This window comes from Lolium rigidum, chromosome 2, assembly GCF_022539505.1.
Source record: "Lolium rigidum isolate FL_2022 chromosome 2, APGP_CSIRO_Lrig_0.1, whole genome shotgun sequence".
Classification (NCBI taxonomy): Eukaryota; Viridiplantae; Streptophyta; class Magnoliopsida; order Poales; family Poaceae; genus Lolium; species Lolium rigidum.
In genome coordinates this window covers 135830855-135894414 of record NC_061509.1, presented here as the reverse complement: position 1 = coordinate 135894414, position 63560 = coordinate 135830855, and the positions used below count along the sequence as shown (strand labels likewise).

The 63560-nt window shown below is 45.5% G+C and overlaps 5 protein-coding genes, 1 long non-coding RNA gene and 1 pseudogene across 10 annotated transcripts; 5 read left to right on the top strand and 2 right to left on the bottom strand.

Annotated features, from left to right (window-relative positions):
* The first annotated feature begins 13386 nt into the window (after window positions 1–13386).
* On the top strand, window positions 13387–17097 carry LOC124687303 (DNA primase small subunit-like). Its single transcript, XM_047221092.1, has 16 exons — window positions 13387–13474; window positions 13675–13725; window positions 13801–13976; window positions 14064–14141; window positions 14213–14324; window positions 14463–14547; window positions 14641–14692; window positions 14774–14835; window positions 14913–15028; window positions 15148–15269; window positions 15465–15533; window positions 15618–15675; window positions 15945–16018; window positions 16127–16175; window positions 16306–16385; window positions 17035–17097. Exons 1-16 carry the CDS (start codon window positions 13387–13389, stop codon window positions 17095–17097), a joined length of 1335 nt encoding a protein of 444 aa, XP_047077048.1.
* A 3024-nt stretch (window positions 17098–20121) lies between these two features.
* LOC124690143 (protein At-4/1-like) lies at window positions 20122–22760 on the top strand. Its single transcript, XM_047223571.1, has 8 exons — window positions 20122–20237; window positions 20966–21071; window positions 21214–21269; window positions 21810–21887; window positions 21956–22029; window positions 22157–22290; window positions 22395–22490; window positions 22624–22760. Exons 1-8 carry the CDS (start codon window positions 20172–20174, stop codon window positions 22758–22760), a joined length of 747 nt encoding a protein of 248 aa, XP_047079527.1. The 5' UTR covers window positions 20122–20171.
* A 2562-nt stretch (window positions 22761–25322) lies between these two features.
* On the top strand, window positions 25323–28944 carry LOC124687302 (annotated as a pseudogene).
* A 2787-nt stretch (window positions 28945–31731) lies between these two features.
* LOC124692392 lies at window positions 31732–35172 on the top strand. 5 transcript variants are annotated; one of them, XR_006999493.1, is made up of 8 exons: window positions 31733–31865; window positions 31952–32195; window positions 32293–32376; window positions 32618–32681; window positions 33205–33482; window positions 33927–34050; window positions 34710–34843; window positions 34931–35172. It is a non-coding gene; the product is annotated as an uncharacterized LOC124692392 (long non-coding RNA). The 5 variants fall into 5 exon arrangements; XR_006999495.1 differs by having other exon boundaries at window positions 31736–32195; window positions 33205–33293; window positions 33385–33482; XR_006999496.1 differs by having other exon boundaries at window positions 31732–32195; window positions 34760–34843.
* Window positions 35173–37783: 2611 nt separating this feature from the next.
* LOC124690142 lies at window positions 37784–39616 on the bottom strand. The gene is made up of 2 exons (XM_047223570.1): window positions 39212–39616; window positions 37784–39011 (listed from the first exon to the last, which is right to left on the bottom strand). Exons 1-2 carry the CDS (start codon window positions 39238–39240, stop codon window positions 37784–37786), a joined length of 1257 nt encoding a protein of 418 aa, XP_047079526.1. The 5' UTR covers window positions 39241–39616.
* Window positions 39617–42291: 2675 nt separating this feature from the next.
* Window positions 42292–45500, top strand: LOC124692391 (eukaryotic translation initiation factor 5-like). The gene is made up of 2 exons (XM_047225749.1): window positions 42292–42364; window positions 43582–45500. Exon 2 carries the CDS (start codon window positions 43888–43890, stop codon window positions 45232–45234), a length of 1347 nt encoding a protein of 448 aa, XP_047081705.1. The 5' UTR covers window positions 42292–42364; window positions 43582–43887; the 3' UTR covers window positions 45235–45500.
* Window positions 45501–53215: 7715 nt separating this feature from the next.
* On the bottom strand, window positions 53216–55665 carry LOC124690141 (exocyst complex component EXO70A1-like). The gene has a single exon (XM_047223569.1). It carries the CDS (start codon window positions 55663–55665, stop codon window positions 53665–53667), a length of 2001 nt encoding a protein of 666 aa, XP_047079525.1. The 3' UTR covers window positions 53216–53664.
* Between the last annotated feature and the right edge of the window lie 7895 nt (window positions 55666–63560).

Below are 63560 nucleotides of genomic sequence, written 5' to 3'. Positions count from 1 at the left end.
GCCACCCTAAGACCACAAGCTGGCCGCCCCAGCAGTGGCCGGCCACCCTCTAAACCCTAGCCGCCCCTCTTCTCTCCATATAGTCCGCGCAGCCAGCGAAGCTCCGCCGGACTTATCGCCACCGACACCACGCCGTCGTGCTGTCGGGATTCAAGAGGGAGCTACTATCGCTGCCCTCACCGAACGGGAGGCGGGACGCCGCCTTCATCAACAAATCAACGACCGAAAGCACGAGGGTGCTCCGCTTCGCGGCTCGTGAATCCCATCGCGATCAAGATCTTCTACGCGCTTGCAAGCTAGTGAACGCCTACCGCAGCAACAAGAGCCTCATCTGTAGGCTTTGGAATTTCTTCAAGGGTGAGACCGCCGTCGTGCTTGTCGGATTCAAGAGGAGCTACTACTTCCGCTGCCCGCCGGAACGGGGAGGTGGACGTCGTCTTCATCAACAACCGAACGTGTGACCGAGTACGGAGGTGCTGCCCGTTCGTGGCGCCGGAACCGATCGTGATCAAGATCTTCTACGCGCTTTTGCAAGCGGCAAGTGAACGTCTACCGCAGCAACAAGAGCCTCATCTTGTAGGCTTTGGAATCTCTTCAAGGGTGAGACTCGATACCCCCTCGTTGCTACCGTCTTCTAGATTGCATCTTGGCTTGGATTGCGTGTTCGCGGTAGGAAAATTTTTGTTTTCTATGCAACGTTATCCTACAATGAACCCACTATCGAGCATAAATACTCCCTCTTGGAGTCACAAGTATCAACTTGGCCAGAGCCTCTACTAGCAACGGAGAGCATGCAAGAACATAAACAACATATATGATAGATTGATAATCGACTTGACATAGTATTCAATATTCATCGGATCCCAACAAACACAACATGTAGGATTACAAATAAATGATCTTGATCATGATAGGCAGCTCACAAGATCTAACATGATAGCACAATGAGGAGAAGACAACCATCTAGCTACTGCTATGGACCCATAGTCCAGGGGTGGACTACTCACACATCGATCCGGAGGCGATCATGGCGATGAAGAGACCTCCGGGAGATGATTCCCCTCTCCGGTAGGGTGCCGGAGGCGATCTCCTCGAATCCCCCGAGATGGGATTGGCGGCGGCGGCGTCTCTAGAAGGTTTTCCGTATCGTGGCTCTCGTGCATCGGGGTATTCGCGACGAAGGCTTTAAGTAGGCGGAAGGGCAGGTCGGGAGGCGTCACGGGGGCCCCACACGCTAGGGCCGCGCGGGCCCCCTCTAGGCCGTGCCGCCCTAGTGTGGCGGCGCCCGTGGCCCCACTTCGTATCTCCTCCGGTCTTCGTAAGCTTCGTGGAAAAATAAGCCACTGGGCGTTGATTTCGTCCAATTCCGAGAATATTTCCTTACTAGGATTTACGAAACCAAAAACAAGCAGAAAACAGAAGCGGCTCTTCGGCATCTCGTCAATAGGTTAGTGCCGGAAAATGCATAAATATGACATATAATGTGTATAAAACATGTGAGTATCATCATAAAAGTAGCATGGAACATAAGAAATTATAGATACGTTTGGGACGTATCACGCCCACGGTCTTATTTTTCCACGAAGCTTCCAGAAGACCGAAAGGATTACGAAGTGGGGCGACGAGGCGCCGACACCACAGGGCCGCGCGGCCAAGGGTGGGGCCGCGCCGCCCTATGATGTGGGGCCCTCGTACCTCCACCAACCCTACCCTTCCGCCTACTTAAAGCCTTCGTCGCGAAAACCCCAGTACCGAGAGCCACGATACGGAAAACCTTCCAACGACGCCGGCGCCGCCAATCCCATCTCGGGGGATTCACGAGATCGCCTCCGGCACCCTGCCGGAGAGGGGAATCATCTCCCGGAGGACTCTTCATCACCATGATCGCCTCCGGATTGATGTGTGAGTAGTTCACCCCTGGACTATGGGTCCATAGCGGTAGCTAGATGGTTGTCTTCTCCTCATTGTGCTATCATGTTAGATCTTATGAGCTGCCTATCATGATCAAGATCATCTATTTGTAATGCTACATGTTGTGTTTGTTGGGATCCGATGAATATGGAATACTATGTCAAGTTGATTATCAATCTATCATATATGTTGTTTATGTTCTTGCATGCTCTCCGTTGCTAGTACGAGCTCGGCCAAGTTGATACTTGTAACTCCAAGAGGGAGTATTTATGCTCGATAGTGGGTTCATGCCTCCATTGAATCCGGGACGAGTGACGGAAAGTTCTAAGGTTGTGGATGTGCTCTGTTGCCACTAGGGATAAAACATCAATGCTTTGTCTAAGGATATTTGTGTTGATTACATTACGCACCATACTTAATGCAATTGTCTCGTTGTTTGCAACTTAATACCGGAAGGGGTTCGGATGATAACCTGAAGGTGGACTTTTTAGGCATAGATGCATGCTGGATAGCGGTCTATGTACTTTGTCGTAATGCCCTGATTAAATCTCATAGTACTCACCGTGATATATGTATGTGCATTGTTATGCCTTCTTTATTTGTCAATTGCCCAACTGTAATATGTTCACCCAACATGTTATTTATCTTATGGGAGAGACACCACTAGTGAACTGTGGACCCCGGTCCATTCTTTACATCTGAAATACAATCTACTGCAAACTCTGTTCTTTATTGTTCTTCGCAAGCAAACATCATCTTCTACACTATACTTCTAATCCTTTGTGTACAGCAAGCCGGTGAGATTGACAACCTCACTGTTACGTTGGGGCAAAGTACTTTGATTGTGTTGTGCAGGTTCCACGTTGGCACCGGAATCCCTGGTGTTGCGCCGCACTACACTCCGCCACCAACAACCTTCACGTGTTCCTTGACTCCTACTGGTTCGATAACCTTGGTTTCTTATTAAGGGAAAACTTGTCGCTGTACGCATCACACCTTCCTCTTGGGGTTCCTAACGGACGTGTGTCTTACACGCCATCAGTCGCCCCGCTGGAGCAGAGCCCATACGCATTTTCGGTCACAGCGGATGCAAACGGGGTCACGGCGGATGCAAACGGTCACTCAGCGTCCGTTTGCGTCGCGCCGCTGGAGATGCCCTAAATCCAAACAATAAGTTGCTGGATTTACCCGTTTCCCACCATTCTAAATGTTTTATACCCTAGTTTTGAATTTGACTTGAACTTAAAAATTTGGGGGATAAGTCCTTTGTGCCAAATGGTACTTACTTTTCTATTGCTATCTTATTGTCTTGTTGAACTCCTATGTTCTTAGATTCCTTTAAATCATATGAAAAGTCTATTCTGTCGAAATTTTGGAGGAAAACAGAATGAGCTTTTCCTCTCTCGTTGCCTCTTTATGTGTTGGCATCTAAACAACACTTTTGAAGATTTCCTGTGATTTTGGTTTCTAAACCAGAATTCCTGATAATCCAATTCCTGTGTTTTCTTTGTACTTACAAGTTTCAAATGGGGTCCAGATGTATTTACCATGTGGTTTTTGTTAGTTTTTTCATACCAAAAATATTCTTCCCTAGGCTTTTCACCTCAACACAGATTTTGTATCGAGCAGCTCCGCACTTCCGCCACCTTGCTCAGATGCCCCCCTCCTTAGAAATTTTAAAAATACTTAGTGCCTCTTTGACTCACATGATTTTAGAATAGAAAATTGCAGATTACATATGCTCATTCCAAAGTTATGCAAGGATTTTAGAAAGAGGTTTTGGTGGACGTTAGATTTCATATGAAATATAATGCAAATGATTCCTATGGAATCTAATCCCACAATTCAAACAACCATCGTATGGATTTTTTGAGGATTTAAATCTTGTAATATATTTAAAAAAATCAAAGATGCCGTTAATTTTTTTTACCATGAAAGTTGTCCTTAATCGCTCACATGAAAGAAAATAAAAAGAGGAACATCAAGGAAACATCAGAGCGCACATCCTCCATGTCGAGGCAGAGTTTAGGTCCTTGAATGGCAACATTCCAAGCTACCCCTCGGTTTTTGTTTGTCTCGTAGTATCACCCTCGTTGGTTCCTCTTGTACCCTACTCTTTTTACCTTCCCCGCGGAAGGGCGCGGAACTGTTCTCATTTTCTGCCATCCTTCCCTGCCTGCGCCGCTCCCACCTCTCCCTGGTCTCGGCGGCCGGCAGGTGATTTCCATGTTTTTGTTGTAATGCTAACTAGCTAGGGTTCTCTTCTCCTTTTTTGCAGCAACAAGAGTAGGGAGGTGTTTTGTTCTTAATATAAATTATATGTAGAAATACTAAATTTGAAAATAAATTTGATTGATAAACCTTCATATTGTCCTATATATTAGTCATATAACAGAAAATAGCCACTAGATTAACATTTCAACATGAAGAATTGATGCCTATTTATGTATGTGTCTTCACGGTTGGAGGATACAACGAGTGATTTTTTTTTTGAAATGCATGACAACGTGATCTAGGGATTAATTCTCTAGTACCACAGGTGATCTACGGTTTTTTTATATTTTTGTGCCTTCTTTCTTTTACATTTTCATCATTGTTACATCTTAGTTACGTAGTGCAATTCCTTTAAGTTATAAATAAACTCATTTAGCTATATGTTTGAGGTGGTTTTTTAGGAGTAATATAAATTGCCAGTTATCAAAAATATAAAAATATGAACATTTCAAGTGGTGAAGAAATTCTCGAGTATGTTAGTTCGACAAATTTCATGTATTACAACTGTTGTTTGGATGGGTACTGGTGTTTTCAGGAAGAAGGGTTTTGATCGAATTATCAAAATATATGCAACTAAAAATACCATGGAGATCTACGCGTCAATGCATGGGTGATAAAAATCTTGAAGGTACTTATGTATTGTGTCAGTCTGCTAAACAAGCTAAGTAGTATATATATTCCTAATGATGGAAAGAGAGGGGGTACATAACATAATAATTACAGAAAGAAGGTTGCCCGCAAAGTGGACTTTCGTGCAGACGATGAAAGTCTAAGCTCCATGTCGCTGGACTTGATATAACCATAAACCCTAACCAGCTATATATTTGGAGGGAATATCCACATGGGAGGATGGGCACCACCCCTCACATAGTACCCTACCGACATGATCCCCTCCACGCCGTTATCAATGCTTTCGTCTTCCTTGTAGTACACCCGGTGACAACTATTGCTATTCGAGCTCCTCAAGAACTCCTTGGCGCTGTGAGGCATTTCATTTTTGCGTGTGAAGCATCGGTGGTGGGAGTAGTAGATGTGGTTTCTCCTCGCGCAGACAAACCCATCCGTCAGCACATGTATGGCCTTGGAGCATGTCGGTCCCAAGAACAGGGCATGGTCGCCCAGGCTCGTCATCTCTGCCCACTTGTACGAGGGAACCGTGGTCGCTTCCTCGCCGCTGGTATCAGATAGCTCAAACACCGTAAAGAAAGGTCCACGTATATTGCGTGAGCATGGCCGCTGACCCCGTACCATTCGCACCGCCATCACAATCTTTCCGCATAGCTCAACAATGTACGTGCCACAATTCTCATGAAAGATCACATCGTGGGGGAATTGTATAGGTAGTCGATGGACAGCCTTGAAGAATGGTGTGCCGTCTTCATGTACTGCGATCTCGAACCTATTGAGCTCCTTGCGGTAATGCATGAGGCCATAGAGCTCGCCGTTGCAGAAGGCTATATCCATGACGCTATCTCTATTTCCCCTTCTGAATATCCATCGGCCCTTTGGGCAGCCAACCATGCAGACCGCCACATCATACTTGTCAGTGATGGCAGCGAGAATACATCCGTGTGACGTGGGCACCTTGGAGAAAATTATCTTTCGGAAAACTAATGGCTTTTGGTACTGCTTGCACAAAGCCCACTTTTGCTCCGGGGAGAGCGCAATCTCATCCCCAGTGAAGAGGTTCACGATCCCGAACGGCGGCACTGACCAAGCGACCCATCCACCATCGTAACAACCAACGAAGCGCGCACCATCACCGTCGCTGCCGAGCAAGGGGCGGGGCAGGGCCGCGCCGTCTTGAGGACAGTACAACATGCGGTTCGTCTTTTTGCCGGTGCGTGTGTCGAGCATCAGCCATGGGAGAGCGCGTGGTGGCGGGTGCATCGATGCGGCGGCACGCCATGACTTGCAGGAGGCGCTGAATCTGGCGCGCTCGAGCGGGGCGGCGAGCCTGAGGTAGACCTCGCCGAGGAGATCATTGGGGAGGCTTGACCAATAGAGCTGCTCAGGCAACGCCGAGGAGGTGCGCTGGTTGCTACAGCGGTCGCCGGCGGTCGTGTGCGTCGACGGCATATTCGTGTGATTCGGTTTCGGGGCTCAAGTAGATACAAATCTAGAGCGTGCGTACGATTCGACGGACAGGGAAGTCTAATGTGAGAAACTTACATGTACACGGTAAGCTAGGATGATATGAGGCCGGCCAAACAGCCGCGTATCCGAACATACCTCAGATAGGGGCTGTGCTATCTTACGGTCCACCGTGGCTCCGGTTGATTCTCCGACAGTCCCAACCTTTCCTTTTTCTAGTGACGCGCTTCTTGTTCTCTTTGGGATTTTATGCAGGTGAGCCGACAGTTCCCTTTAGAGCAAGTACAATAAAGTTCAATCAGTTGTCTATATGGATTAAAATAATATATTTATGTTTAGTTGGATGAGAGAGAAAATGAGAGAGAATGTGAGTGAGCTATGCTCATAGTGGAGAGTAACATAAGGTGGTGTCATGCATAAGTTACTAGTCTATGTTACTACATTCATAGTGGAAAGTAACTTAAAGATGGTATCATGCAAAGTCTTATTTATTTGTTAGTAGACTCATTTTATCTTGGGGTGTGTGATGTTATGGTAAGAGCAAGTTCAATATTAGAGCTAACTGTTGGCTATAAGCCAAGTACCATGTCATTTATAGTCATCTTAGAGCCAACATGTACAATAATAAGCTATAAAATTGTACTACTTTATTAGTGCATGGCCCACCATTCACTCTCACATAGTGCCTAGGAGCACGTGCTAGAGCTGGCTCTTGCATAAGACTGCTCATAGTGGGAGTAACTTAGCTAGTAACATCACACAACCCAAGGCATTTTAGTGACATGGCATGACAATGAATGAAGAAAGAGAGTGAGGTGGTAAGACTACTCATAGTGGGAGTAACATAGGTAGTAACATCACACACTCCAATGCATTTTGGTGACATGGCATGATAATAAATGAAGAAAGAGAGTGATGTGGTAACTAGCTATGTTACCATAACATCACACTTCTCAAGACAAGATGAGTCTACAATCTAATAAATATAACATGCATGATACCACATATATGTAACTACCCACTATGAAGGTAGTAACATAGAGTAGTAACATGCACCATGCTACTACTCTATGTTACTCCCCACTATGACTAGTCTAACTAGCTATGTTACCATAACATCACGCACCCCAAGACAAGATGAGTCTACACCATAGTAAATGACACAATGCATGACACCACATATAAGTTACTACCCACTATGGAGGTAGTAACTTAGACTAGTAACATATGACATGTTACTAGTCTAAGTTACTCCCCACTATGAGTAGCCTAAGAGCCCACTCCTCTTCTCTCTCCTCCTCTCTCTCTCCTCCAACTAGGCAACAATATATTATTTTAATCCTTATAGTCAGCTGACTAGGTCTTATTGTACTTGCTCTAACATAGCTAGTTACCACCTCCCTCTCTTTCTTCATTTATTGCTTTGCCATGTCACCAAAATACCTTGAAATGTGTGATGTTACTACCTAAGTTACTCCCACTATGAGCAGTCTATGCAAGAGTTAGCTCTAGCACGTGCTCATAGGCAAGGTGTGTAAATGAAAAGTGAGTCATCCATTGAAAAAGTAGTACATTCTTATAGCCAACTGTTATACTTGTGGGCTACATGTTAACTATAGATGACATGACATCTTGCTTATAGCCAACAACCGACTATACTATTGGAGTTCCTCTTAGAGATAGCGCTATCCGAATCAACCATGCCTCCCGTCAGCCGGAAAAGAGCTGATTCGCAATTCTAGAAGCTTAGTTTAGTTTACTAGTGGGCCGAAAACTGCTGATCTGCGAATGACTAAAATTGCTCATCTAATTAACCTTTTATATTTTATTGCACACAAAAGAAAGGAAAATATACGTCCATAGCATTCAAGGTAACAAATTATCTTATTTATTTTTAAGATATTGCAAATCATTTGATATAATTATATAATTTCAAACTAATGAGCTAAAATCGAGGGACTTAGTGGTTGCTCAAGATCAGCTTGCTTCTACGTAAGACACTCATACTTAGCTCATTTCAATTTCACGTCGATCTCAAATCAAGCTAAAAGACGAGTCGATCTCGAGCCACTCTCGAGTTTTTCTTGCAACCCTAGATGTGCAGTATCACGCTCAAACACCTAGTCGCTCCACCCATAAATCTCCATGGAATAGCAACTACACGTTCCTTATGTTTGGCAACCATCAATACACGATCACAGTCAGAGGAAAATTAAAAAAAAATGAAAAGTACCTAAAATTGGGTTCCCTCAACATCAGACTAAAACATGTTTGGTGTTTTTTTTTTTGCTAATCTTCTAAATCCAAACAATAAGTTGCTGGATTTACCTTTTTCCCACCCTTCTAATTTCTTTATACCCTAGTTTTGAATTTGAATTGGACTTAAACATTTGGGGGATAAGTCCTTTGTTGCAAATGGTACTTACTTTTCTATTGGTATCTTATTGTCTTGTTGAACTCCTATGTTCTTAGATTCCTTTAAATCATATGAAATGGATTATTCCGTCAAAATTTTGGAGGAAAACAGAATGAGCTTTTCCTCTCTCGTTGCCTCTTTTTGTGTTGGCATCTAAACAATACTTTTGAAGATTTCCTGTGATTTTGGTTTCTAAAGCCAGAATTCATGACAATCCTTCTTTGTGCTTATAAGTTTCATATAGGGTCTAGATGTATTTACCATGTGGTTTTTGCTAGTTTGTTCATACCAAAAATATTCTTCCCTAGGTTTTTCACCTCAACAGAGATTTTGGATTGGGCAGTTCGGCACTTCCGCCAACTTGCTCACATGCTCCCCCTCCTTAGAAGTTTAAAAAAATACTTAGCGCCTCTTTGGCTCACATAATTTTAGAATAGACAAATACAGATTGCAATGTCATGCTCATTCCAAAGCAACGCAAGGATTTTACAAAATGGTTTTGGTGGATGTTAGATTTCATATGAAATATACTGCAAATTATTCCTATGGAATCTAATCCCACAAGTCAAACAACCGTCGCATGGAAATTTTTGAGGATTTAAATCTTTAATATATTTTAAAAAATTAAATCAAAGATGCTTTCAATTTTTTGACCAAGAAAGATGCCCTTAATTGCGTCCATAAAAGAAAAATAAATAAGAGGAACGTCAAGGAAAAATCACAGGGCACATCCTCCACGTTGAGGCGAGTTTAGAGCATCTCCACCGGCGGTCCCCAAATAGTCGCTAGCAGGGGCGCCCGCACTGCTGTATGGAGGCGCCGGCAGTGCATCCTCCACTTGGGGACCCTGTTCCCACACCGGCGCCTCCCAAACGGCGGCTCCCCCAATTTTTTTTACAATATTTTGAAACAACATATCAATCACATAAATAGAATTAAATTATTCATACAATCAATCAAACAAATAGTACTTAAATTATTCATACAACCAATGAAACAAATAGTACTTATTCATACAACCCAACAAACAAATAATACTTAAATTATTCATACAAGTAAACAAATAGAAATAAAATAATGCATTGTTGGCGGCTCCTCTCCTCGCCCACAAATGCGCAGCTAGATCCGCCTTTAGTTGTGCATGGACATCTGCATCTCGAATTTCATTGTGCATATGAACAAAAGCAGCAAATTCTTGGGGTACATGCTCAACCTTAGCGAGTGGCCCTTGATAATCAAATGGTTGATCATCGTGCACAGGTGCCTCGCGCTCGCTCTCAATGATCATGTTGTGCATGATCACACAGGCGTTCATCACCTCCCACATCTGAGCCTCGGACCAAGTGAGAGCAGGGTACCTGACAATGGCGAAACGCTTCTGAAACACTCCAAAAGCACGCTCAACATCCTTGCGTGCTGCTTCCTGGCATGTTGCAAAATAGGCTTCCATCTCGTTTGATGGAGAGGCAATTGTCTTTACAAATGTAGCATACTTCGGGTAGATACCATCAGCTAGACAGTACCCCTTATTGTATGTGTGGCCGTTTACCTCAAAGTTCACAGCAGGAGCTTATCCCTCAGCTAACTTGGCAAACGCCGGAGAGCGCTGCAGCACGTTGATATCATTGTTTGTTCCTGCCATGCCAAAAAAATGCATGCCAAATCCAAAGCTCATGGTCTGCCACCGCCTCAAGGATAACACTGCACTCACCAGTATGCCCCTTGTAGATCCCCTGCCAAGCAAAAGTGCAATTCTTTCAGCCCCAATGCATAAAATTAATGCTTCCGAGCATCCCAGGAAATCCTCGTGCTGCATTCTTTTGCAGGATCCGAGCTGTATCATCTTCTCTTGGTGCTCTCAAATAGTCTCTACCAAACACCGCTATGGCGGCTCGGCAAAACCTGTAGAGAGTCTCCATACATGTCGACTCTGCCATCCGTAGGTAGTTATTGGCTGTATTTGGAGGAGCTCCGTATGCAAGACAGCGCATTGCAGCAGTGCACTTCTGAATTGAGGTGAAGCCCCACAAACCTGTGCAATCTTGCTTGGCCATGAAGTACTTGTCGTACTCCCTGACACCGTAGACAATCTTCAAGAACAACTCCTTGTTCATCCTAAACCGGCACCGAAATTCCTTAGGTGAATGAGTCGCGTCGTCGTTGAAGTAGTCGGCGTCAAGCAGCATTGCGCCGGCTTGACGATGTCGGTTGATGTTCCTCCTCTTGCCTGGCTTTGAGCCGCCGCGCCGAGGCACGATGAAGAAAGGTTGGCGAACGCGCAACATGTTCGCAGAATCAGCTGCTGCTGTTGCCGCCGAACAGTTTGAGCGTTCTGCTCCTCCGTGAACAGCTGCACCATCATATCATCGTCGATGTCCATTACGGAAATCGAACGAACACCTTGCGAGCGGGGCGGTTGTGCCACGGTGGCGGCAAGCTCTGTTCCGGGCGAAACAGCGACCGCCGTTCGAGGGGGTGGCGGCCGTGTCGATGGATGACGGTTCCTAGACAGGCGACGGTGTCTATTGTAAGCAGGGGGCGCGACGGCGACGGTGACGGTGGCGATCTAGAGGGGTGGGAGTCTACTCGGGCGTGGGTATGAGGTGGGAAATCTGAAAGTTCAGAGATGGTAAACCTAGAGGGGGGGTGAATAGGTTTCTACAGATTTTAATTCTTTCTTTGCAATATTAGGCTTTGCAGAATATAAAGGTGAGCCTAATGCAAACTAGGTGAAACAACCTATATGAGGATACAACTAACTCGAGCACGAAAGCTCTCATAGGCAGTTAAATCACAAGTAAAGAGTTCGGTTAAAGATAACCGATAGCACGCGGAGACGAGGATGTATTCCCGTGTTCCCTTCCTTTGCAAGAAGGTACATCACGTTTGGAGGGGTGGAGGTCCCACGAAGGATTCCCCACGCCACGAAGGCTCACCCTATTCTCCGGAGCCTATCCCACGAAGGAATAGCTCTCTCACTTGTGGTAGACTTTGAGGTAGCCTCCAAAACCTTCACAATCTTGTCAGGAGCAAATCCACAGCCCGGATGCTTCCGGACCACTCATGCCCACCTAGGGTTTCCAAGGAACCCTAGAGAGCAAGCTTCTTGATGAATACAAGGGGAATGAGATTTGTCTTGGTAGAACAGTAGATCGGGTCCTCCTCTATCGTTTCCCCGGAGGGATTTGAGTTTGGGTGGAGGAGGAGGGAGATCTGAGGCTTTTGGTGTTTCTAGCAATGGAGTATGAGAGAGTGAGCTCAAGAACAGCTTGTAGTGTAGTGCCTGCTCTTTCAGAGGTAGGAGAAGGGCTATTTATAGTGTCACTTGAAATATGACCGTTGCTCACTTGACACATCAGCTTTCTCCCGAGAATCCCGGTCAACCGGACCACAGACCGGAGCGTCCGGCGCAGGGGCCGGTCGGACCGGACCAGGGACCGGACCCGCCGGTCCAAACCGGGCGGCAGATCGGACCCCAACCGGAGCCTCGAAATGTCGCGCAGTACTCTCTCTCCGGTTGCAGTCAGCGTAGAGCCTGGTTGGCGCCGGGGCGCCCGGTCAGACCGGGCCAGGGACCGGACCCGCCGGTCCAAACCGGGCGGCAGACCGGACCCCGACCGGGGGCAACTTCGTGTCTTCCAGTAGGTCGCCCGGAAGGCATCAGCGCAGGAGCCGGTTGGCGTCGGAGCGCCCGGCCGTGCGCCCGGTCGACCGGGCGGCAGGCCGGAGCCTGCCGGCGCACGGTCCGGACCAACTGGGTCTCTGACCGGATTCCTGCTGTAGATCCCTTTTTGATTGTTGTCGAAGTGGGGGTCTCCTTTAGCCTTCTTGTTCCTTTGATACACCATTTATGCCTCCTTGGCTAATACCTGAGATTATCCTTACAAACATGTATTAGGCCAAATACTCTTAGCACGGTGTCATTGTTATCAAAATAATGGATAAGGGTAAAATACACTTACAAAATCGGTGCGTCTGGCTGCCAGGCGGAGCCCACGCTCGTTTTCAGACGTGCCGCGAGGTGCCGACGCGCTCGATTCGCGCCCTTGGCGAACGGGACCACGGGGTTGCCGACGATTCTATTGGACTCGAAAATTGGCCGACGCCGTTTGGGGCGCGCCAGTGCGAGTCCATTTACGCTTCGGCCCCTAAATCGCTATCGGGGCCGCTATGGGGGGCGTCGGTGGAGATGCTCTTAGATCCTTGAATGGCAACATTCCAAGCTGCCCCTCGGTTTTTCTTTGTCTCGCAGTATCGCCCTCGCTGGTTCCTCCTATGCCCTACTCTTTTGACCTTCCCCGCCGCAGGGCGCGAAACTGCTCCCATTTCCCGCCATCCTTCCCAGGCCCTTGCCGCTCCCACCTGTCCCTGGTCTCGGCGGCGGGCGAATCCCTCGGCGACGGCGGCGGCGACGACGGCGCAGGTGATTTCCGTCTCTCCCTGGTCTTTCCCCTCCTCTCCCCCTGTGCTAGCAGCGCCTCTCCCCCCTCTCCCGTGGCTATCCCTTTCGTACTCTCCCCTGTGCCGCTACTCTTCTCCTGGTGCAGTCAGATGCCGATTTACCTGCTCGCTTGCCGTGTGGCACCTTCTAATCTAACATATGCATCCACTCTTTCATTAGGTTCTTCTTGTTCAGTACGCACGGTCGATCTAGCCCTCCTCAGACCATGGAGGATAAGAGGGTTGATAACATGGAGATTGATGAGCACCAGCAGCAGCACGGAGTCGGCGCTGCCTTGCCTGACGGATTCAACACCGACTACCTCCGAATCTACTACGGTAAGTGCCGTGCTGGAGCCAATTTTCCATCCTAAATCATAGTAGCGGAACCGATAGGGTAAAGGAAGCTGAAATGATGCGGCAGATCTGTATCCCTTGTACCACCCCTTTTACAAAATACAAAAGTATGGTGCAAGTTTCAGCACAATCTGCTTAAGTTCGAACTTACCGCTGCACTGATGATTATATCACAATTGCAGCAAAGCTCTTCCCGTATGGCGATTTCTTCAAGTGGCTCTCCTATGGAAATGGTCTGTGGTCACACTTTACTACCTTCGTTTAGGTACTAATTGGCTTGCTACGTGTTAATTGAATTTTTTCTCTAGATGCAAAGCATCCAGGATGTGATCAGTCATACATTGGGCGCCGGGAGCTTTCGTTTACGCTGGAGAACGACATCTATCTGCGGTTCCAGTCCTTTGACAGTCCAGCTGAATTTGAGAGTTCTATCAAAGAGAAGTGCCCTTTCAAGATTGACATTGGACCCGTCTACAGTGTAGATGTATGATATAGCATCATTAAACTTGATTTAGTTATCTATATTATGCTCTGTGTGCTGCTATTGCTCAATGAAATTGATTTTTTGTAGCCTGCAAAACGACACGCTTATGCCCAGTCTGGCAGTAATGTCTTCGTACCAGTGGAGAGAGAACTCATTTTCGATATTGTAAGAAACATGTCATGTTTTTTTTCCATCATTCTACTGTTGCTAACTGTGATTGTTTTCAATATTCCCAGGATATATCTGATTATGATGATGTTCGGTACTGCTGCTCTGGAGCTGACACCTGTCTGGATTGCTGGCCATTAATGACCATTGTTATCAAAATTCTGGACGCTTCACTTAGAGGCATGTTGTTTTGCTACTTTAAGCACAAATGAAATTCACATTTTGCTATGGAATTTATTATGGATAACTGGCTTTGATTGCAGTCTATTGCTTTCTTGGCCTGCTTTACTTTAAATAATTGAAAGTATGTATTTACAGGTGATTTTGGTTTCAATCATATACTGTGGGTATATAGTGGTCGCCGTGGTGTCCATTGCTGGGTTTGTGATAGTAGAGCAAGAAAGTATGTTTAAGAGAACCTTGTTTTAGCTGAAGAAAACATTTGCTTGTTTCCTTTGTTTGTTGACCGTGAAATTTATGTCTGTTCCCCTGTTAGGCTCACCAATGAACAAAGATCTGCAATTGCCGACTACTTCCGTGTCTATAAGGTGGTACTTCTTGATTTATAACTCTTGGCCCCTCTCCACGCCTTTTTCTCAAATGTATACATCTGCATTACGTTTTTTCAGGGTAATGAGAATGCATTGAAGAAGGTGTCGCTGATTGGGCCTGTCCTCCACCCTTTCCTTGCGTATGTCCTAAACATAACCATCTGTTGTGCTGTGTCTCTCACAATGTAGTTTATGCTGAAACTTTATGTTCCTGCAGACGGTCATACACTGATGTTCTAAAATGCTTCTTCGAAGACAAACTATTACATAGCCAGCAACTATTGGCATCAGAAGAGAGATGCCAGAAGATACTTGAACTTATTCCTGATGAAAGTAAGAAACAACCTTAAGAAGCTGAGACAATGTTCTTTAAATATCACTGCCATCGACATATTCTTGTTCACCAAGTATGAAATGTGTTCAACCTTATCCTGAAAGTGTGTCATTTCTAGATGTTGCTAGTGAGCTCCATGACCGATGGCAAGGAAATAGACGGTCCTCTATTTCGAAAGAAGATGTAAATACAGCAAGATGGGAGCAGTTAAAGACGACCTTGCAGTCAGGAAAACATAAGGTTGGTGTTTAATCTCCCGCAATCCTATCCACTTCTATTGCATGTGTGCTAATTATCAATTTCTTGAGGGTTCAACATGATGTTATGTGCAGTGTTCATGCTTCTGACTTACAAATTACAGTTGCATCTTGTTATTCAACTTATCATGTTGAAATATAGGATGAATAACTCCTTAAATTATCTCTTATGTCTCAGACGCAGGGGCTTCGCAGATGTGTAGAAGAAATTGTCTTCTCTTACACGTATCCTAGACTTGACATGGAGGTAAAAGAAAATTCATCACCAATTCATGTTCATAGCAAGTGTTTTTGTTTCTGTCTAGTAATGAGACTTGATGTTGTATATCAGGTGTCAAAACACATGAATCATTTACTGAAAGCCCCCTTCTGCATACATCCAAAGACAGGTGAAAAACTGAATAGACTCCTGATTCACTTTACTAATTTAATTAGGCGGCACAGTTGCATACACCGTGTACTCAGCATGGGGCTTGTTATCCATTATAAGTTTCTAGTATTACTGCTCTGAATGATGCACATTTTTAACAAAGTATGGATTCACTGAACGCTTACACTTCTTCTTTTCAGAGTTGACTGTGCTCTCTTTTCTTTGGACAACTATATGGATGATTGCATTAGTTCTAAGTTCTAACAACCGTTTTAAATGTTTCTGCAGGACGTGTCTGTGTTCCAATTGATCCCAACAATTGTGACGATTTTGATCCTTCGGCTGTTCCAACTCTATCACAGGTATTGTCCATAGAAGCAAACATAAAACTATGTGCTAATTTTTTTATTTGTGCCTTTCGATGCTTGATGATCCAATACTGACTTGCTGAATCTACCATACATGCCCAGTTGTTAGGAGAGCTCAATGCTGCTGGTATGCAGATGGATTCTGAGAGCGGTAGGTTACTTACAAACTTGCACCTTCTGGGATTGTGCGTTAAAGTGCACCATATTAGAACCTGAAGATGACGTTTTTGTACCATACAACCTTATCTTGGATACTCCTCATAATCCTATTTGAATTGCAGATTGGGAGAGAACATCGCTTGAGAAATCCATCAGATTTTTCAGAACATCCTTTCTGCAACCAATGCTGAAAGCTTGCAAGGTATGTTCTTTGCTGCTGTGCTTCTAGGGTCATATCACCATCAAAAGGCATTCATATTCAACAGTTTGAGCCATGTGAAATTCCTCCTTGATCAGCATGATACCCATAGGCATACGCAATACAGTAGAAGCTGGGCCAATCATGGGAGGATCTTCTTCGTACTGGGTTGGATTACAAGCATCACTCTAGTAATTTTATGTCTTCTGAAAATTGGAAAAACTCGTTTAGTTTCACTCAAGCTCTCTTCTACGGTTTAAACTGAAAGGATTAGTTTCACTGTCATTTCTTAGTGTTATGCTCAGGCTGGCTGTTCAGTACTGCTGTGGCATATCTGCTCGAGAAAATTTAATAATAGCAACTCTCTGCAAGTATGCGGTTTGTCTGGATAAGCCCCTGAAGTTTGTTTGTTGGCTTACCCAGACCACTGAACTTTTAAAACCAGATTAATTTATCCCCTCTAGTGGTTTTCGAGCTTCCCTGTCATCCGCATCACACGGTTTGGCACTGATGACCACGTCACCCTTTCGTTAAGAGCAAAGGGGGAGTAAACCTGAACCATCTACTTGCTTACACGAAACCAGCACCTGGCCGTATTGTGGTCCTGTCATTTTCTATGTGCTGAAAGTCAGTTATGATTGTATTCTTGCAGGAGGAATTGGAAAGTGCTTATAGCGCGAAGCTCCAGCAGTCCAAGAATACCTTGAACTGGTAATATTTTCCATACACAAGGGGCAGCAATGCCGCCTCAAGCATCGACAGCGTTCCATACAGAAAGGCGTCTGAGTTTAACAAGTGTACCAAGTGACATCCTTGGTGATCCTAGTATCATTCCATGGGAAGTGTGGAATTGCCCAGTTACCGCTGCAAAATGTAAACCCGTCGTCTGTTTTCTCAAGTTAGTTTTGACGAACCGCTGAACAGATGGTGCTGCACTATTCTATACATGTGTTTTCTCAAGTCTATTTTCTCGCAGCAACTCAGTAAGCATGTTAGAGCGTGGTGCTGGCTTACCTTTGTGTCGAACTGCTACATGTGTCTGTTGTTGATGCTCCTCTCTGATGGACTTTAGTGTCTTCTTTTCACCGGGAGAAAAATATGGTCTTTGACGTGAACACAATCAGTAATTCAGGATTGTATGGCGTACACTCACATCACCAAAGTATAATACTCCACTCGTCCTATGAAATATGTTGGAAATTTATCAAAATTCGAATGTATGTATATACTCCCAGGGCCATCTCCAGGAATTTGGGGCCCCAGTGCAAAATGCAAACTAGGGCCCTAATTTTTTAAAAATTATTGAATACCTAATTTAAGTAAAGCATGTTTTCACTTTATTATTAATATTAATGCTAAAATCGTAAGCAAAAGAAATGAACTAACCTTATATTCTACATGAAATCTTTTACGAGCACCGAATAAGCCGACAAGTACTTTGAATCAGTTGAGTATTCTAGTTTTACAAAAATAGATAATAGGATCAAACCTTGCTCGCCTGATCTGTCGTCACAGGGTAGATTGATTTGGAGGTTAGAAGAACGGACTGAAACGGCATTAGCAAAACCAAATCGGGGCAGTCTCCTGTCGATCCATCAAATGGAGCACCCGGGTAGGCCGCAGGCAGGGGCGCAGGGCGACCGGCTCTTGGCTGATGGCATCTGGATAAAAAAAAATTCGATCGTGTTCTACCGTTCTGGAAGACGTGGGCTAGAGCGATTCATTTTCTTGTTTGGTTTTCAGAATCGATCGATCGCGAAACCTACAGCACGGTGAGACTCGTGATTTGAGAGGACTGTTTGCCGTTTCAGAACTGGACTTTTAGGTGGGCTGCTGTTGGACCATCAGGGAAATTATGGTCCGGAAAATTTCGCTGGGACACTGATAGAGTGCAGGCCTAGGCTGGGATCTGGGGCCCCAAAATTTCGGGGGCACAGTTCGGTCGCACAGCCCGCACTGCCCCATGGACGGACCTGTATACTCCCTCTGTCTCAAAATGTAAGGTGTCTAAGCTTTAGTTAAAAGTCAATATCTTATAAGTTTGACCAAGTTTATACGAAAAAATATAGATATCTACAATATTAAATGGACATTTTGAGAAACTATACTTTCTGGTGAATCTATTGATATTGATTTAGCATTACGAATGTTTATATTTTTACGTATATATTTGGTCAAATTTAAAATATGTTGACTTTTGAATAAATCTTAGTCGCCTTACATTTAGGAACTGAGGGAGTACTAAATAGTGTTTAGATACATTCAAATTTTAAAAAATATCAAACATTTTTTCGTGGGATGGAGAAAGTACTATATTCATTCCAAAATAAGTGACTTAGTTTTGTCTATATCCAGAAAAAGCTTGAGTCATTTTAGAACAAAGAAAATGTGTATGAACAAAAAGCGTCACACTTGGGATATCTATTGGGGTGGAGGTACAACCATCTTCTTAACAATCCAACCAATTGTTAGTTCTTTATCCTCTCAACCTTTTGATAGCAATACTAAAAGACACGTGAAAATAGGGGAAACGTTGGAGTGCAACGTCATGGTCATTCGAATCCCTATTAGATTAAATATTTACATTGTTTGATTTCACATTTTCACCAAGAAAAAGTTATGACATGAAAATGAGTACAATCTATCCATTGGAGAAAGTTTGGTGCAAGCAGTCGGCGGACATTCTTGCTCAAATAGGTTATGTTTAAATTGTTGCAATTAAAAAGTTAATAGTTAGACTTTGGACTGAGCTGGCGGTCTCCCACGATGAGCACCGATCAACTTGACCCTTCAACCATCCATGTGCTCATAGGTTTAATTAGATGGATCGTGTAAGCCAGTACTATTACTTTCAAGAAATTAGAGGGCTCAAAATCAAAGTGTCTCTAGATAAATGGGATTTCTATTTAAAATCACATTCGAACATAGAAGAAACGTCAATGATTTCTGATCACATGAGCCAACCAAGCCAATACTCCTTCCATGATAAAATTAGTCTCTTAACTTTTTTTAGGGGAAAAGCTCCGATTTGGTCCGTGAAGTTGCTCCGGATGTGCGTTTTGGTCATGTACTTTCAAATCGTGAATTTTGGGTCACGAAAGTTGTCCCGTGTGAGTGTTTTAGTCACTCCTTCACAACGACCATTAGTTTGCTGACGTGGGCAATTTTTGCAAATTGGCCCCTAAAATTTTGTTTTTCTGATTTCCTAGTCCTTAGCTTGACTTTTTAGGGGGCAATTTGCAAACAAATAATAATTGGCCACATCAGCAAACTAACAGTGGCCGTGGTAGAATGACCAAAATGGTCGCGTGGGGCAACTTCTTGACCCACAATTTACGATTTGCAACTCGCAACCAAATCGCAAATCCGAAACAACTTCAAAGGCCAAATTGGAGATTTTCTCTTTGTTCAAAAATAAGTTGCTTAAATTTGTCTAGATACGGTTTAGACATTTTTTTAGTGTGTAATTATAACTGTATCTAGAAAAATTTAAGCAGCTTTTTATTTATACGAAGAATATATATACTCCCTCCATTTACAAAAGGATGTTAAAAATCGAAGGAACAGAGTCTTCCATATTTTTATTTGAACAAAGGAATCTAAAGAAGACCGTGAGATGTAAATTTACAAATGTACCCTCGCTGCCTCGTCCTTGTACTCCGTACTCTTTCCGGAATTCCGGCCACTCACGCCGTCACGCGCGTCCGTCGCTCGCCGCCGCGCCCCACCAGACCAGCACCACCACGACCAGAGCAAGGGCAACGCGGGGAGGCCAGGAGAAGCGCAGCAATGTCGGCGGCGGCGGGGGACGAGGAGCTGGAGTCGCTGCTCCGGAACTTCCACCGCTTCTCCCAGGTCAGTCGCCAGCACCGCCCCGCGCTGCGCCGTCCCGCTCCGGCTGGTTCGCCCTTTGCTCGCTTACCGTCCGCCGCGGCTCTTAGGTATTCGGGGCGAGCCGCCGCAGAACTCGAGCCGTCGTAGCAGTCCACTCCTGAACCTTCCGGGGCAACGCCGACGCAGGGCGCTCAGGTGTTGGATGAAATGTCCACAAAATGGGGGGCGTCGAATAGATTAAAAATCTCCGACTAAATTGGAGGAATCGAGAGAATTTCGCGTTTAGGGAGTAGGTTTCCGTATTTGCATATGTTTGGGTAGCAGCTTCCAGTTGAATTACATGCTTGGCCAATCCTACTGACTGTGGTATTCGATTGGAATGCTGAAGAACGTTTCGTGATACTGATAATGGAGATATGTTATTGTGCTGGGAAAGTTTCAGTATAGTTCAATCTCAGTGCTCGATTCACTCTGTCGAACTTGAACACACTGCATTAGTACAATTGATTCCTTGAAATGAGATGCCCCTTAAATTTCCAATGCCCAAGTGCTCAGCAAACCAAAATATATGTAGGATAGTCTGCGGGGCAGGGAGAGTGCTATTTCTGATTTCTACTCCTTTCAGAGCTCAAGTGTTGCCACACATGTCCTAAGGAAGTGCCTAAGGAAGATGACCTACCTATATCCAAGTATTTATTTCCTATGATGTGTTGATGTTATGTTATTCACTGGTTCCCTGTTTTGAACAGGGGTATAAAGATGCAATAATGGAGGCCCAGGCTTTAAGAGTGAATTACAGTTCTGAATCCAAGAAGCGTGAAGCCCTTGAGTCGCATATTGCAGATCTCAAGAGAGGTTTAACTGGACTTTCAACATTTTCCCATAGTTCGGCCTCCGTTTGTTGCTTTCCTATAAAAATCGTGCAGTATGTGATGATTTTCATTGCTTTCTGTGGTAGGAAGAAGAATTGAGTTGGATTTTTTTTTGTGTTGTGCAGATAATGAGCGATTAAGAAAGCTGTACACTGAAACTTTATTCAAGTTCACCAACCAGGTAGGTTGCTACTTACTGTAATACTATGTGCAGTTACAATGTTACGTGTAGGCCGGTGTATGTATAATACTAAGATGATTACATGACTGAATTAGTTTTCATCATCCGACGTTAAATACTTGATGCATATGAAGTTGATGATCTCAACTTGGTTGGCGAACTTGAATTTTTACACTACAACTTTTGACCTCTCATGATATGAGGTATTTCCATCACGAGCGACTCTTTTTGCTGTCATTTTTACCTGTGAAATTGAGTTGATGGGAGTACTATAGCTTCTTGTGTTTTGACACTTTGGGCACCAGGGTACTCTCTCTTTTTCATGGAAATAGTTTGAGCAAGTGCTTTGGAGCTGTTGATTGTGCTTGACTTTCATTCTGTAATAAATTCTAAATTGTACGACTTGGTCTCATTTTTTCTGCTTGGAGCTTGAAAGGTGATAATAGATCAACTTTAACGTTCAGAAAAGTGCTAGATTTTATATGCAGCGTAATCATGTCCTTCAAACTCTCGACTATTTCTGATGCACTTTCTGCTCAGGTGAAATATCACACAGAATGTCAAAATCTGAAGGAAGAATTAGGAAAAGCAAATGGCAGATTGCTATCCATGGAAGAGGTAGTCAACTGCTTTGCAAGCTTCCAGTTAACCCATGAAATCAATCTAACAAGTGTTTATTTCAACAGGAGTATAAGAGGGAAATCGAACAACTTAAGCATGACAGTGAAACGAACTGCAATGCCCTGGAGAGCAAGCTCAGGTAAAAAAAAAAGGAGTCCTTTCATGGGAGGTGACAGATTACTGTGGGGAGAAGCGGGAGATCCAGTCCAAATTATCCTGTTGACAGTTTTGCGAAAACCGAAAGCACTAACTTTCACTACAACCAGCTGCGCCCTTGCTCAGCGAGCCACCGACGAAGCCACGATAGGACAGCTCAAGTCGGACCTGGGAGCTCATAAGGCTCACATCGACATGTTAGGTGGCAGGTTGGAGCAGGTCACTGCTGAAGTGCACATGCAGTGTAATGTTCTGAACTTCTGCCCCATGCTGAAGAAGTATTCACGCTCTGGATTATCGCCTCTTGTTCCCTCATGACGGAAAACACCTCCTTTGCTCCTGGTGCAGATAAAAACGATATCCAGGACTTGAACGACGTGATCATGGTCGAGCAGGAGGAGAAAAACGACGTGCAGAGGAAGCTTAAGAGCGCGGAGAATGAGCGTAAGTTCAATCTGGACCGGTGAACCGAAGAAACAAGTCTCGGACTGGAAAGCGTTTTCGATTGTTAGTTGATGTGTGATTGTATCGGTTGACTATAACGTGTTGACTGTGTTTTCGTGTTTTGATGATCTAGTGAGGATTATGAAGATGAAGCAGGCGGAGCAGCAGAGGGACTCGGTGTCGGTCCAGCACGTGGAGGCTCTGAAGCAGAAGGTGATGAAGCTCCGCAAGGAGAACGAGTCCCTGAAGCGGAGGCTCGACTGCTCGTGAGCCATGACTCACGTCACGAGAGCCGGCGCATACGGCACGCTGCCAGGTTACCATAGTAGCAGTTTCCCTCCCCAAATCCCCATGTACATGGACACATACACGTCACCTCACACCGTCACAGTTTTTTCTCTTGTTGTTTGAAAAACGTTATATTGTGACAGTGTCACACCATCAGAGGTTAGACAGCCCTGACCGCTGAATGAAATGTGTATAGATGGTCTGGAAGGAGCTGGGCATTGTGATATGTTCAGTTCATACATTGTAACCATGCAATTCAAATCACTGAGTAGTCTTCTTGCCCTACTTATTCTTTAGCACTGGTGCTGTGCTGTGCTGGAGTACAGTTCAAATCCCTCCATTGAATCCACTCGATTTCCTCACGTTCTTTGAACGCATCATCGTTATGGCATCTGATCTCGCGGATCATTTTTTGTCAGCCTGTGGTAGCTTTGTATTGCATTCACTGGACTGGCCTGTATTGAATCATGTGGTTGGTTGTTTTTTTATGGCTGCCGCTACCCTCTGGAAGGATCGAATAAATAGGCCCATTGGGCTTTCTGGCCCAGCCCAGCCCAGCCCAAGCCCGCTAGCCCGACCTCCGCACGAGTTCCCAGAAGCAAGCAACACAGCCGCACGGCGCGCGGCTTGCGTGCTACTCTTCCGGCTCTGATCGCCTCTGCAGTGGGTTGCAGCTTTCTCCCTCTCTCTCACCTGCTCCGCTTCCATTTACTTCTTCTCCTCCTTCCCCACGCATTCTTCTCCTCCATCTCCGCTTGCTCTCCGTACGAACCAACCCTGGTCACGTTGCAATGCCGGACCGCGCGCCGCCCCCGCCTCCTCCCGACCACCGTCACGCGGGCCGCGGACGACGACGCGGGGAGGCGCTCCCCCCGCCCCCGCCGCCCGGCTCGCGCGTCGTCTTCCTCGACCGCTGGGACGGCGGCGCGGACCGCGGGGAGGCGCTCCCTCCCCCACCCCCGCTCCCGCTCGGCTCCTCCCGCCCCGACCGCCTCTTCGTCGGCCCGCCGCGCGGCTCCAGCCCCGGAGGCGACGGCCAGGGCGGCGCGCTGCGCAACCCGCCACGCGAACGCGCGCCGGAGAACCCGCGCGTGAACGTGCCGCTCCCGCCCGCTCCACCGCTCGCCCCGCTCCGCCCCGAGCGCGTCGTCTACCGCCTGGAGTCCGACTCGCCGCGCTCCGGCTCCGGGAGGAGCAGCAGGACCTCCAGCCCCAGCGCCATCCTGGTGTCGCCACCGCCCTCGCCGTCCAACAAGCGGCGCCGCTCCCCGCCGCCACGCTCGCCGTCTCCCGGCCCGCCGAAGCGGCTACGCAGGTACGTCGCAGCCCGCCCGCCGCGCACTCGTTTCCCGGCTTCGGTGTCGTTTCCCGGCTTGCCGAGCTAACGTGTGTCTGTGTTTTTGGGTCGTGTCCGCGCGCGCGTTGCTCGCTGCAGGTACTGGCACGCTGGAGGCCGCGTCGAGCCCACCGGGCACAGCCCCTCAGGTGAGCCGCCTCTGACGAGGTTTCACGGTTTGGGTCACATGCATGTCCAAACCCCGGTTCCTTCTCTGCGTCTTAGAACAAGTTCGCGCAACATAATTGACGCCAGCTAGCGAAACAGAGTTCTCAGGGTTCTCGGTCTGTGGCGTCTATGCCTTTGTGGTACTATGTTTTGAGATGGTGAAGCCGTAAATTGGAAACTAAACCTGAGTGTGTTTTGAGAATTGAGATCAATACACAAATCCTTTGCATCTGTCACTCTTGTGCTAAAAGACTTGCATCTACCATGTTCAATTCGGTTTTCATTTACCTGCTCTTGCGGTTGCAGCACACTCATCTACCCATTCCCAGCACGTGACCCACAAGGGGTTTGGGGGTTTAAGCTTGTCTTGTGAGGGTTTAAGCTTTGTATGTGGCTATCTGATGTGATTGCAGAGTTTTCCAGATCTGCCCTTGGTCTCGTGCTCTACATTGCACACTTGCTACTTTATAACTGAAGCACTAGTTGTGGCTTCCTAGGTTGAACAACTGCTCCTTGAATCAAAGAGTATGATAATTTATTCCCAAGCGTTTCATAAGTTTGAGTCGACATCACTACTTGATAGAGGAAGATGGGCGATCAACACTACAGCCTGTTTTTTTCTTAGTTTACCTCCAGCATCAAACATCTACAGTTCTTAGTATCAAACATGCATTAATCTGTTCTACTACTAGCCTGCTTAGCAGAAGGAAAGGACAGCTAGTGTTAGCTGCTTCATGCGTTTCCAGACCATGCATTACAAAAGGTTACATTTCAGAAGTTTTGATATTTGCCTGCTATTATTTCAGATGGGCCTGCTTCCAGTAATGGTCAAGATATAACCCAAAGGTATACAAATGGTGCCTCATAATGGATATATTTGATCTACTTAGTATGTTAATTTGCTGTTAGTTCCTAAATCCTCAAGCCATGTGTATTTTATTACTCTCTCTCGGGTTTGGTATGTTTCCTTTTGAAACCCTGATAGATGATACTTGCACTGCATGTGATCGTATATGATTCTGAATATTTTCAGTAAAGGGTTAATGACGTACAAACACTTTATCCAAGCTCTTGAAGATGATGTTTCACCACATGAAGCTGGCAGAAGGTAATCAAGCTCAATTTGAGCTACTGGTACTAGACCCCGGCCTATTTCAGTTAAGAACCACCTAGTTGGTTAACTATACCTCATTTTCCATGGTTAATTAGGTACCAAGAATACAAGACAGCATACATTACTACACAGAAACGTGCCTATTTTGATCTCCATAAGGATGAAACTTGGTATGTTGAAATGTTTTCATCTAGAGGTGTCACCGTGTTAGCTTACGCTCTCAAGAAATTATTGGTTTTTTTTTTCATTTTATTTTGTTTGATTGTAATTGCAGGTTGAAAGAGAAGTATCACCCGACAAACTTGTTATCTGTTATTGAAAGGTGAAATGTTTGCGACCTCTCATTCTATAAATACTTTGATTACCGTCACGAATTTTGGTATTCAGGCTTGTGTCGAGTAGCATCAACAATGATGGTAAAACATCATAACTAGATGGAACAGCTATATGTTTTATTTTTTGTTTCTTATTTCTGCTTTGCACTTACTTAAGTTTAGCTTTTCTGTTGTTAGTTGAACTTTGCTGATCATTGTCATGTGTTATTTTGTTAACACAGGAGGAATGAGTTTTGTAAGGCTGCAGCGAAGAATTTTATTATTGATTTGCGAAGTGGAACTTTGGACATGTGAGATGCATCTCTAATCCTATCATATATTGTGTTATGAATCTTCTAGTAGTATGTTGGTTTTGCTGATATCCTTATTTTCATGGTGTAGTGGTCCTGGAATGACTGCTGGTGGAGCAAGCAAATCAGGAAATGACAACGATGGAAGCTATGGGAATGCTGAAGATTATGGTAACAAGAGAAGAAAGAAGGGAAGAGGTCACCCAAAAGTATCTGGGCCGCTTTCAACTGCTCCAAAAGCACATCCGGTCAGTTCAAAGTATCGGCGAATTCAAACTGACATCGATCAAACTCTAGCTTTAGTGCAAAAGCTTGACGCAGAGAAGGGTATTGTTGGAAACATTCTGTCAAGTGGTGGAGATCATGGCAAGGCAGATGTTGACAGATCAAATGTTGGATCCACAGGGCCTATAGTAGTTATTGTCCATGGCTTAACTACTGTCAAGGGCCTTGATGGTGTTGAGCTCCTTGACACTCTCCTCACTTACTTATGGCGGATCCATGGCGTTGATTACTATGGCATGTCTGAAATGGAAGATGCAAACGGTTTTCGTCATGTGAGGGCAGACAAAAAAACTGCCAGTGCATTTGACAATAGTGCTGCTGATTGGGAGAAACAACTTGATTCCTTCTGGCATGAAAGACTGGTGAATGGCGATGATCCTCTAGTTGTATTGACTGCCAATGACAAAATTTATGCAGCAACTCTTGAAACTCTGGAACTTTATGTGAAGAAAATCATGGATGAGAATCGTGGCTGTAAGTATGGGTGTGGAGCCAAGGGGTGTGGAAAAGTTTTCCATGCTCCTGAGTTTGTTCAAAAGCATCTAAAACTCAAGCACCCTGACTTGGTCTCTGTGTTAACTTCAGGAGTTCAAGATGATATCTACTGCCAAAATTACATGAAGTATGTATCAGTGTAACCAGATAGAATAAAAATTATACTCCCTCCGTCCCGAAGAGGATGTTGCAACTTTGTCTAAATTCGCATGTATCTACACGCTGTCACGTGTAACATGCGTATGTAGACAAAGTTGAGACATCCTTTTCAGGAATGAGTACTATTTTAAAATCTGTCAAAGTGTGATTTTCTCCTCTTGTTTCTTCTTGATGCAGTGATCCAAATGCCCCAGGTGGAGTACCAGTTATGCAGCAACCTGAACAAGTGAGAATGCCATTTAGTTTGTTCTCCTTTGACTGATATGCTTCTCAATATTTTCTTATTTATATGGCGGCCGGTGGAGTGAGAAAACTTTGATGCTTGCCTGCATAAACTTTAATAATAAGCTGTGTGATTACATTGTAGCAAACTATTCATTCCTTCTACAATGTGCTTCCTCAAAGAATTTTTTTTCTTGCTTCTTTTGTTGTATATCCTCATTATCTGCAGTACGATATTTATCAATGAGTTGGTGAAATGCTATAATTATCCGCGCATGATGGCCCTCGCTAATTATTGGCCAAGTCTTTGTTGTAGATCTTTGAACTTTTTGTTTCCACATTTTAGACTACAAACTAGGCAGATTACTCTTGTCTCTTTTTGTGTTATTAATACTTAATACATATTTTTGTATATATATATATACATGATATCTTTTGCGGGAGCCTATATGCACATGCTATTGATTTATTTCCTTAGTAAGGTGGCTATTAAATCTGACTTTCTATGAATACAACAATAAGACGATTTATGTTGGTAGATAAGAACTGGAGAAGCTACTACCATTCCCCCATTTTAAATTTCAAAATAAGAAAAAAAATACAATAAAAACGTATGATCCCCCCCACTTCCAGTTACCTGAAGTTTAACGGTACCAGCTTTTACTAGAAATGTTAACAATTAGTTAATCTGATGCCATACAAAATTTACATAGTACTTCCTGCAAGGCTTTCGATGCATTGTATCTTGTGATAATATTCAGGTTCCGTAACAATCCTAATAACCTTTTCGTTTGTTTTTTGCATTGCCATTTTCGCCTTTGTTGCCTCAGGGAATTTACATCTAAAGGGGCAGTGATTTTTATTAAAGTGGTAAACCTGAAGTTTCAACATCTTTATTAATGCCACCAGTTATATGTGCAGGAGAGCGACAGAATGAGACGAATGCCTGATGAGCAGATAGTAGGCGATATTGATGTACAGGGTTCAGATGCCCCATTTGTCCCTGAATTCTCCTCTCCACCACTACTAATCCCTGTGTGTGGTGCTGGGTAGGTTATGTTATGCTAGTTAGCTAGTAATTTAGTAACAAAGTCCAGCCAGAAGCCCAGAATACTAATGCTGGCTGCTCTTGTTTTAGCCCATTTGGTCCATTTGTTCCTGTACGACGAGATGTGGCCATTCAAATGATGCGAGAGCAAAGACCTCCAAGACCAAATAGTGCTCGGGGTAGGAAGGAATGTTTGATGCCGGTACCAATGATGCCGATGTATCCGTATTTCCCGCGCAATCCTCGTGTTTTTCGAAGGTAAGTAATACTCATCTGTTCTACTAAGTTTTGTAAGCTGGAAACATTTTTCGATTTCTGTACTTTCTCAAGGATTAGATAAGTAAGAACCCAAAATCTGCATTCAAGGTCTTTGTGTTACATGTAATTACTCTTTGATGTTATGCTGAATTTTCTCTTTACCTTCAAATTTTTTTTTCTCTTCAACCCTTGTATGTTCAGCATTCAGCAGACTTTATACTCTGTGCTTGTTTAGCATCATGCATTTTAATTGTAGGGCTGAGGAATTTTGTAATCACTTTGTTGTTCACTCTTACTGAAGCAATTTCTTCTGTCAAAAAATATTGAATATGGTTCCACACTGCACTTTAAAACTCCATGAGTTTCTGGTAACCTGTTTCCGATCCTGCTCGCAGTTACGAAGATCTTGATGCTCCTGGGGAAGAAGTCACTCCCATTGACTACAGAAGCATGTAGGGCATCTCCTGCTATCCACTCTAATCTACTGAGGACCCATACAGCTAATGTGCCCCAGGAAGCATGAAAAACTGACACGAAAGCAAGTTACTTGCTGTTGCTGTGGCAACGGCGACGGCAGACGGGGAATAGATTTCTTTGTGGTTCTGACTGACATATGATGCCTCGTCATTCTGTTGGTCTTAATTATGTCCTTTCCACTGCAACTATATTATATCTACCATAGCCGTCCATCTGCAGTAGACAGAATGAGGCCCCAAAGAAACATTTCAGTTCTTCTGTTGTATTAGACCTACATATTGCTAACTGCAACCCATTCTTCAATGGTGACCTGAAAACACTTTAAGAAATGCCACAAGTAACAAGCAGGCAAGCCGACCACATTACTGTGGCGCAAGTAGAGCAGACGATGTACTGACTCAACACACACGGAGTCTTCTTCCAACCACACAGAATGAACATCTGATCGCAGAGAGTAATGGCAGCATAGGATATACTGCCTCACTTCTAAAATAAGTGTGATAACTTTGTCTAGGTATGGATGTATCTAGGTGTATTTTAAATAAAGTTGCGACACTTATTTTAGTACACGACAGGAGTATACGGGATCCTCCAGTTACATAGCATCCTAATTTCTAATTAATTCATCTACTAAAAGTTATAACGAGGGCAGTTCTAGACACTTCTTTTATTACGGAGGGAGTATACGATATCCTCGAGTTACATAGCATCCTAATTTCTAATTAATTCATGTACTAAAAGTTATAACGAGGGCAGTTATAACCGGTAACTTAGGCCTCTGTCTAAAAATAGGTGTCTCAACTTTATCTAGATACGGATGTATCTCTAACAAAAAATGCATTCAAATACATCCATATATAGACAAAAGTGAGACACCTATTTTTAGACAGAGGGAGTACTATTCTTGATGCCCTGGTCACTGATGGCATAGATATCATCCAAGAGCTTCCTCAAATCCTTCTATTTTTTTTAAGATAATGCAAAACATCTTGCGTCTCGTTGTATTAAAAAGGAAGAAATGGTAGTTTAGCCCAGAGGGCAGAGTAGTACAACATGCACACACACTCACAAGAAGAAGACGGTAAATGTATGTCCCAAACTGATGGGAATACAGCACGCATACTCAACACACCCACACGAGCATAATTACCTGCCTCAGCGCTGATTAAACCCAAAAACCTGGGCAGGTTCGGCCGAGCACAATCAAATGTATAATCATTCCAGTGCTTCCACAGCATCCACAAGGTAGGCAGCAAAGGTACTGGCTAGCCTTGCTTCAGCGTCTTTGGAGTTTCATGTCTGACCCTGAGCCACCAATCAAGCAGGGTGTCGCCAGTGTCAGGGGAGCTGCAAATCCTTGTTCTTCACATTGCATTCCTGTTTCAAGGAAGAGGGAAAGGATCGGGATAGAGATAATTCAGCATCAGAATATCAAATGGATAAGTTAAGAATACAAGTCGCTAATGCTACACTAGTTAAATACTATGTGCGCTCAGAAGTCAAAGTAAGGTATCTGTTCATGCAAAGTTTTCTTAATAGCTCCAAGGATACAGTTTAAATGCCTTCATATTTCAGACAGGCACAGTTCCATTATAAAGTTCGCACTCCAATAAAACAAATCTCCCATGATAGAACATACAAATGGCATGCAAAGATAAATTAACCACTTTAGCTTGGATTATTCACTTGTGTCATATAAAAGGAATGTTTTCATTGTACATATAAATCATGCATATTTACCATATTGTACATGTATATATGCTGGTCTATGTCTCATGAGAACACAAGTTACTATTCTTATACAAGTCGAAATGGGTGTTCGCTATTATGACTGCAAGCAAACACCTTCTATTATCGCCAGTACGGTACACATGTGTTTTCAAATCATGTTATGGCAATCATTCTCAAATGTTGTTTAGGAATCAAATATACACCTAACACCACCACAAAGCTAATAACCAACAACGCGATGGAGCATCACCATGAAGCAGTGGCAACTTTTTCAAAATTAATCGATTGCTTCGAATGTCAACACAAAATAAGGTAGTATAAGATCTGAAGGTATAATAGCTGCCCCCCCATGGGGGACTCACAGCGATCTGACATTCTGGACCATCAGATCTTTATGTTTGTGCAATCTTGTCCGTTGATTCTGAGCCTGTGTCTGCTAGCACCGCACTAGGGAAAGACATGCACTGGCTGTTGTCTACCCGCATGTGGCTGCATTTGGGTCCTACGTTTCGCGGGTCCACACGTCAGTCTCTACGGCTCGTTTCGGGGTGGCGAGCTAGCGTGCAAAAGATCTTCACCGCGCCAGTCGAACCTCACCCAATCGCCTCCCATGCTCCTCCCCAATCCACTCTCATTTCCACGCCCTATCCCCAACCGAGAAGAACAGGGCAGCGGCGGCGGCGCCGACCACGCGCCCGGGGACGGAGCCGAGCGCGTGCCTGAAGACGGCGAAGGGCGCGCCTGGCGACGGCGGCAAGCGCGAGCACGCGCCTGGGAGACGGCGGCCGCGAGCGCGCGCCTGGAGACAACAGCCCAATCCCCACACGCTTCGCCTCCTCTCCCAATCCCACCACGTCTCTCCTGCTCCTCCCTCCTCTCCCTTGGCAAGAAGACGAAGGGTGATCGGCAGATCGAGCGGCCGACCATGCCGGGATGCGGAGAAGGGGGCGTTGGGGCGGCGCTTGCTGAGCAGGAGTCCGTCCACGGCGGATCTATGCGAGGAGGAGCGCCCACCTTCGATTTGTGGTCATAGGAGGTGTCCTCCATGGCGGTGCGGCTTAGGCCGGAGCTTGGTCGGCGGCAGAAGGAGTCCCACCGGCAACCTTGGAGGAGCCATCAGGATGGAGGTGCCGATTCGTCCGGGCAGCGGCGACTGCTAGCTCGTTTTGGTGAGTTCCCTCCATCTATCTCTCAGATGATTTGAGGTTTGTGGTGCTCAGCTGCCGGCCCACCCCGATGTGTTGCTGCTCATCAGATCCGGAAGGAAGGGGAGGAGCCAGGGATGAAGAAGTAGTGGGGAAGAAGAGAGGTTTCAGGGAGGAGAAATAGGAGTGCTGCTCGTGACTTCTAGTGCTTCATTTAACCTGTCAGGCAAATCTTTTTCTCAAGTTTCACATGAAACACCAAATTCTGCACCTGAAGCTTCGCTGCATGGCTCTCCAACGTTTGGCTTGAGGCAAGATTTTGCAGTTGAGAGAAAATGGGCTCTTGGTCTTCAGGTAATTTTCGTTCGAAGTTCAGCTTGCTATAAATGAAACTGGAATGCTTAAAGTAACCTAATTCATGCATATTGGTTTCATGTATTTACTGTTGCAGCTAGAGGATGAATTACCTTGACCTGTAAGAGGCACTCCATCTCATACAAATTACATACAATTTCTGATTTGGAGCCTGAAGAAGGTATGTGTTGTTGCTCCACATTATTTGTTTGATGATAACCATTGTTATTTTGATTGTTTAACTGAACTCTCGTGATAAAGTATTTAAATCATAATCAGCTTGCTTCCTAAAGAAATGATTTCAAATGCACCTGCTTAATGCAATGAAAAGGTTTTTGAAACATTTCCATTCTTGAAATTTAATCTGAACTTATCTACTTTGAATTAATTGGTTTAATTTTGACTTAACTTCTGTTCCCTAGCCCCAGCGAGGCGAGGTCGTCACTTTCGCCTATTTAAACACACCTAGGCACCTACCATATGTTGGTAAGTCCAGTCATTCCCATGCTCTCTCTCTTGATCGACCTATGCATCATATTGGAATACCTGGTTGGTTGTGAGCATCAATAGACTCTCTCTAACTATTAATTACCTTAAAGCAAGGAGCTATGTACTCCAAGGTCATGAAGGTTGAACTATATCTAAATTATTGTTCTTCCATGTTTCAGGCTTCTGCACATTTCTACTAAATAGTTTATGTAGTTATATTAAGTTTTATGAGAGTTGTTTTCTTACTGACATGTTTAAGATACTTTGGATTAGTTTTCAAGTGAAAGGATAAGCACTTCATTGTGTGTGTACGACACTTGGTGGTGATCTCTGTTTTGTTTACCAAATAATGTTCACTTTGCGGACCGGTAGTTCTGTACGATGTTTGGAAACTGCCTATCCTTATGTCCTGGCCGATGCATATGTGATTCGTCTCAGTTGTAGTTAGCACCATTCATAAGGAATTCATTTAAGTGCACTTCCTGTCTAACATTATGCCAATGAAAATGTCATATGGTAGGTGCTGGAGGAGAGCTTCAGGATGTAGTATGTAGTCATGGGACCATTTTGGTGATGTCTCCACCGGCATCTTCGGCTCTGCATACTGAAGTATTTGCCCTTTAGCTTTACTGTTATTGTTACTTCACTGCTGCATGTTTAAGACCCAAAGCTTCTCCACTGATTGCATAGTACTAACTAGCTAAGGACATACTCTCTGCCCCGAGACATCAACAAATTAGTCCTCAGCTTACGGCAATCTTTGCTTCAGATTTGTTCCGGCCGACAAGCTTCTTCCAGGTCCTAAAACATCACTAAGCTGAATTACTAACTAGCCTTTGATATTCAGATGCACCTGTAACTCTCATTATTCTGTGACTTGTCCACTTTCATTAGCGATTAAGCAATCATAGGGTGTTTTCTTTCATGTACTTTCTGTAAAATTCTACTGATCATGGTAAATATATATTATATCTGAAGTTTACAGAAGTCCGTAATAAAAATGCCTGGGCATGTCTTCTGCAATTCACTTTTATTAAATCATTTCATCTTTATCTGCTGTCTTTTGGAACAATTATTCTATCTGGTTGCCCGTTGGTTGCCCGATATTAGATCTTTTGAGAGCTGCTTAGAATAACTAAGTCGGTTTTTGTTTCCTTATATATATCGAAGTTTCAACTTTTCAAACTACTAAATTACAAGCCTTGGTATTATTACAGCTCATTCACCCGTGTTCCTATATAGGTATAAAGGCCAGTGACGTTTATGATATCACATTTTCTCACATTTGATTTGCGACTACAGATATAAAGGCCGGAGTGATTTGGGAGATACGAAGCAAATTGTTGTGTCCTTCATCAACTGAAAGGTATTTCGCCTATAGCTCATGCTTTAAATAGCAATGTATATTTAGAATTTTATGTGGGGATTGATGTTGTGATGCAATTCATGTGCATGATCTCCTGCACTTTACTTCCAAAGCAATGTGAATTCAAGTCCATGTTCCGAGATTCGGTCATAGTAATTAAATCAGAAGCTTTGTGTGTTAACCCACTTCAGTAACAGCTGAACAAGTTATGTCAACGGATAATAATGATTGCCTTTGCAAAGCAACTACTTTATCCAAGCAAACCCAATATACTCGCCCAAACAACTGTCCCGATAGTGAAATACAATAGGCAATGAGCTCAGCCTAATAATATTGTATACAAAATATTTCATACGGTTTGATAAGTTGGCTTAATGAGTTGGCTGATACATTACTTGACTCCTCACATTTTCCCACTGCTTCTGGTACTACTATTAACAGCTGGGTTTATCTTGATTTTGTTCTGACACCTTATTATATTTAAACCAAGACAAATAACCACCCTTCCGAACACCATGTGTGCCAGTCCTTTGCCGAACCAAGTGATAGAGCTTCTACCTATTCATTCGGAATCTAAACAGCCAGCTATGGATTAACATCCGTACGTCGCATATTGTTTGATATTGGTGCTCGGTAGTGCTGATTGGTCTTCTTGACAGATTAAGGCTTCACCTGCATTGAATCTAAACATCTAGCTATGGATCAGCAGGCGTACATCACATATTGCTTGATGTTGGTGCTCGACAGTGTTGATTGGTTTTCTTGACGGATAAGGGCCTCAACTGCATTAGATGTAAGGCACCCTAAATAATTGGATTTCTTCACCACTGTATTAACTAATTATAACCTCATATACAGCTTATGCCAATTTTGTTTTTAGATCAAATCAGGTTCCTGCGACGTACTTCTGGAATAGCTAAGCTTGGGCGTTATCTCTACTGGAACAAAATGGGAAGGGCCTACATGTCAAGGCCTTGGATCCAACGAGGATCTGTTGTGCTTCTAGAATTAGAAATTTCTTCTAAGATATTATTGGTCAGCTTATTTGGACGCATTCTTGGCAACGACAATGAGACAGTGCTTAAGAATGGCACTAGAGTTAATGATAAGAGTTTATTTTTTTATCTTGCATGCTTTTTCTTTTTTCCTGTGTGAAAAAGGTGTTTGATCCTTTGTCTATATGCATTTTTGTTACACTTAATGTCTTAGGGATTTTCTTTTGCAGAATGAGTCTACGGTAAAAACTTCAGAAGTGTTAATTGGTCTCCATAAATATGAATGGTGTTGCAGACCTAACATTTCCATTATGGCATTTGTTGCATGGACAATATGGTGGCTTAAGTTACAAGCCTCAGAGTTCAAACGTCAAATTACTTTTCAGGTTCAAACTATTATATAAAAATATACTTGGATGTATGTTTTAATGCTAAGAATAGTTCGCGCGGCAACAAGGTCCACATGTAGCTTATGTAGATGTAGCTCTTGTTGTTTCTTCCTTACTTTTGCTACTCTCCACAGAACAATTGAGTGTTAGTTGTATAATATTTTGCAGAAGTGATCCAATGCTAGATTTAATCGATTCTCTAATATTTGTTTTCTGTAAACCTGAACCAAATTCTTGGTTTGGCTCATATTTCTCATATTTGGTTCTTTTTTTACTCACAATCATGTAACCTTCTAGGTCATGTACAATTTCTGCACACAGTTTTTAAATGTAGTTGTTGTGACTTACATCGCTTTGATGTAGCCAAAATAGTCCAGGGATGAATGAAATATTAATTGGTATTATATCCTTTCTCTCTGATCTCTGATGTCAATGAAGAAAAGGAACTTTTAGTCCAAGTATCATTTTTCATCAGGTGCTCATACCTGCATGGACGACTTCCCATGCTCTTCTTAGATTATGGACATATGAACACGCATGGTTTCAGTTATACTGTCATCACACAATGGCAGTCGGTAGTGTCGTGTTGATGTGAGACTTTGAGAGAGAGAGAGAGAGGTGGGGAAGTAAATAAATGCATAGACTTTCAGAGGTGATGAATAAATTGTGCTTAGTGTACATCTATTTATAGACTATGTTGATCATGACGGCTAGGGAAAAAAAGGAACCTGCTTATTTCTCATATTTGGTTCTTTTTTTTTACTCACAATCATGTAACCTTCTAGATCATGTACGATTTCTGCACACAGTTTTCAAATGTAGTTGTTGTGACTTACACCGCTTTGATGTAGCCAAAATAGTCCAGGGATGAATGAAATATTAATTGGTATTATATCCTTTTCTTGATATTGGGAACAAATACTTATGTGATTGTTTTTCTTTTTCTGCTTAAATCTGAAGTATACTTAAACTTTTCTTTGCATTTTTTGCAACATTTATTCGTACATACATGGTGGAGCGCGGGACGACAAGGCAGTTCTACAGTCTTCATCACTGAAGATGCCGGCCAACAACATATCGGCCAGCCCTCCTGCCTCTAATTTTCAGGTTCAATATATATATATATGTGTATCTATCTATGTGTGTGTGTTAAACATTTTCTACTACACTCTGCAGCCGAGGTCACACAGCAGTCTTCCTTACCTTAGCTTCCCACCCCCTTCCTTAAATATGTCTTCATAACTTTACCAATGATTTGCAACATTTTTCTCCACTACTGCAGGCTACATGTGCACATACGATGTTTGTGCAAATGCCTATGGATTAAAAGATGGTTTCTCAATATTCACTAAAGAATGTGACAATGTATCATAACTGATAACTACGCATGTGCAAGCAGACTGAACTGTGGCACTTGCCATAGTACAAGTATAATTTTAGTCTCCTGGTAATATATGCTTAGTTGTTTATGCTAGAATCGTTTCTGATTTGTACGTTATGTTCATGAAAAAACTTGCTCCCTATGTTGCACATTGTTATATGATTCATCCCTTTCTCAGTGACCAAATCTAGAAGATGCCTCACAAATTTGGTGTACCACTGGAATTTGTTCTGTCATCACCAAATATAGAAATGCTCCTTCAAATGTGTTCCCAAGTTATTATTTTCTCCACCCATTAAGAATTGCAGGACTGGCTGTCTTACATTTTCTGTATTAATATATGTAGATTGTCGTTAGAGTTGCTCCAGGATCAGCAATCAGGTAAGTAAGGAGACAAATAGGAGACAAATATCAAACTGATGATATCATGTGATATTGTTTACATACAATTTGAAGTTGTGGACCAGTGATGAGTAATTATGAGAAGATGTGTACACTCTTTAGATTAGAACCTGTTTTTTGCTTCGGAAAGCAGTTCTAATATACCTATTTTTACTAAGAACATGTACTCTCTTTGGATGTTTGATGGCTCGCTTTCTTTTTTGCTGCACCTATTACATTGGTTGAAACATGGCTTCCTTATGTAGAAAAATGCCATGTGATATTTTGCTCGACTGCAGGACGTGGTTAATGTAAGATGGATAATTCTGGAAATATGATGGATTAGTCGCTACATAGTAGGGCTAAAACTTTTATCTTTATGACAATTGTACATATATTCACCTCTTCAAGAGAAGATAGTTGCTCCGAAATTATGATCGATAGAGATGATGGTGGTTCTGAACTCTTAATTGGTACGAATTTCACGGGACCGTGCGCCAAGGCGCACATCTAAATCTAGTTAACATAATGCGCACATGGCATGAGTTCGTAGCGTCGACAACAACAACAATGTACAGATATAACATTCAAAGGCCAAAGACAAACCTTGCAGGATCATCGTCCTTAAGTGCAGGAAACACGGGAGGCCAGATCATCCTAAAAGGGTGGATATAACACAGACGTTGATTCTCTTCCGTCGCCTCATACACTTTACGCAGCACCCTGCGCTTGATGTCCAAGTAGAGCGCACACTGACCAATCTTCAAGAACACAAACTCATCACTGTCCCCCAACTGGCTTACCCTGATAATAGCATTACTATGCCCATCCTCATCCGTGGCATCCAACATGCTCGGGACATCGCACAACTGACGCAAACATATGGTATCCACCAGCAACCAGCTGTCTCCATCGCGGAGCCAGATGCGAAGCTGAAGCTTCATCAAATGCATGAGATAAACCTTGGAATCATCATCGGCCCGAGACAGCATGGTGTTTTCATTGAGATACTCCACTCCTTCCGGAAGCGGAACCGTGGAGAAACTCGAGCCCTTCAAATCCAGCACGAGGATGTCGCCCTCGTCGGCCCTCCTCATGTACACCTTGCCGTCGACGAGCAGGGGCTCTATGTCCAGCCTCGCGTAGCTGAGCTGCGTCGCGGCCGAGGTGCGCATCTGCCAGGAACCGTCCTGCAGCGTGTACATGTTCATGGTGCAGAACCTGCGCTTCCGCCTGTTGGCCTCCACCGAGGAGTAGACGTGCGACAGGCCGTGGACTTGTCCGTTGGAGTGCAGGCAGATGAAGAACGAGGACAGGAAGGAGCCGTCGAACTGGTCCTGGTCGGTTGGGGCCGGGGGTAGGAGGAGGCTCGCCATGCCTCTCTCTGTGGATATGTGATTCCAGAAGCCGCTGATGAAGGCGTCGGCGCTCCGCTGGGTGTCCCTTTCTTGTTTCTCGTAGGCTTCCAGGTGGCGCGCAACGGCGGCGAGCTCCGGCGGTAGTGGAAGCATGGGGATGAAGCGTGTGCGGATCGCCTGGTATGGCACGCCGAGTGTGAAGGTGTCGACGCAGAACCCGAGGAGGGCTGGAGGGTTCAGCTTGCGGAAGCCGCGGAGGAAGGCCGGGTCGGCGGCGACGCCGAGCCAGCGCTTGCAGACGAGGGCGGCGCGGAGGAGGCTTGTGGGGAAGCCGACGCGGACGATTATCAGGGGCAGGAGGTTGTCGTCGTCGATCACCTTGGATACAGACAGCGGCAGCGGCGGATGCGGCTGCGCCTCGCCGCCATCCGCACATGGTTCCTCCCGGCGATCGGCACTGCGAAATCGATCAAGCGACAGAGGAATTCAGATCGGGGTCAAAGCTATGGACTGATTTCTCCAATGTGGTATGCAAAACAAGGTAATCGGAGGCGCATTTTGGAACACTCATCCGTCCATCTTGGAATGGATGACATAAATCACATAATGGATCTCGCCGTCTTGGGGAGAGAATCGAAATGGGATGGCGGATCTCACCGTTGGACAAGAATCTCAGCAAGATCCATCAGGTGAGGAATCTCGGCGGGATCCGTCAGTTGGAGAATCGGAAGACGGAATAATGGATCTCGCCGCTGACGGTGACAACTGCCCAACAAAAGTAAATGCAGATAAGGTTCAGAAGAAATGAAACAAAAATACTCGATTGGGAGAGATGAGGAAGGAGAGAGCTCACATCAAAACTCCATCAAACTGAACGGGGGGAGAAGGAGCGTCGGTCAGTGCCGGAGACGAGCGACTGCGATCGCCGGCGAAATCTCGGCGCTCCTCATTTCTTCTTCCGATCGGGCGTTGCTATTGCGTAGTGTGAGTGGGGCAGAGTTTCTTGCCTGTGACTCGAGCAGCACTTGCGCAGGGCGGAGTTTCCTGCGCAGTGTGACTGGAGCAGCACTGCCTAGTGGAGTTTCTTTCCTAGTGTGGACCAGAAATATGTGTTTTTCCGCTTGGCAGTGTCAGCTAAGCCACATCTACTAGTTCAGCCCGGTAGAGCAATCAAGGTCCAACTAGGAGGGCCCATATTATGTTTCTTGCTAGTATTCAACCTGAAAATCATCAGACCTACAAAAGGATTCTCAAAAAAAAATCAGACCTACAAAAATCCTACAATGATCTAGCTATATTCTATAGAAAAAAAGAGAAATACATGGATATCCCTATTCATGTTTTTTTATAGAATTTTCCATTCATATACCACACATGTGTACTACTCCACTAGCGGAGCTTGCAAGGATCTCTAGTGGCAAAACACAAAACATCATTGTCCGGGGAAAAAGGCTTAAAATATTCTATTTTAAACCTTAGGGTTAGTTTCCTTCGGTAATCTCATAAAAGTTGGGGGCCGTGAGCCCCACGGCATGTGCATAACTTTGGTATTGCACTACTCATCATGTATTTAAAAGTAAGACGTATTTTTGTTTCACTATGACAAGGCTTTGACCAACAATTGGCTCAATCTCTCAAAGCAATGACACCGTCACCTTCACCGAGACTCATATCAGCGAGGTTGTTCGACTTTATCGCCAACATACACCGTGGCGTGCCACGAGAGTTCTTCCCTTCGTCAAGCCTCGAATCCACAACGTCGTTTGGAACCATTACCTCCATGACGCACATAGTGTGGCTCACCTTCGCAAACCTCTATGTGTGACGTCGTTCCAATCCATCAATGCCACGCCGCTCCTATTGAGTCCTGGAGTCGAACACCACCATTCAACTTCATCATCATAGTACAATGCAAAGTCCCAACATCGCACTCAAGCCTCACCACGTCGCTCACCCTCGTGAAGCCTCATATCCGTAACACCGGTCGACTCCTTGGTTGGCATGCCACAAGGAGACTCGACGTTCCTCGCCTTGTGAAAGGACACAAATACCACCTAGAGGGGGAGGGGTGAATATGAGGTTTAAAACTTTTATGATATTGGGTTGAACAAATGCATAATAAAACTAGCGTTCAGTTTGTCAAGCCCAAAAGCAATATAACTATGGTTCACATATGTGCACCAACAACTTATGCTGAGAAAGACAAGCAACTATGTGACAACACGATAAGTACCTTGAAGCACGAAGGCTATCACAGAGTGAAGTACATAAGTAAAGAGCTCGGGTATAGGAATAATCGAGACACGCGGAGACATCAATGTATCCCGAAGTTTACACTCTTGCGAGTGCTACTCTTTGTTGGAGTGGTGTGGAGGCACAAGGCTCCCCAAACGCCACGAAGGTCTCACCGATTTGCCTCGAGCCTTCCCACCAAAATGGAAGTCCTTGATCCGACAAGGGACCCTTGAGGGCGGTCACAAAGCTTGGGCAATCTCTACAACTTTATTGGAGGCTCCCAAGAAATCGTCACAAATGCCTCACACTTGAGTAATCTCCACAACTTTCCCATCCAATATCATGTGGCAACCAAGTGGGAAGTCGACAAACAAGACAAGTCGAATAAAATCCAAACAACAACTCATGGTCAACAAGTCAAAAAAATGAGGAAGGTAAAAGGAAGGAAAAGAAGCCCACTAAGTGGAGGAAATTATGGGCCAGTCTAACATACACTATACATCACACCTTCTCCATAGCCTATAAATAAGCCACAATGGCCATGTAGTCCACCATCCCCCACTTGGATGTGAGGACACAGGAGCTCCGAGACACGTTCGGGGAACCTAGAGTCGAATTCTAGAAGTCTTGCGTGGCACATATTGGCGTTGAGTAAAAGTCTCTTGAAGTCGGCCTTGAGAAGGCGTGCACGACCCACGCCTTCTATGAAGGTTCCTTGATGCCATCGTTGCGTAGAACTAAGTTGTTATCCAACGAAACGACGAAGCATATCCAAGAAAAACATCGTTGTGCTAACTTGTTAGTGTATGCCAATCTTTACTATAAAAGCTGTCGGCGTCTGCTTCACTACTCCGTAGGAAAGGACACCCATACTCCATTGTTATTTGTTATTTCTATAACAACAATAAAAATTAGGCGTGATAGTAGAAGACTTCTACCTAGTTTGGCAACAAGGTTTAGTACCACACAACCATATTATTTACTGTATGGAGTTGTTTCTCCAATACTCCAAACATAGCATGTTTTGAGAGATATGGAACCATTATAATACCTTGATTTCTAGTCATAACGAAACACATTAAAATATTTCAAACCGTGATGTTTTACACAGCCTTGATCCCCAAACGAGCGAATCAGTATGGATGTGAAATTTGCTAAGGTCCAGACTGAAATGGGATTGAACCAAGTCGGACCTGAAACAAGATATGTCCACGCAGCACTGCGTCCACAGAAATTTCGACGATTTTCGCTTGATCGTTTCGTGCCGAGTACTTTTCTTCATCATCAGTTATCCTAATATTTTTTGTGTACGCGGAAAGCCGTTGAGGAACCAGACGAAAAGGCCAGAGCATGACACGATGCACAAACCCAAAAAAAATCGAAAAAAAAAGCGGTGGGAGAGGGCGAGCCCGGGACGGCAGCCCTAGGAGCCTCCTTTACTCCTCTGCCCCCGGCCTATAAAACGCGCCCGCCTCACCTTCCTCCCCCCAACCACTCCGTCGCCTCGCCGCCGCCGCCGCCGCCGCCGCCCGCAGACTCTCCGATCGGATTCAGCGTAATCCCCCCCAACCGGAGGTGAGAACTCGCGCCCGTCCCCCGCCCCCTTGGGTTTCGTCGTCGTCGTCGGTCTCGATTCGATTTGTGCGGAACCGATCGATGCGGTAGGTGGGAGGATCCGATCTGGATGCGCTCGCGGGTTAGAAGGTGTTTGGGTAGGGTGCGGCTGGTTTTGGTGGATGCGGCGTCAACTAGGGTTTGGGTGAATCTGTGCTCGACATTTAGGGTTCGGTTCTCGATTGGGATTGCGTGGTGGTGTTGACTTGTTGTTCCAGTTCGGTCGAAATCGTGGTACTGTATCGGTTGAATTGGAGTACATCTGCTTATAGTTACGGAATGTTCGATTTGATCTCGTTGGATGGTAGTTTTGAGCATGATTCAGTCCTGTCCGTTTTGAGTAATAGCGTGGGGCCAGATTAGATGAACGGCCCTTTCAATGAATATAGTGTCGTTGTTTCGTTATCTTGTTGCCAGCTGCGTCTGCACTCTCAGATACCGCCCTCGTCACATGCTACTTATTTTGTTGGTGAGCTTAGCTGTAGAGCCAACTAGATTCTTCCGAGCATGATGCAACATGTACTGATTTCACTCGCTCAATATAAATTGAATGAAATGTAATGATGGGATGCTTTTGGTTGAGCCATTTGTGTACGAGCAGGAAGGTGGGGGGTGCGTGCATAGCTGTCTATAACTGCATACTGGATAAGTTTTATATTCGATTTTGATTTTGTTATGTTGGTTCACTCATGTGCTGTCTAGAATGTTTGCTTAGCTGCCGATTACATTGTTCAAGTCGCTGGCTCCCTTTATTCAGTGATGCTTAATTAGTTGCTATGTTTATTTGGCTTCTGATATGTTTGTTTAATTCGGGTGCCTCTATTCTGCCATGATGTTTAGTTCAACCAGTGACTGGTGGTAAATGAATCGACACTCATGTGATGTCTAGAATGTTTACTTACCTGCTGATTACATTGTTCAATTTGCTAGTTCCCTTTATTCAATGATGTTCAATTAGTCGCTATGTTTATTTGGAAGCTGATATGTTTGTTTAATATGGTTGCCTCTATTCTCCCATGACGTTTAGTTCAACCTGTTTCTGGTGATCAATGAATTGGTACTTCAATAATGTTGTCCCTTTCTGCATTTATTATATTACCTATCATTCACTTTGTTTCTGGTATTATCACCTTTACATGATAATATAGATCACTGATGTTTGATTTGTTTCAATCCAGATAGCAGCATCAGTTCTGCTGCAATCTGACAAAGTGGAGTTCTTGGAAGGTGAAGCTTCTTTTATGTCTGAACAAGCATCGGTATATTTGGGATCAGTTGGATTGCTGGGAGAGTATTCTCGTACAACGAGAAAAAGGCACAAGTTTGTGCTCCCCTGTATGCATCAAGAGACTACTGGGTTCTCTGGTTCTGAGAGTTCACTTGCTGCAGAAAGCCAGCTCAGTTTTCTTCAGGGACCAGCAGCTACTCTCGCTCCTGAACTTCGCTACATCTGATAGCATCTGCTGCAGAAAGCTTGAGTCAAGATGGCGCTGCAAAACATTGGTGCATCCAACAAGGATGATGCCTTCTACAGGTACAAGATGCCCAGAATGTTGACCAAGATAGAAGGCCGTGGTAATGGCATCAAGACAAATATCGTCAACATGGTTGATATTGCAAAAGCACTTGCCAGGCCTGCTTCATACACAACCAAGTACTTTGGATGTGAGCTTGGGGCACAGTCAAAATTTGATGAGAAGACGGGAATCTCCTTGGTTAATGGTGCTCATGACACTTCAAAGCTGGCTGGGCTTCTTGAGAACTTCATCAAGAAGTATGTCCAGTGTTATGGTTGTGGCAATCCTGAGACTGAGGTCCTCATTTCCAAGAAAGAGATGATAACTCTGAAATGTGCTGCCTGTGGCTTCCTCTCGGATGTGGACATGAGGGACAAGCTCACAACATTCATCCTGAAGAACCCGCCAGAAGCGAAGAAGGGAGGCAAAGACAAGAAAGCTATGCGAAGAGCTGAGAAGGAGCGGATGAAAGAAGGTGAGGCAGCTGATGAGGAGATGAAGAAGCTCAAGAAGGATGCAAAGAAGAAAGGTGCTTCCTCAAAGGAGGGTGCAGCCAAAGGTGCTACAAAGAAAAAGGGTGCTGGCTCTGATGAAGAACATGCAACCTCACCAACTCACAGTGGAGACGCTGACTTCAGAGTTGCTGCAGATGATGATGAGGATGATGATGATGTGGAGTGGGCTACTGACACCTCAGCAGAGGCTGCGAGAAAGCGCATGCAGGAGCAGCTGAGTGCAGCGACCGCTGAGATGGTTATGCTTGCCACTGAAGAGACAGAGAAGAAGAAGAAACAGGCAGGCAGTGCCAATGGGACAGCAAAGACTGAAGATAAACCCAATGGCAACCACGCTGTTGCCAAACCCACTCCTTATGATGAACTGGTTGCAGAGATCAAGACAAACCTGGGCAACGCTGCCACAGCAGCTCAGCTCAAGGGTCTGCTTTCCTCCTCAACCCTACCCCAGAAGGATGTGATGAGTGCTCTCTTTGAGGCACTCTTCCATGGTGCCAGCAAGGGGTTTGCCAAGGACGTTATGAAGAACAAGAAGTACCTTGCTGCTGCTGTGCCTGATGAAGCTGCACAGATGTTCCTGCTCCAGGCTATTGAGGCATTCTGCGGCAAGTGCAGCGCTGAGGCCCTCAAGGAGCTGCCTGTTGTCCTGAAGTTCCTCTACGATGGAGACGTCCTGGAGGAAGACACCATTGTGCAGTGGTACAATGAAGCTGTTGCTGCTGGCAAGGACTCTGAGGTCGTGGAGAAGGCCAAGCCGGTTGTGGAGTGGCTCCAGAGTGCTGAATCTGACGAGGAGTGAAGAGGCCTACCACCCACTACTTGTTTCAAGTTTGTTCTTTGATAGAAGTTGAAGTGACAGTTGTTGTCAGTGCTTGAAGTGTTGTGTGTCTGCGTCGTTGTTCAAACTCAGAGTTGTCGTTTGGTTCTGTGTCGAGTCTTGAAAACATTATGTGTTCTGTTGCATCTGGTGTGTCTGTTCTTTACTTGTTGGTTATCTTTCGAGTCAGTTCAAACTATACTGTGTGATCTCTGGAGTATGTTTCAATAAATTACTTTGTGATCTGATGTGATGTTTGTTGCATGCATTGTGAATTTTACATTTCTGCTGCTACCCAATACATTTGTATGCTCCATCTTGTTGCGCTGCTCTTTTTCTTTTTTGAGATCTCTCTCTTTCTTTGTTTTGAGATGCCTTCAAGGTCTACTGCAGTGCAGTTGATCCGTGACCGTGATCGATCCATGTGACCAATGCAATGCAATATGTTGACAAGGTTGACAAATAAGGGCACCTCAAAATGACGCGCACTTTTGGCTCTCAGGTGCGTGCGCACCCTATATTAAAAACACGTCAGAAATTTACAAAAAAATTGTGTCGTAAATTGGATTGGTAGGGAATGTATACAGACATGGATACGTCAAACCGGGAACTAAAATATTAAGTTTCGTAGCCTACACAAAAATAACAAGATGTACTGTTCACAATATAGCAGTATACACGTACTATTCACAATATAGCGAAACTATATCTTCTCTTTTTTGTGTTGGTTAGAAAAATTCGAATTTTTTTTTGAAAATTTACACGAGTAAGTAGCATGGTGAAATGTACGTGTGTGAATTATTTCAAAATTTTTGACACATTTAAATAGGGTTATTCGAATGTTTTTTTCATATCAGGGTATGGTGCACCCGAGTGCACCACCGTATTTTCGCACCTCAAAACCTTTTTCATTAGAACATTTTTCGGTACCAAAGAGTAGCTTATAGGGAACCAAAAAAATTCCTGTCGTTGTTGAAACTTGTAAAAAAAATGCAAACTACAAACACCATGTAGGGCAAAGTGGAAGGAGATCCTCTAACGTGGAGAAGTCTAATTTGATCTGTTTTTTCCTGTTAGGTAAGCTACGTCTCCCTAACTTTACTTCTCCACATCTGTATGATTAAGTTTAATTTAATCTAAATTAACTTGCATAATATATGTAAATTATATCCGTTTACAATAATTACTTACAATCAAAATTATGACGGTCTCTTTCCTAATTTTTCTTCTACGTTTACCTGACTTTTCTCCTCTACCTTGGAGGATCTGGTTCCGGACAAAGGTAGTAACCTTATTACCAGACGAATGAAGTTCTAGTACTTATCAGTCATCATCAGTATCATAAAGTTCATCCCACTTAACGCTGTCAGAGTCATCGCCTAAATCAACCTTGATCATTGTGGGGTTAGTCTCGTATGTCTTGTTCCTCCTCGCATCCCTCCACAAAGAATTCACAATCCGCATGCACAACTTGAAGATTTGCCTCGGTGAACCTCGCCATTACCACCTCATCACTCTCACGGGCCACATGCTGCTGCACGATGAGGCAGTCTTCTCCTTATGAGACACTATCCGCATTTTGGGATTGAGGAACTCCGCCTCCTCGCGGTTGTTAATGTCGGGGAAATTGAGCTTGGACTTGGGCCGGTGGTACCTCCAAGCCAAGGCGTTGTACGCGCGCGCGACGAGCTCCAGCGCCTCGAATGTGCTGAGCTGGTGCCGCATGCCACTCCCGATGGTGTTCTGACTGTGTGTTGGATGCGTTGTGTGATCTTAATTATTGTGTAGTCCATGTATAAGCGCAATGATTGGTACAAAAATTGATTCCACAATGTGTAGTTTTGCTTCTAGTACCAGCTTTGCATTTATACATGGAAGCATACAACAAAGTGCAAGCTTCACAGTCTGCCATTATTCATCTTCACATAGCTTGTAAGCCTGTTAGAAGTAGATTACTTAACATTTTTTTGTACTCTGGTGCTTTGATTGTGCCGTAGGACAATATGAACTCGCCTGATCTGTCGGCGAACTCACTGCTACCGGCGGTGCCGGTTCAATATATGCCAGTGCCTGATAGGTACAACCCAATTCAGAAGAGGAACATAATGCCCCCCTCCCACCCCTGGATAAGGGATTCAGACTGAAGGAACTTAAAATTGTTGCAGAGGTTGTTCTCAAGTTCTGTGGGCGTGAAGTTGACACGTCATAGATGTACAACCATCTGAGGCATTGGAGATAAAGGTGGGTTCATATCCTCAAGCTGAAAAGGCTTGCGGATGTACGCTGGGTTGAGAGACATTAACTATCGTGATGGAGGACGATGTCTACTTTGTCCACATCAAAATTAGATCAATGCAGCACTACTTTTAGTACATTTGTAAGTCGTAAGCTAGCACATGACAAACAACTAATAACTTCTTGCTTGTAGGATAACCTGAAGGATTAACAAGCCCATAGAGAACTATCGTCTGATGAAGATTATCTTTGCTGATCATGCTACACCCATATCGCCGACAATGATCCATCGTACTCTCAGCCACCTCGTGGAGCACAAGGCACATATCACCAGGTATCTTGCGATGAGTCCTGAGAGCATGATGAGCTGGTTTACTTCCTTCAAGAGGAAGTATTACCTTTGAGGAGCCCGCGCATGGGGCATTTGTTCTGGTGATGATGATGAACACCATAATGATGATGCATATTTTGGGAGTAGATAGATTTGATGAAAACTGATGCCAAGTCTGTATATATTGCAAGGTGGTATGTACTAACCCCTCAACTGATGAACTTGTGTTGCATCACAAGAAATTGTTCGTGTACTCGAGATGCAATACCGTAATCACTTCTATAACTATGTCAGATTATGTGTTACATATTAGTCGCCGCGTGATTGATGTTTCGTCAAACGCATTCATTGTAGGTAGCGTTTCTTTGCTGGGTAAGCTCTCACCAATGGTTACGTATCATGGAAACGGCTGGTAACCAAACAACAATCGATTAAACATACATAATATATGAGAAACCAATCGGCGTGGGCTAGTCTTCTCCTATGATTTTGAAAGAAACTGCTAGCAACTAATTTAGATGCACAACGTAAATTAGATGTTGCATTTCCACACGCAGCTTCCTGGAAGTCATGTTCTCCTGATTCATGAAAAGATTGCAAGTATCCGAACACACCCATGTCCATGACAGTTGCGGACCTATATTGGAGCAAAACTGGACCATGGTCGGGTGCTCCTATACATCGCTTTAAGCGATGCAAAGGGGCCAAATCGCTCAAGGAATACGACCTGGGCCGGCCCATTAGCTTCGTGGTTGCTCGACCTCAGGTCGGTCGGGACTGAAATCGGTGGATACTATCGTTATTGTTTTCTAGTGTTTTTTCTGTAATATTAAAATTTTAAATAAATGTTCGAATTTAGAAATTGTTGAGACTATGAAAATGTTCAAACTAGAAAATTGTTCACATTTGAAAATTGTTCATATTTGAAAAATGTTCAAATTGAAACTGTTCAAATTTTAAAAATGTTCAAATTTGATAATTGGTAAGATTAAAAAAATTCAAAAAAAGATCAAATCTGAAAATCGTTCAAACGCGAAAAATGTTCATATCTAAAAGTGTTCAAAATAAAAATTGTTTAAACTTAAAATTTGTTCAAATTTTAAAAAGTTCAAATCTAAAAATGTTCAAACTTAAAAAACGTTCAAATTCGAAAAAGTTCAAATTTTGAAAAATTTGGAAAAAACCAATCGGCAAAACAAAAAAACTGGAAAAAAACCAGCAGAACCAAATGAAAAACCAGTAGAAAATGAAAAAACTGAAGAAAAAAACAAAGGAAACCCAATTCAGTCGCTAATGGGCCGGCCCAACTCCATCCCGCTCTGAGCGGAGCAACCGCTCCCTCCCGCGTTGAGCGGAGAATAGGGATTGCCGCCATGGTCTGCCCAGCCCAGAGAGATGTAAGCCTATATACCAGTAAAATTCGGCCCAAAAACATCACATTTTGGTCTGATTCAGTGTACTGGCCTCTCAGGTTTTCTGGGCTAGATCCCCTGCTGGCCCATGGTGTACCAGGTGTTGGCCAAACGAGCAGTAGATGCTGCATGCATCATATGATAAATCAAATATCTCCCACATTTAAAAACGCTTAGGGTAACACCACACATCAAGCAGCTTAGCATTATGTTGACAAACACAAGCTCAGCCAAGGGTACGCTACATTATTATCCAGAAAATACCTCAGAGACCTGCATCCTAGTTATTATACCAAATACACCACTGAAAGTCTGGAGCACAGAGTGGTTCCAACTTATAGGCCTGATCCTGCAGAGTTGATGGACTATCAATGGCGGTGACGGAAACGCTTCGGAGAGCAGAGCTCGTCGATGCGAACATCGCAGAGATGGTTGAGTGTCAAGTCCTCACTTGTGATTTTACAGAGCAAACCAACTTTCTCCTTGAATATCTGGAACCGATAGCCCCTTTCCACACTGCCGGCGTGCCAGATTGAAGTAGTGCAGCCACCGAGCGTACAAGGCCCACAACTCCACAAGGTTTCCTCAGACTCGAGGTCTTTCTTCTCAAAGGGCATCCCCTTCTTTTCTGACCTCATGTCCGAATTGAAGAGGCATCCAACTGAGTGCCCGCTGTTGAGGATGGGTGGGAGGGTGCGACCGTGCGTGTACCTTTGATCAGCGGGTAGGCATGCTATATGAGAAGCAAAAATGTAGATAAGCTGGCTTGGATTTTCTTTTTGTGAAAGGACTTGGATTTATATAGATGTGCATAGTTTTGTACTGGTAGGGAAATTCGACAAGGGGAGGGGTTACCTGCCAATGAGGGATCGCCGATGAGGTGGTACCGAGAGGAAGGATGCTTGACGGCGCCGCTTCCAGCGTGTGACCGGGCTGCAGCGGCAGAGCGAACGGCGGCCGCACGCAAGGTGGCGGCGGACAGCTTCCACGTGACGGAGGGCATAGGGAGGCAAAGAATTGGAGGACTTGAGGGTTTCGATCGGCTGGCTGCAGGCTCTCAAGACCCGCGGGTTGAAAAACTTTTGAGCCGTCGGATCATATTCGGGTGACCAAGATAGCCAACATCCTGGGCCTCCTCCTCGAGGGCATCTGATCTGAGATCGTTCTATCTTGCTGGCCTAGTTTTGTTTGCCTAATCATTACTGTATGTCGATGACGATTTTAAAATGAATTCCGGTTTCTTCTTATTCCTACAGTTTTTGAAAGTCAGTCCAGAAGCTATTGTCGTAGAACAGAGAAGCTACAAGGCAGAGATGAACTCCATATACCTTTGATCTCGTTCCGCGCCTTGCGGAAGTGTGCTGCTGAATAAGAAGATGAGCATATTAAGCAGATGAAGAGTCTTGTGGCATGAGAAAGAAAGCTGGAGCTTTCACCTGATGGCTTCCGTTTTTATGCAAGTCCAGTGTCTACCAGGGAATATAAAAGTACTCCAGTTTACAGAATCAAAGAACTGCTTCACAGATAAATCCAGGAACTGATGGTAACCAGACAGCTCCAGGCGATACTTCATCTTCATATGCATCGCACATTAGAGCTCAGTTTGTAGAACACAGAACTGATAATGATAAATGTCTAAAGCCTTCCTGAAAAACAAAGGCAATTTTACATACATTACGCAGCTGATTTGATATCCTCCAATCCCAGAAAACTTGCTACAGAAATGATTATGGCGGTACTAAATACAATGCCAAAGAGAAGGACTGACAGTGGAGGCAACAACTGAAATATACCCGGGGAAAATGTTTCCATCTTGTTCCTTCCTTGTTTTGTCCAGCGTCAACAAGGGCTTATTGTTCATATGCCAGCACTGCCTTCATCGTAGGTTTATCATTTATTCCACCTCACATCCACTGCGGCGCAGCTGCTTGCCAACAGTTGAAAAATGAATTGTTATCACTTGGCAGTTTATTTCATCGATATTAGAACCAACTCCTGGTTTTTCAACTGGATTTATTTCGCTGTGGAAGCACTCCAATACAACCCTGCCTTTTGGGCCAAAAAAAAACAACAGCAAGTTCTGGTCTATTCTACAATGCCTTTGTCAACATCGTATACAAGAAACTGCCGAAGGATGAGGTGTGCTCGCATCATTTTTATATGGCAGTTCAGCTTCTTCACTGAGAAAACAAGGAAATGAGTTAGCGCCTGATGGTATATCAAACACTAATTCCTCATATATATTGCATACCAGAGCTCAATTTGCAGCACAGGGAACAATGACAAAATGCCTACAACTCTCCTAAACTACAACCAATTTTACATACACCCTGCAGCTATTTGGATATCCTCCAGTCAGCAAACAAGCTCCTGAACAAAAAACTACATGTTACTAGGGATACTAACAGAATCACGGGAAAATACTTAGGAAGTGGAGAAGGTAACCTTTAGGTAACATCTCTAATACTTGCAGAGGAAATACTCCAGCAGTCTTGTGTTCACGATCAAGAAGAGTTCAGTCTTCATATGCCAGCACTGCCCTCATCACAGGTCCATTATTACACCTCACACAAGTGCGGCAGAGCTGCTTGCCGACTGGTGAAAAATGAATTGTTCACCCTTATCCATTTATTTCATAAGCACTCCGATACAATCCTGCCATTGGAGTACCTGATCTGGAAGCTCCCAGCTACCTTGGGATGGGGAATGAAGAGCGCACTAAGCATCTTTAACAGATCATCACGGTGTACTTGAGTATTTGACATACTTGGTAGTGCTCACATCCTGCTCCACGAGTAGCTCCACGAGGGGAATGAAGAGCGCACCAAGCATCTTTGACAGAGCATCACGGTGTACTTGAGTATTTGACATACTTGCTAGCGCTCCACATCTTGCTCCACTGCTCCACGAGTGGCCCATAGTTCTGTATGCAGCCCCAGTGAGCAGGGACAATTGCAGTAGTATTGTCTGCATCACAAGGTCGCACGTCTCCCTCCTCAAGTTTTGTCTGGTAAAATCCACGTCGATTGTTCATGAAACGTCTCTCCAGATCTCGCATTGAATTTTTGGAATTGGTCCTGCATCATGAGCAACCAATCAAAACAACTTGCAAACTAGTACTGGACCTCCAGTTACTGAATCACAACCTTCACGCACCACTCGACGTGAATGAAATATGCGAAGAAGCCACTACAGATCAAAGTTAGTCCTCCATGTACGTCAGCACTAACATATAGCTGGTTTCAGCCTATCCCGAAAAACTTGGCCAGAATAAGTCAGTTTTGGGCAAAAAAAAAAAAAAACAGCATGTTCTGGCCTATTCTATGATGCCTTGACAGCAACATCTATGTAAAAAAACTGCCAAAGATGCACTGTGACCACGTTAATTTTATATGGAAGTCCAGCGTCCATTGAGGATATGCATTACTCCAGCTAAGTAAACCAGCCAACTTCTTCACTGAGAAAACGAGGAGATTACAGTAACCAGTTAGCTCCTGACAGTATACCAAACTCTAGTTCTTCATATATATTGCATACTAGAGCTCAATTTGTAGCACATGAAACAAAGATAAAATGGGTACGACTCTCCTGAACTACAGCCAATTTTACAAACCCACAGCTATTTAGATATCCTCCCATCACCAAACAAGTTCCTGAACAAAAGACTACATGGTACTAGAGATGCTAACAGAATCACATAAATAAGAGTAAAAAGTGGAGGAGAAGGTAACTTCGGTAACATCTCAAATATGCGGAGGAAATACTCCAGCAGTCTTCTGTTCAGTGTTCACCATCAAGAAGAGTTTATTTTACGATGGCTTTACAACATCATGTAAAATAAACTGCCAAAGGTGCACTGTGATTGCATCATTTTAATATGGAAGTCCAGTGTCTATTGGGACTTTGGGAGTGTGCACTACTCCATCTCGGTAAACCATCCAGCTTCTTCACTGAGAAAACAAGGAAATGACAGTAACCAGTAAACTCGCGACAGTAAACTCTAGTTCTTCATATATATTGCATACTAGGGTTCAATTTGCAGCACCATAGAACAATGATAAAATGTCTACAACCCTCCTAAACTACAACCAATTTTACATACACCCCGCAACTATTTAGATATCCTCCAGTCACCAAACAAGCTCCTGAACAACAGACTACATGGTACTAGGGATACTAATAGAGTCACAGAAAGAAGGGTAGAAAATGGAGAAGGTAACTTAGGCAACATCACAGATAGGTGCGGAAGAAATACTCCAATAGTCTTCTGTTCACCATCAAGAAGGGTTTATTGTTCATATGCCAGCACTGACCTCAACAAGGGTCAGTTATTATACATCCTTGCCTTGCTGACTGGTGAAAAACGAATTGTTCTCATTTTTCTCCAGTTATTTCATAAATAATAGAAGCAATCTCTTGGCGCTTCAAACGGAATTATTTCACTGTGGAAGCACTCCGATACAATCCTGTCATTGCACTACTCATCTTGCCATTGGAGTGGCCGATCTGGAAGCTCCCAGACCTCCTGGGACGGGGAGCAAAGAGTGCACCAAGCATCTTTTCCAAACCATCGACGGTGTACTTCACATACTTACTAGCGCTTACATCCTGCTCCACAAGCGGACCATAGTTCTGCATGTAGCTCCGGTAAGGGGGAACTATTGCCTGCATCACATGGTCACACGTCTCCCTCCTCAAATCCTTGTCTGGTATAATCCACGCAGACTGTTCGTGGAACATCTCACCGAATCTCGCGTTGAAGGTTTTGAGACGCTGCTTCACGAGGTCCTTTGCCGTGGCCCGGCCCTTGGAGAACAAGATGAGCCCCTCCCGGTTGAGCAGCGGCGAAAGCGCCCCCCAGCTATCCCTCATAAACATTGTGATGTAGTAATCCTTGAACTGTTCATGGTCCCTGATCCACACATCGCCCAAGAGCTCGGCTAGCTTAGTACCCTTGACGTGCTTAAAGAGATGCCAGCGAGTGTTCATCATGAAGATATAGGACAGAGTGTTGTTCCCGTACGCCCTCGACCAAACATTGAAGTTGGCTTCAAGGGCCTTGACAATGTTGAGCACCGCGGCAGCAAGCATCTTGTCAGTGAAGACCTCCTTGCGCCAGCTGCGGTGGATGGCGAGCACCTGCGCAAGCACGGGCCTGTACTTGTCGCTGAGGAGCCGGTTGCAGTACTCGACAATAAACGTGACCAGGCGCGGCACACCCCCATCGGCCGGGGGAGGCATCTGCCGCTGCAGCTCCACCTGCACGAGCAACTCCTCGAAGATCTCCACGGCGCCGTCCACCAACAGCTTCACGAGGTCCCTCGTCTGGCACTGGATATCCGCGCACGCCTTTCCACCGAACAGCCGGTTGAAATCCATCCTCAGCTTGTTCAGGGAATCGAACACCTCCAGCAGACGCATGAGCTTGATGGGGTCCTTCTTGGCGTCCGCAGCCGCGCGGCCGAAGCTGAGGAAATCGAGAACGCTGGCCCGTGCCGCCACCTCGGTGAAGCACGCGGACGCATCGGTTTTGTGCTGCTCCCCGAACACCTTGACGCAGAGCTGCCGCTCGGACTCGAGGAGGCGGCGCACCACGAACTCCAAATGCTGGCCCCAGAGCTCGACTCCGGGGCCCAGCGCCTGCGCGTCGTCGGCCGGGCTGCGCAGGTAGTCGAGGCCGAGGTCGCGGAGGCTGGCGCTCACGACTGAGCCGCGCGCGTCGATGTAGAGGGCGATGCAGGTTTCTTGGCGGCCGTTGGCTAGGAGGCGGTCGAGGATCAGGCTGAGCTTGCGGACGGCGGCGGCCGGGACGCGGGACTTGGCGGTGGAGGTTGTAGAGAGTGGGACGGAGTGGTCGGCGAGGAGGCGGCGGAACTCCGCCTGGAGCACGTCGAGCGCGGCGGCGAGGAGGCCGCCGTCGAGGTGGGCGGAGCAGGGGGCGGCGAGGAGACCGTGGAGCGCGACGCCGACCTCGGCGAGGAAGCGCGGGTCGGCGAGGTCGCGGTCGCCGAGGTACTCGACGATGTCGGCCAGCCACTGCGCGGCGAGGCCGCAGTTGCTGGCGAGGAACCCCAGGGCCTCCTCGAGGCGGGCGAGCACGGCGAGGTACCCCGGGAGGTCCCCCGCGCCCGCGCCGCCCTGGACGAGGAGCGGCGGCTCGAGGCCGTGCACGGCGTCGAAGACCTTGAGCACGGCGGCGGCGGGGCCGACTGCGCGGTCGATGTGCGGGCCGGCTGCTGCGAGCTCGGCCATCGGCGCCCGGATCGGGCGCACGGCTGCCTCGAGAGCTGGCAGCGCCGCCTGGATCTCCTCGAGACGGGGACCCGCGCGCGCCAGCGCGTGCCCCAGCGCGCGGGACCGGTCCAGGCCGGCCCGTAGAGAGCGCGCCGCCGCCGCCAGGCTCGCCGCCGCGCGGTCGTCGACGTCCTGATCCATCGCCGAGAGGGAGAGAGAGAGGACCTGGTGGTCGGAGGGAGAGCGCAATGCGGAGATGAACTTGAGAGCTGTGATGCCCGTCGCCGCCCACGCGCTCTCCGCCGCTCTCGCTGCAAACGGCTTGCCGTTCTCGGTGGGGAAAGAGAGTGGGGTTTAGGTTGGCACCAGGAAGAAGACGCTGGTTGGATGGGAAAGAAAGGAGAATGGAGGGGAACGGCGGCGCTACAAATCTCCAATTTTCTGAGTCACTGACACGTCGGGATGTATCGGAAAAATGCCGGCATCAGATGATTTAGAGGATCCAAAGGACGGACGGCTGTCGTCAACGACTCAGATGCAGAAGATTTTCTATTCGCTGACGCACGGCGCATGCGGTAAATCTGTTTTTCTTTACCGCGCGGTTCTTATCAAATTTGCTGGCGTAACTAGGGATGGAGTACACGTGTAGTGCTAGTGTAATAGTACAAATGTTGTTCGGTCTAAATTTAGACATACGGCAGGAGAAATTCAATTCGGCTTTTAGGTGTATATGCTTCCCCCACCCAAAAAGAACATTTCTAGTTGTTAAAAATTTCATCAAAAGAGTTTCAAAATAAAGGATGGTTTTCCTTTATTTTTGCACACGTTTAGTGTGTCAGCTGTTCGAATTGTGGTGTTGTTGTTGTAGTTGTATTTTTTTTGTCTTTTTGTGAATTGTAGTTGTAGTTGTTGCGGATTGCAAGTATGTACCAGTTAGACAAGAGTTAGCCTATGTTTGGGACTTTTTCGATTGAAATGTTTTTCGTACTAGTTTTTCTTTGATCTAACATTTCGGCAGGTGAATGCTGGGTGGGAGGGGCGGGACTTAAGATTGACAAAGTCATCGCAGACACATCGTCATCAACGAAAAATGTTGTCTCACCCTCAATAAGCATTTCACTTAAACCTGAGATTTGATCCTTGATGGTACCACTGTTCTCTTAACTATTCAACCATAAGTTGAATCTCAGTTTTTTGTTTAGTTTATTTAGTTTAGAAAAGTAATAAAATATATAGCCACATGAATCTTAGAGCATCTCCACTTGTCTCCCCGACGAGGCCCCCGGGCGTCGTTTTTCCCATCCGGACGGCGAAATTCGGCCCAGTCGCGCCCTCGGTTCCTCGATTTCATCCGGATTTGACCCTTCATCCATCCGGCGAGCCCACGCCATCCCCGGTCCCCCGAGGCGCGCTCGGGGACTCCGGACGAAAGAATTTGGCGCGAAACGTCGTGTGGACCCTCGTAGTCGGCGGCTGGACCGCCAAATCCTGTCGATTTCCCTCCAATTTGCTTGCATATCCCCATTCTCTCCCACCGAGTTTGTGTAGGCATCTCCATTCTCCTCTTTCTCATCCCCCTCTTTCTCGTCCACCACTATGCCGCCGAAGTCGAGGAAGCCGCGGGCGAAGAAGGAGCGACCGCCGGGTGTGTCCAACGCACAGTGGGCGGCGGACGAGCTCCGGCGCCAGATCGAAACAAGCGGCAGGGCGGAGAGGGAGAAAAAACTCTCCGCGAAGAGGGCGGCGGCGGCGGCGGAGGACGAACAAGCGAGTAAGATCTCCATGGCCATGAGCATGGGCCATGCTCGCGGTGGCGGAGGGGCCGCCATGTTCCCTGGCCAATGGCCGATGCAAGGTACAACCAGTTCCCCGTCGACTTTCTCCCCTTCGAGCTTCTCGCCGTCGTCGCCTGCCATCTTCCAAGAGGCCGCCTACGGCCAAACGCCCAGGTTCACGCCGTCGCCGCCTGAGCTCGCCGTCGAGAACCAGTACGAGGGCATCTCGCCGGCCCTGCGACGAGGGCCGCTCCCGTTCGGTGCGACGGCGGCGCCGAACAACGAGGTGATGAACGAGATGATCGACTCCGGCTCCGCGGCCGCCGCTGCGAGCCCGAGGTTCTTCACGCAAGAGGAGGCGAGAGCGACGGCAGCTGTCGCGGCGCGCAACTGGTGGGTAGAGGATGTGGCCGACGGAAGCCAAGCCGTCGACGAAGAAGATGAGGAAGAACCAACTCAAGCCGAGGTCGCCGACGACACCCAGCCGAAGGGAAAGAAGAAGAGGAAGAAGGACTCGCCGCCTGGCGAACCGCGGATCAAATGGACGGTGAAGGAAGAAGAGTGCCTCGCCGAAGCTTGGATGACCGTGTCCATGAACGGCATAACCGGGGCAAATCAGTCGTACGACACGTATTGGCTTCGAGTGAAGGCGGCGTTCGATGAGCGCAAGCTCGTCGATCCCTACTTCAACAGGACGATCATGAACCGGGGAGACAAGGCCATGGCCACCCATTGGGGGATCATTCAGACGGCGTGCAGCAAATGGCACAGCATACATGAGGAGATCAAAGAACGGCCGGTGAGCGGCCACGACTTCGAAGCCAAGGTATGCCGTGCCCACGCGCCGTGGCTCCTCCGTCGACCCTGCATGTACTGATCTCCGTCCTCTTTTTCCCCCAGGTGCGTCGGGCTTTCGACATGTACCGCGATGACACCGGCTTGCAGTTCAAGTTCCTCAACGTATTCTCCCGCATCGAGGAGTGCGAGAAGTGGACGGAAACCCGCAAGAGCCTCTCCAAGAGTAAAAACGAACAGTACAACTGAAAGAACATCTCTTGCATTATGTTTTGTGTGTTTGATGTCAATATATGTGATACTCTAATGTTTGATTAAGTGGTACAGGGATTACATAGTTTCATATTTGCGTGTGTTGGATTTGGTCGGTCTGTCAAAAGATAACAGGAAAAGTATGGCCAGGCCGGATAATCCGGGCCGGATATTCTTGAAATATCCGGCCCCCGATTTTGGCTAAGTCTTCGAGGAAATGCAGCTCGATAGGGGGCCGGACATTTGGCCGGATAATGTCCCGGTATTGTACCAGGGCCGGATTATCCGGGCCGGATATTTTGGAAATATCCGGCCCCCTCGATTTTGGCTAAGGACTGGAAGAAATGTGAATCAGTACATGGGCCGGATAATTGGCCGGACAATGTCACACTTTTGTTCTGTAGGCCGGATTATCCGGGGGGGGCGGATTATCCGGCCCCTACTTAGACCGGATTATCCGGCCCCCGAAGCGACAACGGCTCAATTTCGAGAGGGGGTATAAATACCCCCTTCTTCTACCTTGGTTGCTTGCTCAATCATTACACAAGAAATCTGCCAAGCCACCTCCATTAGAGCCACCTCAAGAAAGTCAAGATTTGCAAGATCTCCTTCCTCCCCCAACCAAAGCTCTTGATCTTTGGAGATTCGAAGGAGAAGACACCGATCTACATCCTCACCGAAGCGTTCTTCATTTCCCCTCTCTTGTTTGAGGGATCTCATGCTAGTGTTCCTATTTGGTTCCCTAGTTGATTTGTTGTTGATGTGTTGTTGTTGATTGTTGTATTGTTACAGATTTGGGAGCCTCCAATTTGGTTGTGGATGTGTGCCCCAAGAACTTTGTAAAGGCCCGGTTTCCGCCTCGAGGAAATCCCTTAGTGGAAGTGGGCTAGGCCTTCGTGGCGTTGCTCACGGGAGATCCGAGTGAAGCCTTCGTGGCTGTTGGTTTGGCTTGCGTAGCAACCACACTCCTCCAAACGTAGACGTACCTTCTTGCAAAGGAAGGGAACTACGGGAATCATCTCCGTGTCATCGCGTGCTACACTCTCGGTTACCTCTATCCCACTCTATCTCCTATTGCGTAGCTATATCTTGCTTAGTTGATATCCTTGTCATATAGGTAAATTCACATAGTTGCATATCTAGAGAATTTACCTTTCGTGTCAAGCCTAAATTGAAAAAGAACTAAAAATTGGTTAGCACCTATTCACCCCCCTCTAGGTGCGGCATACGATCCTTTCAATTGGTATCGAGCCTCGGCTCTTATTTCGGGCTTAACCGCCTAAGAGTATGCCGGACGAGGTGCCCTCGGTAGGGGCCGCCTGGACGGTTTCCGTGGAAGACTTCAATTCATTGAAGTCCTCCATGGAAGCCCAAATGGAAAGCATGAAAAAGATGATTGCCGAGCTATTGGCTCCAGCCCCTACCCAAGGCACCTAGTGTAGAGGTAAAAGACACGGGTGCGTTAGATGATGGAGAGGCTTCGGACTTACCCTCATCTACCAAACCCGTGGAAGGTGACAACTTAAACACTATCAAAGCTACAAGTGCATCTCCCAAGGGAACTAGTGAAAGTGAGAGCTACAATCGAGTACCTCCACCTTTCCAATCTCTAGATATACCGGTTCCCATGCCTCATTTGAACATTAGGGGTGACCCACCTAAGTTTTCCGTTGATAATTTCGATACTTGGCAATTTGAGTTCCGCTCTCATGTTTGTAGTGCCTCAAATGAACTATGGAGAATCATCATGGAGGGCTTCAAGCCATACAACCCCGACAAGTTGACTAGAAGAGAAGTCGTCGATAGTCAACTCAACAACACCGCCCTTCACATGATTCAAACTAGTGTGGGGACTCCGGAATTGCATAGGGTCCGGGACTTCACCACCGCCAAGGAAGCTTGGGACGGCTTGGCCGCTAGTTGCATTGGAAGTGAGAGCACAAGGAGGAACAAGTATAATGCTCTTAAGAATAAAGCCGAAGGATTCTTGAGGCTACCGGATGAAGATCATGAACTCATGTATGGAAGACTTCTCACCGTTGCCAATGCCTTCCGGCTTATTGGTGCCACCCACATAAATGACTCTTGGATCAAGGAGAAGTACATTGAATGCATGATGCCATTTGTACCCATCGATGTCAAGACTCTTGTGGGGAGGGAATGCTATTCCTCTCTCACCTCTCAACAAGTCGTGCACGAGATGCAAGCTCTCAAGGTGCTTGAGGAAACCTCTCATGATTCTCGCAATCGTGCTCTTGGGATGGCAAAAGGTTCCAATCTTGCCTTGGTGGTCAACTCCGCCGATGAAGTGACTCCTCAAGAATCTTATAGGGCATCTTGGAGTATGTCCTATCCGGAAGATTTGCAATGCCACTACCATGACCACATGGCCTTCCATGCAAAATCCTTTTGGGTTGATGACAAGGGATTAACTTGTCAATGCCTATGGATTGTAGGCTAGGGTTTAGTTAGAAGTAGAGGGCAAGTAGATCTCGAAGGTTTCAGCCGAAAAGTACTCGACGAATATGAAAACTAGGGTTTGCAGACAATGATTCGATGATCTCTTCGCCCCTCGACTCCCCTTTATATAAGAGGTGGAGCCGAGGGTTTCGTTTTGTACAAGTTACGCAGTCCGGGAAGGTTTCTAACTCATCCCGCCAAATTACAAATAACACTTCCTATTACAACTCTATCTTTTCCTTAAATACATCTTGGGCTTCCGAACCTTCTTATTCTTCGGGTAGTGGGCCTTCAATAAACCCCGGGTACTATATTCGGCAGGCCCATTTGGGATGCCTATGTCAGTAGCCCCGAGATTTTGCTTGAATCGTAGAATCGTGGAAAATCTCCACCGTTTATTTTTACTCGAAAGCTCTAACTTTTATACTTTTTCTCATAAAATTCTATATTGTACAGGGATATTGGTAGTTGGGGCTAGTTCATCCGACGGATCGTGTACTAGTTAACCGCTCTAGTGGCAATCCGCAAAAACCTACTTCAAAATCACGTCCCCGGACATGATTTCGGGATACCGGTGTAAACTTCGACAGGCGCCGCTTAAGGTCTTACCATTCCGTCGAGTCCCGGTTAAATTTATCGAGTACCTAACGCGTCCGTTAGGATTTTTCTTCGTATCCGTTGATACGGATAAAAGTAGCGGAGCGCGATCTTCGGCGATGCCACGCCCGGCAGAATAGGTCCGGGGTCTTACCTTCGCAATTTTGCGGCATTCAGAAATTGATCGCAACTTCGGCGTTCGAGAATATATTGTCGAGTGCTTTTCCGACTGTTGGAATGGCACATTTTATCGAGTCAAATATGACTTATATTGCTCTCCCGATGGGAGTATATGTAGAGTTAATTATAACTCGAAATATACTCTCTTGCTCGTTTTATTTTTCCTTTGTGAACTTCATCGGGCACGCGAACGGCGTTCCCGATGGGAGTAGCCCCCGAGGCTACAGCCAAGAACTTGTGCTTGGTTGTAGGCTCAACATTTTAGTCCACCTTGTCGCTATATTGCCATTATCTCCTGATATTCTTTCCTCCTTCTTCTTCTCTCTTTCTTTTTCCTCTATTTTTTTTTTTTTTTTTTTATATTTGTCGGGTGCGCGAACAGCGCTCCTGATGGGAGTAGCCCCCGAGGCTACAGCCAAGAACTTGTGCTTGACTGTAGGCTCAACATTTTGTATATTTGCTATTGTCGAAATTTTACTTTTTTCGAAGTAGCTCCCGAGCATTTGGGCAAAAACTTGTTTCGACCAAAGGCTCCCGATGCATTCAAATAACTTATCCTCGTCGTCATTCTCCTTTCTCTTGTCGACATATTTTCCCTTGTCAAATTTTCTTCAACTCTATCAATGGTCGATATTTTTCTCGCTTTGTGGGTCCATCGTTCCCACCATGTTGACACGTCGTGCAAGTGGGCGACACACGTCCTCCGCTTTTTCCGGCGCACGTACGGTAACGCCTATCCCAAGAAAATACTTTTTTGCCATTGTAACTAGAAGATCAATTCTCACCACACGATTTCCTCATCCAACGGTACACTGCTTCACCCAATTCTTATATAAACCTGTCTTCAACCTCCGTTCATCCCCTCGCTTGCGCCGCTCACCTGTTCCTCTTCGCAAATCTTCCCTTGCGCCCAATCTTCGCCGATTTCCCGCTCTCGCATACATTGCTCAATCCGCTGCCGTGGATGCCACCGCGTGCGCGTTTGACTCGCCACAGCACTCCAGAGTCCGCGATGGCCGCTGAAGATCTTGAGTGGGAGAGATCCAAAATCTCCAACCAAGACGCCAACCTCGATGAAAAGGCTTGGCCTCGATGAAGAAGGAAGACGCCATCCGCTTTCCCGTGAAGAAAGCTATCCCAAGCCTCCAATGGAGTATCGGGTTAGTTTTGTTGATCATCTTATCCGCGGCCTTTCGCCTCCAATTCATGATTTCCTCCGCGGCCTTCTTTTCGTTTATGGGATTCAATTGCATCATCTGACCCCCAATTCCATCCTTCACATTTCTATTTTTATCACCCTTTGCGAATGCTTTCTTGGAGTCGCTCCTAATTGGGCTCTTTGGAAACGCATCTTCTGCATCCGCCGCAATGGCTCCCACAACGTCACTTATAACATAGGTGGCGTTGTTATCTGTGTTCGTACCGATGTCGATTATTTCGACGTCAAGTTTCCCGATTCTCGTCCAAGGATGGCGCAAGAGGTGGCTTTACATTCACGAAGAAAGCGCCAACTCCGTTGAGCACAACATAATTCCCTTCGACGGGAATGCCAAAATTCAGCCGCCGTCGCTCCCGGGATGCCGAAGCTTCGAAGAAGAGAAAAGGCGACAGAGGCGCTCATGTCTCGCATTCGTCGCCTTCAAAATACTCGAGGCAAGGAGCTATCTCGGTGTTCAAATCACTCGCCTACTTCCTTAGGATTAGAGTGCAGCCTCTTCAGAGCTCGCAAAAATCCCCTTTGGACGTACTCCGGTAAAAATGACGCCAACGTAATCTCCGGTGACCTTTCCACCAAGGACTTGGAGAAGTTGGTTCGAAGACTTTCTCGCCTCGGCAAAGATCCAGCTTCCTTCTTCTTGTCGCGTGGAACCATACAGCTCCACCAATCCACTCCCCAAGGTATTTTGTCTTTCCGCATTTTTATCTTGTTGCGCCTTTTTTCTCGCATCTCATTGTATTGTCATCTCTTTACTTTTTCTTTGGTTTCTATTTTTTCAGGACCATCCTAGTATAACTTCCCTTCCTCCTCTTCCTGAG

What these genes read in the sequence shown, in the direction of transcription:
- LOC124690142 (XM_047223570.1), bottom strand. Translation starts at nt 39,240, where the DNA reads ATGGATCTTGCTGAGATTCTTGTCCAACG. An exon ending in GCTGAGATTCTTGTCCAACG is followed by an intron (nt 39,012 to 39,211) that starts GTGAGATCCGCC and finishes TCGATTTCGCAG; the next exon opens with TGCCGATCGCCGGGAGGAAC.
- LOC124687303 (XM_047221092.1), top strand. Translation starts at nt 13,387, where the DNA reads ATGGAGATTGATGAGCACCAGCAGCAGCACGGAGTCGGCGCTGCCTTG. An exon ending in TCTGGACGCTTCACTTAGAG is followed by an intron (nt 14,325 to 14,462) that starts GCATGTTGTTTT and finishes ATGTATTTACAG; the next exon opens with GTGATTTTGGTTTCAATCAT. An exon ending in ACTACTTCCGTGTCTATAAG is followed by an intron (nt 14,693 to 14,773) that starts GTGGTACTTCTT and finishes ACGTTTTTTCAG; the next exon opens with GGTAATGAGAATGCATTGAA.
- LOC124692391 (XM_047225749.1), top strand. Translation starts at nt 43,888, where the DNA reads ATGGCGCTGCAAAACATTGGTGCATCCAACAAGGATGATGCCTTCTAC.
- LOC124690141 (XM_047223569.1), bottom strand. Translation starts at nt 55,665, where the DNA reads ATGGATCAGGACGTCGACGACCGCGCGGCGGCGAGCCTGGCGGCGGCG.
- LOC124690143 (XM_047223571.1), top strand. Translation starts at nt 20,172, where the DNA reads ATGTCGGCGGCGGCGGGGGACGAGGAGCTGGAGTCGCTGCTCCGGAAC. An exon ending in ACTTCCACCGCTTCTCCCAG is followed by an intron (nt 20,238 to 20,965) that starts GTCAGTCGCCAG and finishes TGTTTTGAACAG; the next exon opens with GGGTATAAAGATGCAATAAT. An exon ending in TGCTGAAGTGCACATGCAGT is followed by an intron (nt 22,291 to 22,394) that starts GTAATGTTCTGA and finishes CTCCTGGTGCAG; the next exon opens with ATAAAAACGATATCCAGGAC.